Source organism: Diceros bicornis, chromosome 2 (genome assembly GCF_020826845.1).
Source record: "Diceros bicornis minor isolate mBicDic1 chromosome 2, mDicBic1.mat.cur, whole genome shotgun sequence".
NCBI classification, from domain to species: Eukaryota; Metazoa; Chordata; class Mammalia; order Perissodactyla; family Rhinocerotidae; genus Diceros; species Diceros bicornis.
Window position 1 is genome coordinate 1,764,352 of NC_080741.1, and position 72,089 is coordinate 1,836,440.

The window sequence follows — 72,089 nt, forward strand, 5'->3', positions numbered from 1 at the left end:
AACGTAGGCAAACAAGCTTTTTCCCAGGAGGGCTGGTTACAAAGTAGAATAGAATAGGATGTGTTTGATAAACCTAATCCGTGTAGGAGGTAGCCATCATGCTTTACATGCAGGCCTGCAAAGTGGCAACTAATTACCCTGTGTGGAATTTCTGCAATGCTCTTGCTTGTGACTTTTCTGAGTAGCGGCGGGTAGCCCTTTCCTATTTAAGTTCTTGTTTGAAATCATTCTGAGATGCAGTGGCCACAATGCCGTCCACAGTAAGCCCCTTCGTTTATGGTGATAACAGGCAGTCCTGAGAGACACATCTTGTTACTGGCTTGTTCTTACCAAGAAATATGCTCCGTGCCTTCCTAAAATTGGAACACCAGAGAGTGGTTGATTAAGGATTTCTATTAATTACATTTCGTTTATTTGAGGTTGTTTCTTATATTGCCTTATGTGCTTGAGAAAGGAATACAAAGGCACAGAATAAAAACCTTCTATATTTAGTCTTTCTTCTCAAGTTATTTAGAAGTTAATAAGAGATGTGCAATGACAGTAACAATTGTAGGTATGTTAATATTTCAGTTGTTTTGTGTGAGGGGAGTTGTTCGTGCAACAGGTATTTGTTGAGCACCACCTCTGTGCCGAGTATCTTTCTAGGCACTGGGAGCAGCCTGACGAACAGCACGGAAGAGATCCTTTCGTGGGGAGCTGACAGTTCAATGGGGTCATTCTATTTTGTCAGGATGTTTTGCTTAAAATATATAGTTTCTCTATCTAGCATATTTTTATAAAGAGGCCTTCCAGATTTTTTTTATGTAAAGCTTTTAAAAATAACTTTGTATTTCAAAACAACACAGATTTGTTTGGTTTTTGAGGCAGAGTTGACCATACTTACTGGCTGTTAAAAAAACAAAAATACAGATAGCAAAATGAGGAAGAGTTTAGATTAAAAAAATCTTGTAATCCCAGAATTAACTATGGATAATTTGGGCGTATTTTCCAGATGTTTTTCCATACACATAAACATAAACTTTAGAAAATGAAATCATATTCCTATGAAGTAGGTTAAGATGTTTGTAATTTAAAATACACAGTCAGTAATCAAATATGCTATTTTGGTACAAAGTATATTAAGCTATTTTAAAAAGAAAAATCTCGAAAGCATTATCCTTGTCAGAAGGAACAGAAATTGACGCAAGTTACTTTCAAAACTGAGAATTTATTTTAAGGCTTCATGTAGCAATGAGGGAGCTGGAAATCTTTCCAGAGCATAGAACAGCCAGACTTCTCAGAGGTGGTGCTAGTGTTTAGGGATTGGAAGATCTTTCAGGTCTCAGACTAACTTCAATGATCGGGTACTTCTGACCTCGCTCAGCCTCAGGGTTTCTTCTTTTGATCTCTCCTCACTGCTCCACTAACATGACTCAGTTTCACGTGCTCCCTTTCCCCATGTGTGTCCTCTTACATCACCTGCCGCCCCAACTCAACTAATCTTCCCCCTACACACCCACGCCTATTAAAACACCACCCCTGCAGCCTGACTTGCTATAATGTTACTAATATCAAATTACTCCTCAAGCGCACACACGCTCACGCACACACACACGTGTGCACGGATGCTAATGAAAACATTCCAACACAACAGATTGACTGTGTTCACGTGAGTGCATTTTACATGTATTTACATGTCCCTGTGAGTTGACTGCCCTCATGTTCTCAGCCAATGGGAGCTGGTCCTACAGATGTACTTTACACTCCTGGCCAATGAGCTTTCTTCATCCTGCTTCCCTCGTCATCAAAGATGAGTGGGTTATGCAGCGTATAGTTTCCAACTCTTGGTTTTTATTTCTGTCATATATTTTGACTCTTAATGGCTGACAAGATGTATGAAAATGTTAGTGCTGGATCCGTTATAAAAACTAAAGCAAAATAAACAAAAAAATGAAGAAAGTACGCTGGATGATAAAGTGAAAGTTTGGAGACTACTTGAGATGCCTTCAAGGAAATGGTCAAGGAATCAGAAGGTAGAGATGATCTGGCAATAGGGATGGGTGAGGGGAAGTCCTCTCATTTTAGCGACTACACTGGTCACAGCAGCTGGAAGGAACTGTGGCTGGAGGCAAGTCACGCTGGAGACGATTGCGGTGGTTGATCCAGTGACGCTCAGATGGACTATGTCAGCAGTCTTCAATATGCAGAATACTTGTCTCTGGAGGGTATGTGAAGATTCTCCAGGCACAGATAGTTTTAAGGGAATTTAGTTTCCAGAGTCTTAACTTCCAGGGATATACCTTCCTGAAACTGATCTGCCTGGGTGATGTCAATATGTTATGTCAGTTCTCCTTTTTCTTTCACAATCGTCCTTCTCCTAGTTTACTCCCACCCACACGAATCTTTTTATGGGATGTAAAGCCTCATGATCCCAATTAACAGGACAACTTTAAAAAAACGGTATCTTTCTCACTTAAATCAAGACACCATAAGGTGAGGCTTATCTTTCCCCTTTCTTATTCAGTCACTGTCATAAGTGGAGTTCTAGGATGTCCCCAAGATTCCTACACCCTGATGTACAACACTCTGTAATAATCTTCTCTCCTGGAGAGTGGGTGGGACCTGTGCATATTATGGAACAGCCACTCCCAAGATTACCTTACAGTGTATGAGACTGTCTTAACAGACCAGAAAGAGAGACTCTCCTGTTGGCCTTGAGGAAGTAAGCTGCCAGGCATGAGAAGGCTTGTGAAGGCAACACCGAACAAGGAGCTGAGATGGCCCTTGGCTGACAGCCAGCAGCCAAGTGCTAAAGCTTCGAGGAAATGAATTCTGACAACAGCCGCCTTGGAGGAGGACCCTGGGCTCAGAGAGTGATGCTGCCCGGCTGACTCCTAGCGTGATTCCTGCAGCCTGTGAGACCCTGAGCAGAGGCCCCAGCTAAGCCAGCCCCGACTCCTGACCTGAGGAAATGGAGATGCAAACGCGTCTTGTTCTAAGATGCTACATTTGTGGTAATTTGTTACACAAGATGGGAAACCAATGGAATTGTGCAAAATTATTTACTGAGCACGTACTTTATGCCAGACACTGAGATCCAGCCTTTAATGACACTTTCTAAAATCCTGCCCTCCTAAGACTTACCTTTCGGCAGGTAGAATAGCTATAAACAAGTTTAAAAGGTAAACTATCTAGCATGTTAGACAGTGATAGTTGTTAGGGAGAAAAAAAATAAAATAGGAAAAAGGGAAATGAGCTGTGTGAGGACAGGAGGGAGGGACTGAACATCTAGCCTCCCGTGGAAGAAGAGAAGTTTTGTGGGAAGGAAGGTACTGGGTGTTGTGGGGGAGGCGGGCACGCAGTCAGATGGAGGAAAGGCTAAGGGGCCCCTGATGGGCGGTGGGGTGGACGAGGAAGACTGTGAATAGGAGATGAGGTCACAGAGGGAAAAGGATGCTAGATCATACAACGCTTTGAGGGGCGTGGTGAGCATTTTGGCTTTTATTCTGAGTGAGGTGGGGCCAGGGGAGATTTTAAGCAGGTAAGTGATATGACTTGACTTTCCTTTTAACAGACACACTGTCACTATGATAATATAATGTGGTGTAGATTTAAGGAGGCAAGAGCGGAGGCAGGGACACCAGTTGGGGTCCTGTTGTAACAATCCAGGCAGGGGGGACAGTGGCTGATCAGGGCAATGGCAGTAGAAAGAAGCTGTTGAATTTGAATCCGTTCTTTTCAACAACATTGAAGATGGATATTGTTGATAGAGAATTAAAATCTCCTTCCATTCTCTCTACTTATTTATGTAAAGAAGGTTTCTCAGAACTTACATCTCTAAAAAATGAACAGGTACAATAGAATTGATGCTGAAACCTAGCCCCATTCTAGCAACAAGTACTATATATCCACAGACACATGCACTAATTAAAACCTCCCCAGCTATCTTGGTAAGAGACCCAATTTTGTGTTCCATACTTTTTTCTTTTTTTGGTGAAGAAGATTGGCCCTGAGCTAACACCTGTTGCCAATCTTCCTCTATTTTGTATGTGGGTCGCTGCCACAGCATGGCTTCATGAATAGTATAGGTCTGCGCCTGGGATCTGAACCCACGAACCCAGGCCACCGAAGAGGAACATGCCAAACTTAACCACTATGCCACCGGGCTGGCCTCTGTGTTTACTTTTATCAAAATTTTCAACATATTTTCATCACTTGTATATTAATAATAATAGTAATAAAACTCAGTCCATAAAAAAGATTTTAACATGTGAAGCTTTATAGTCATAAGAATAGAAAAGTTAATTTCAATTTATATGGTTTTTTTGCAGAGAAGATTGATAGAGCAGTTAATAACAGGCCTTCAAGTGTGAATATATTCACTAGGAATTACATAAGAAATATCTCTGGGGATGTGAAATGCAATTTTGAGCACAAAGAAAAAAACAGTGAAAGTTTTGACTCTTCAAGAAAAATGTGACAACTAACTTTTTAAATGGATAAGGGTGAGCATCCATTCGCCGTGGTGTTAGATCCTATTAGATATATTCCAACTGCACCGCCCCAGACACTGGTGGGTCCAGGGCCGGGAAGCCCAGGAGGCCCACTGACTGTGCTTAGATGTCGAGGAGTTACAAGTCAGGCTGACAAACTGTTAGTGAAATGTGCTCTATTTTACCTTGAAAAATGTCCTCTCAATATGACAGAAAAACAAATGTGTGAAGTTTGGCTTCTATATGTCTCAAAGTTGGCAAAATATTAGTGAGGACTGGATTTATTTATTATTGCTTGTGTTTGGGTGTTCTATTGGTAGACCAGCTGTGTTTGGATAAATAAAAAAGTAAAGGCATACATAACATATAAATTGTCATATGTTCTTCAGTAAATTTCATTTCTGTCCCTATTTAGTGAATAACATTATGTTGTCACAATCTAAATTTTCACACAATTTTCATTTTATTGACAGTAATAACCTAAAGGATTAAAAATAAAATGTAAATATAATCAAAGTGCACAAAACTTGAAAATACGTTTATAAAGAATTACATAGGGCCGGCCCTGTGGCTTAGCGGTTAAGTGCGCGTGCTCCGCTACTGGCGGCCGGGGTTCAGGTCCCGGGCATGCACTGACGCACCGCCTCTCCGGCCATGTTGAGGCTGCATCCCACATACAGCAACTAGAAGGATGTGCAGCTATGACATACAACTATCTACTGGGACTTTGGAGGAAAAATAAATAAATAAAATAAAATTATAAAAAAAAAAAAGAATTACATAAAAGTAAAAACAATAGGAATATTTTTTCATGTTTTTGAAAAGTTGTTTTTTACTAAAGTATTCAAAATTAGAAGGTATAATATAAATTATAAGCAATGAACTTTAAACTTTTATATTAAAATTATTTTTTGAACACTAAATTAAATATTATTAAATACATTTATAAAAAGAAAATTATTTGCAATTCTGTTGTTCAATTTCCATCTAGCTGTCAGTGCAAAAAAAATGGCCTAGATATTCATATATACAAATATAAGGGTGATATGAATTGTTTATTATCGATGAATAATCTTCAGCTACTATGTGCAACTCTTGCAAATACTGTTTTAACCAGAAATCAAAGGAGGCAAGAAAGTGGGTGTTTGACCCTCTAGGACATATCACTTTGTTGTTGTAAGAACATGTTGCGTTCATGCCATCTGGCGTAGGGATTTGACGAGTTAAATTAGTTTGACCTTCTCTTCCTCAAGCACTTTGTCTGTTCAAATCTGCCCTGCTCGCCAAAGCAGCGGCTGACTCAGGCATCAGCAACAGCACATGCTACAAGCTTCTAGAAGCTGAGATGCAGTCTCTGTGTGTGGAGCAGCAGACCAGGCGATGGAAAAGCAGTTCCCTGGGGCTCGAAGGGTGTGCATGTTAAGAACAGGTATTTAGAGTTACAGGTCTTTCTGTGTGAATGTTAAATGCCAGATCCTGAGTAATGGAGGGCTTTAGGTGTTTTTTAATGAATTTTTATGTTGTGCCTTCATGATATGCAGGATTTTTCTTGTTCATGTCTAAGGATTCTACTTCATTTAAAAGATCATTTTTATTTTAGAATCTCAATATTTACAAATGGAAGAAAATATATCCTTTGCAACTGTTTAAATTTATGATAAAAATGATACATTACAACTTAAAATGGGCAATGGGATACCACGTTTTGCAAAATCATTTTAGGGCTGCGAGAAAAAAAGATTTGAAAATATTGAATAAGAAGCTGTATATGGTGTGAATTCAATAGCCTTCCCATTTCTCACACGAAATATACCTAAGTCCCTAATTCGATTGCATGGAATGAAATCTACATGGTTCATTTAGTTTCTCTTTTCCCTCTGGAGGCAGAGCTTTTTGGCCAGGAAAGCTCACGACCCAGGATTTCACCTACTATTTGACCACCTCTGGTCTAATCAGCTGTGTCTGGGCTTTGAGGCCATATCGGGATCTCCCCAGTACAACAATAAGGGACATGGACTGAGTTCCAAGAGTGTTTTTACTAATATAAGCTGTGAACTTCCAACAGGTATTGTACTGCTGTCATCTTTAACTGGGCAGCGGCAAATCCTGGGAGGCACGTACAAGAAAAGGAACGAGTGCTGTGCTGGAAAAGGACCAGGAGAGATTAACGCTTAATAGACCTGACTATGTGATGAGGGTGATACCAACCGCACGGGAATGAAGCAGCTTCCTGGGCCCCAAGCGGTGAAACTGTGGACACTCTCCAGAAATGAGAGTATTTCAACGAATTTTTCAGCAGAACTCATTCTGAGACGTGCAGAACAACGCATGGTTAAGTGCACGGTCCCTGGAGTCAGCCGCCTGGCTTCTCAGCGCAGCTTCACCACAACTGTGTGACCCTGGGCAGGTTGGTTAGCTGTCTGTGTCGAAGATTCCACATCCACACACCAGAAATTACAATAGTAACTTCCAGAGAGAATTGTGAGCATTAAACAAGACAGTTATTGTCAGTCAATTTGAATAGTGCCTTATACATATTAAAAACCTAAGAAATACTAGCTGGTATTATGAGTAAAAAGCTTATTGTAGCCATTTCATGTTAACAAATATTTTTGAAAGTAACATATGAGATAATGTGATTCTAATTAGTCTACATTAATGGAGGAAGGGACAGGTGTTCATAATATACACAACCAGAAACTGGATAAAAGATGCATTAACTCATCTTTCCATCATTTCTGGAGACGATAATCAATTTTTTAAAAATAATTTTCTGTTTTGTACTCTTTCACCTTTTTTATGAGCATCTCGTTTATTATGAACACAGAAAACAATAAACAAAAAGCAATTCATTCCTCAGACTGAAACAACTCAACCCTGATTTGCCAACATACCACTAACTTGTTCATTCTGCCATGAATCTTCCAAAATTATATGCATTTAGAGATGAATGGTGGATTCATTCCTGTTCCACGGTTACTTGATATTCATATGGATGTCCTACGGGAGAGGAAAACAGTGAGAGACACGTAAAATACAATAGAGCGATTCTAGCATTTAAATTCGAAGTGAAAAGACACGCATGTGGTAGCAGAGTAACACTAAAAACAACATGGGTTCATTTATTAGCAATAATTTCCAAGTGTGCTTGGTAGAATTATTACTCAATAGTCTTGTTTATGATCCAAAGGGGAGGAATTGAGGATATTTCAGTCCTGCTGTTATTTTAATTTTAGAAGAACAAAAAAAATAATTCTTCATTGTTTCCAAACCACAGAAGACATCACACACGTGTGTGCCTGTACACACACACACACACACACTTTTAAAAGCCATGCTACAAACTACTTTCAACTATAAATTTATAGGAATAATTTTCTAAAGAAGTTTGTAAGTAGCACTCTATATTGTATTACTTTATTAAAACCCAAGAAAAAAACCACTAGACCTTTAAAAAAAAAATCCGTACAAGTAAGATAGAGGAAAAATTAGATTTGGTAATTCTAGTCTGAATTTAGCTACTTTAGAGCCACTATACTCCTTTGTTAGGCACCTGGTTTATATCTGTAGATATTCAATATAGTTATAATCTTTCTAGGGAGAGTTTTTTAGTTAAATTGTTGTATTTCAGATAGGTATCGTATTCTGACTTTCAGTTAGAAGGCCCTTTTAGGGTAGATGAATAGTTATTCTCATTTAACAAGTGCCCAGAAAGACGTGAGAGAGAACTGAAATGTCCTACACGAAGTAACATGGTTTATTAAAATCTTATGTTAGAATTTAGGACAACTAGATATGGCCCTGATCTTTGAACAAAAGGGAGTTCACGTCTCACTCTGTAGCTGGCCATACCGAGCCTCTGCAAGTTCACATGATGCCAAAGCTCTGAGGCTGTGGTTTCTCTGCAGATGGGAAATGGAGCCTTCAACAGTCAGAGTGCAGAACCCAACAGAGGTGGACCCAGACTGCCTGGTGCAAGTCCTGGCTGTGCCTCATTCTGGGTGAGCAAGGGTCCTTACCTGTAAAATGAGGATAACATCAGACCCACCACGTAGTGTTAATGGTGAGGAGTAAGAGTTAACCCATATGCTTGGAACTGAACCTGGTACATAGTAGCATTTAATTACATCGTATTACTATTACTATAATTGTACTGTTATTAGTATTATTTCGATGATTAGGATTGGGCTTATGCACATACAGTATGGGGAGTGGTGTCTATGATGTGATTTCCTGGTTGCTAGGATTACCTTTTTCCCTGCCAATTAAACTCCTTTTATGTATCTCTGAAATCACACATTAGCAACTTGCTCCTATCAGGACTATGGAGACGGGGCACAGCCATGGAGGGGCTTGCGTGGCCAGGAGTCATGCCAATTTTACAGTGTCCTTGGATCAGACAGTCAAGGCTGTCTGCCCTGATGGTCACTCATCCCAGTGGGTGGATAGACTGTAGGGTGAGGGGGTGTGGTCAGCTGTAGGTTCTGCACAGCACTCGACTCATGTCAGGGAGGTTTTGCAGCAGATATCAACAGCCTAGTCATGGAGACTAAGGGTCAAGGGCCACAGTTCCACTCCTGGAGAGTCTGGGAAGGCAAACCAGTGGGTAACGGCATAAAGGACAGAGGCGAGATCTCGTTACTGACGGGCTGTGAACAAATCAGCACCCTAGTCACACGGAAGAAGGCAATAGTCCAGCCCAGCAGAGTGAGGGAAAACTGCTCCATGGCTGTCCTCCCACTCCAGCATTTTACTCTGTGGTGAGTGCTGGTTGTTCTGCCACACATCCATACATTAGACAATAGCACTCAGCTGTACTTTAGGGAGTGTCTTTCTCCACTCAGCCCCCATGCACTGGGTGAAGCTTTCCTCAGTTTCCAGAGCTGGAGAAAGGGACCTAAACTAAACCAGCCAGCATATTCCATCACCTCAGCCACAGTGACTGACTTGGCATGGCTAGTCGCCCCATCAGCTCGAGAGCCAAGAAGACTCAAATCCAGCACTTTGTGCTCTCAAGGAGCCAGGGATCTCTTCTGGCATTAAGTGTGGGGCCGATACAAGCCTGAGTCTGCTTCAGATTCCCGCATGGAGCCTGAAGATGAGTCCACCCAAAAGAGCGGAGATAGGAAATGGATCCTGGTTAATCCCTGAGTCGAGAGTCTCCTGCACACTTTAGTCTACATGAGCTGGTATGCTACCTTTCACTGAAGCCCATTTGGGACAAATTCACTGTCACTTGCAACAACAACAAATCTCAGATGACACACTCGTACCTTATCAACTTGTTTTCTTTACAAATCTGTCTTCCCCTGGGAACCCTAAGCTCGTACAGAGAAAGACTGTCTCAGTCTTCTTCATATCAATACGTAATAAGCCGTGTGAGATAATTGATGAATAGCAGGTACTCAATATTAATTTATTGAATAAATGAGCTAGTGAATGAATGAGCACAGCTAATTGGATGCTGTGTCACCAAGGGTCTAGGGAAGGGCTTGGCAAACTATGGCTTGTGGATCACATCTGGCCCACTGTCTGTTTTTGTAAATAAAGTTTTATTGGAACACAGCCATTCTCATTCATTTACATATTGTCTATGGCTGCTTTTGTACTACAAGGGCAGAGTTGAGTAGTTATAAAGGAGACTGTGTGGCTCACAAAGCCTAAAATATTTACTATCTGGCCTTTACAGAAAAAGTTTGATGACCGCTGATCTGGAGAGAATTTACTTTCTGTGCCTGTGGCTCAGATCAAATTTTAATCCCAACATAGGACTAAATGGATGCTGGAGGAAGGACCCAAGTGAGGCAATGGTGTTCCCAGCATCTCCATCACCATGTAAATATTTCAGGCAGGGATGTCATATTATTACTTATCATTCCGCTTGGCGTGAGGTCAATGTGTTGCTCTCTGTTGGTGGTTAACACAATATAGGAGCTGAGAGGGGAGATGACTGGAGAAGTCACAGGACATTTGCACATGTGAGTGCAGGTGTGTGATATTTATATGTGGAGGAGAGGAGCATAGGTGGGGACGTATGCGCATGTGGGCAGGGGTTGGGAGGAATATCTAAGAGAAGGAAGAGCGGAGATAAGGGAGACAAGGTTGCTGGAGACAAACTTTCCTCCTCTATAACGTGGCTTCAGGCTGACCCACTCTCCTACTAAGTTTTAAACATAGTTTGGTTTGTGGGGGCGATACTCTATCCTCTTAGTATGCTGTCTGAAATTTTATATGAGGCATATGGGACAAATAAGCACAAATTCAGAAAACAGCACTTTTAATTAATTAGGTCAATGGACAGTTTGTACTGATAAAATGGAATGTGCATTTTGTGCCAATTTCATAAAAAAAGAATATAAAAATGTGCTCAGGAAAAAAAAAGAACACGTAGTTCTAAAAACAAGTGTTTCTATTTAAAAATTTAAAGACCCTGTCTCTAGAATTCTAGGAATACAAATTTATAAAAACCTCCTTTTTTTGAATTCTGAATCTCTCCCCTTTTTAAATAATAGAGATCTTATAAAATGAACAGGCTTTGACATTTTCAGGATACTAAAGACGAGCAAAAAAAAGAATAAATAACAAATATTTAGCAATCAACATCTACAAAAATGCAAGTCTATACCGAAAGACAGAGCTGCCGAGCATCGTTCTCCTGTGATTCACCAGAGAAATCAAGTTGAAAGTAGCTGGAGGACTAGTTTCAGTTTCATAGTTTATATTTGTTTAAGCTTTAGTCTGCTAGCAAAACATACACAGCATGCTAACTCCACAGAGTTGCTTCTGCTACCAGAATTAGCAACAAGAAGGTTTGACTTTTCAGCACTTTTCAGTTTTTTTTTTTACATTTTGTATGTTAATGTGCCCTTTAATTCTTTCCAATTTTCATTGACAGAGGAATATATTTCTTTTAGAGAGAAACTTAGCATAGCTTGAAATCTCTCTAAAATAATTTTCCCAAATTAGCTAATTTAGGAAGAGATGTGAAGAGTACCATTACATCAACTCCAGGATGATTGCTTTAGCAAAAAGCTAATTAAAGCTGATCAAGTGGAAGTGTATTGCTTCAATTTTTTTTTTACTTATGTTTGTTCCATTTTTATATAACAAAGGATGAAAATTCTGCCTTAGGCTTTAAATTCTCTCAAGTTGAATGTTTTTGCTTATACACAGGGAAAAGAACTAATTGTAGGAACACTTACCTGCAGTAACTTTTCAGACAATCTTAACCATCAGGAATACACCTGAAAACTAAGACTAAATAGTAGTAAACATTATAATGGCAAAGTGCATTTCCTGCGATATGTATAATGGAGGTAGTATCCAGAATTTATAAAGAATCCTAATCAACAGATAATCAATACGAAAAAAGCAATCGGGAGGAGGGAGGAGGGCGAAAGGGATAATCAGGCACATGTGTGTGGTGATGGATTGCAATTAGTATTTGGGTGGTAAACATGAGAACATGATGTAATCCATGCAGAAATAGAAGTATAATGATATACACCTGAAATTTATACAATATTATAAACCAATGTTACTGCAATAAACAAAAAACAAAAAACAAACAAAAAAAGCAATCAAACCAATAGAAAATAGCCAAGGAACCAGAAAAACCAATTAATCCAACAAGAATCCAAATAACCACAGAACATTTGAGAAATGCTCATCCTCGCCCATCATCAAAGAAATGCAAATTAAAACACCAAGATACCATTTCATACCCTCAAATTGTCTGTGCTGTTTTATTGCAGTGAGTGAGTGCGTGGGGAAGGGAACTCACACTCTGCCAAGAGAGTAGACATAACTAGTCCCTTTGGAGAGCATTTGGGCAATTTCTAACAAAGTTAAAAATGTACAAAGTGGATGACCACTCCCAAGTATAAACCCTAGAGATCCTTGGGCATACGCACAAGAGACAGGTCTTAAGATGTGCACAGCAGCATGGCATATATGAGCAAAATATTGGAAACAAGCAGATGTCCATCAGAGGGGACCAGGAGATTAAATGGTGAAGTATTCACACATTCGTATACTATCCAGTTGTGTGAAATGAATGAACTGGATCTGTATAGATCAAGTGGAGAGATCTCCAAAATCATGTTGAGTTAAAAAAGCAAATTGCATAAAGATAGATACTTGTCTGGGAATAGAACAGAGAACTGGATTTTGAAGGACTCAGTATAAGAGTAAATAAATAAAAATAATATTTACCATTAGTATTTATTTTACTTTAAAAGTTCTGAAGCAAATGTGACAAATTTTAACCTTTTAAAATGTTGGGTGGTGGATACTTAAATATCTGTTATATTATGTTTGTGTTTTTCTATATCAAAAATAATTACCAAAGGAAAATGCAGCATTTTCTCAAAGAATACTTTAAAAAGTTAAAACATTTTCTCAAAGAAAACTACAAGTCTTCACATGGGTTCTATTTATTTTTAATATTAATAAATTTAAGAAGCTTGCTTATATAGTTCAGATTACTTGCTTATATGGCAAGGTTACCTCATGGTACAGTATTTACCATTACTTAGTCTATTTATTAAAAATACAGATTACCAGGCATCATCTTAGAGCCAGTGAATCATGATCATCAGGAAGCGTGGAAATCTGTATCCTTAATAAGGGCCTTGGCTGAACTTGAAATTTAACCAAGTTCAGGAAACTCTGTTTGATTAAAAAGATTTGAGGGGCCGGCCCCATGGCTTAGCGGTTAAGTGCATGTGCTCCACTACTGGTGGCCCGGGTTCAGATCCCGGGCATGCACCGACAACGCACCGCTTCTCTGGCCATGCTGAGGCCGCGTCCCACATACAGCAACTAGAAGGATGTACAACTATGACATACAGCTATCTACTGGGGCTTTGGGGAAAAAAAAAGAAGGAGGATTGGCCATAGTTAGCTCAGAGCTGGTCTTCCTCAACAAAAAGAGGAGGATTAGCATGGATGTCAGCTCAGGGCTGATCTTCCTCACAAAAAAAAAAAAAAAGATTTGAGAAGCCTAGGAATAACTAGCTAGAAGCAACCAACAGGCAGCCGTAAGGAAGACATGTCTGTCTGCACCCAGAGTGGGGAACTCAAATTCAGGAGCAGAGTCAGCAAACGCCCAGCAACAGTCTGGGGTCAGCTGGTGTGGGAGTGAACAGCCCCGCGTCCCTGCGTGGTACCCGAAGTCCTGCAATCAGAGCAGAGAACTGCAGATCATGTTCCTAAGGTGACCCTGAGTCAGTCAAAGAAGCTAAATTATGCCTGTGGAAGCTCTGTTAAAGGAAAGGGAAAACTAATATATTCCTTAAGGAGTTGCATGAAAATCGTTTTAAAACATTGGCACAGGAAAGTCCCCCTGCTGCTGCCCTCACGATGGTTGTGCTCTGGATGTCTTCAAGGATCACAGAAGGCCAAAAATGATGTGAGGGAGTCTTCTGGAAAACACAGACTGTGCTTCCATGAGGATCTGGGACCTGAGTAGCAAAAAAGACCAAGGAGAGCATCCACTTTGGGGCAGGAAATGGACTCAAATTTAGCGTAGAATAAAGAACTGATATTTGAGTACTTACAATGTGCGTACAATGAACACTACTCTGAGAGGTGTTCTGTGTACCATTTTTCTATTCAGAGAGCTCATTCTTTGTTTCTGCCACCTGTAGGGCTCTCTGTGACAAATACAGATGTCATCTCCGCCTCACACAACCTCCTTGACAACACACTTACATGGCTCCCCAGTACTATGTAAGAGATGGATGTTGAGCCAGCCCTGATGGCCTAGTGGTTAAAGTTCAGCTCTCTTGCTGCTTCAGTGGCTCCAGTTCAGTTCCCAGTCATGGAACCACACCACCCGTCTGTCAGTAGCCATGCTGTGGCAGTGGCTCACATGGAAGAACTAGAAGGACTTACAGCTAGAATATACAACTATGTAGTGGGGCTTTATGAAGGAAAAAAAAATGAGGAAGATTGGCAACAGGTATTAGCTCAAGACGAATCTTCCCAGCAAAAAAAAGAGATGGAAGTCGTAAACAAATAAACACCCCCAAATCTATTACTCAAGCTAAGAGTCTAAAACATCTGTAAGGTGTCGTCATCACACAGCTGGGTGACATGCATCCGCACATGATACTAATTCTCACTTAGTCACTAAATGGAGCCCAACACAAGGCAGAGTGGGGATGTACTCATTGGGAACATTCTGTGTGCACAAATCCCTGTTCACGTTGAGATCTCCAGGTGTATGAATGAGCCTTCCATCACAAGGCAACAAGTTGATTGTCTTCCTCGTTCTTCATTGTTACAACTTAGTGTACAATTCATTAAGTGTACATATACCCTTTTTTTTCAGTACTACTATAAACTAAAAATGAAAATAATTTTGAACCACAAGCATGTGGCAGTACTGACTCACCTTTACATAGGTCAGTTTGGAAAACACTGGCCTGGGCTGTGTAAAGTGAGGCTGACAGCATGGGCTCAGAGTTAATCGGAGAGGGACATTTCCTCTAAATCTGCATTTTGGGGGCTTTTCTTTCTAGCCAGAATCTTTTTTTTCCATGTGTTGCTTCGTGCTTCTGTGTAACTAAGTTTCATTCGTAACCTCATACTGGCACTGGTTTGATGAACATCTTGGATGTTCTTCATTCTAGCCCAAATTTGCTTCCATTTAGTTTGGTGTTTGGCTCCATTTCAGAAGCTCCTTCATGATCACATCATGAGCCTGGTTCTCAGTCACATACTCACTCATATGACTCATGGTATTAGAGCCCCTCCAACAAGATAAGACACACTGATATCAACAGGGTAAGCCAAATGGTAAACTTGTTATTAATCTTACTCACAATATCTGTCTTCTGAAACCAAGCTTAATTCAGTATAACTAACTGAACTTAAAGGGAATAAAGACTTGAGCATGGTTTCTCTTTATTGGACCCACTTTCCTATAGGGCTCCCTGGTTTCCCGGATCACTTCCAACTGTTAAAGAGGAAAGAGGCCCCTGTATTCGGGAGCCAGCCTGGCTCCATCAGCTGGGCCTAGTGTTGTTGTAACGTCCCCTGGCGCTCACAGTGAGGTCCTGGTGTCTTTGTTGGACATAAGTGATTCCAGAGAACATCAACATGGGACCAGGCCCCTCTGTGACTATGGTGGGTGAAGACAAAAAACAAGACTACTCTGCAATCCTGTCTAAACACAGGCAAAACTTGAACACTGTCCTAACCACAAAAATGACCAAACACCCCCTTCTTCTGGCTGATGTGAGCGACTGCTGCTTCTTTGCAATCACAGCTTTAAGTTCCCTCTAGTTTTCCCTCCCTGTAGGTAAGATTTATTGAGATATCTAATTGTAAAATGCTTCCCACTTTTTTTTTATGTTACATTCCTGTGACTTATTTATTTTATAACTGGAAGTTTGTACCTCTTGATCCTCTTCATCCATTTTTCTCACCCCACAACCCCTCTCCCCAAAGCCTACAGCACAGGGATTCCCAGGTGGTCTCCCACCCAGGTACTAACCCATCCAAGTGCTAACCAGGCCCAGCCCTGCTCAGCTTCTGAGATGGATGAGATCCAGCATGTTCAGGCTGGTGTGGCTGTTGACAAAACCCAATCAATAGTGAATTCCCACTCCCTTGGATTATCCCCAAAATTACTCAACCAAAGCCTAAATTCTACAAGTTCTTTCTAATACTCTCTTGCTGAGATGCTCACTGTTTTTCATGGTGTGCATTCTCCTTTGCTGCAGCAAGCAATACACTCAACCTGTCTACCTACAGGTCTATTCCTGGTGGTCTTTGACTGGAGGACACTGACCCAATGCCAAGACTCTCCAGCCTAGGGAACCAGAACCATTGCTTGATGTTCTGGGTCTCTCTCTCACCCTCCTGATTTACCTGCACCTAACTCTAGCACTACATTAGCCCTAGATGATCTCTTAAATCTGCCATCTGCTTTGGCTTGTCTCCGGGCTGATTCCGCCTATATCCAACTCTTGCTGGGTCTTTTACAAAGACCCATGTTTTTCTATATATGTCAGATATATCATTCCTTAATAAAGTTGGTTAAATGAAGATCATTTCCATGAGTACTCAAGTTAGACTAAGCAATTTCTAAACTCTTTCTCAACCCTCAGATTGGATATGTCCCTGAGCCTCATTTAACTATACTGACAAAGACACATGCTCTCACAGTCAAACAAATAAAATAAAGAAGGAAAATTGCATTTTCTCTTTCAAGTGGTGAAGAGGGAGAAACTTCAACTAATTTCATTTGGAACTGATGTAGCTATCTATGTGGAAAGAGCACAATCTTATTATTTAAGTGCAAACTTTCTACTCACAATGATTGAGATTTAATCCATCCTATTTGACTGGCTCATATTCATTTACAAATTTCCATTAATTTGATCCTCTTGCCTTAAAATTTGATGTTCCAGTAAGTATTGCTGCAAAAGAAAGGGAATATATGTCATGCATGGATGTACGATAAAATTATTGCTCTCAGTAATACATAAGCTGTAATTTGCAGATTGTGAAATTAAAGAAAAATGGTGGTAAAGTAGAAAGACAACTGGGAAAGGTATAGGAGACATTTCTTTTTGTCCCAACTCTATCATTGAGTTAATTAAATGACTCCAATATTCAGTTTTCTTATCTTTCAAACGAGATAATTTGGCAAGATTTCTAAAATGCTTTAATTTTATTTAAGAAACATTTCATAAACATAAATTTGGCTATTCTTAGCTATGTACAAGTGTACAAAAATCACGCAACAACTAACTACTGGGAAGAACTAGGTTAATTAATGGCATATATTTCTTTCAATGTACTGCTATATGGCTCAATGTTTGATAAGTGTTCTTTTGGTAATTCCTCTCCCTGAAGTTGAGGGCTCTGAGTAAACATGTGCATCCAGCAAACAGGAAACTGGGAAATTTTAAGGATATACTTAAAGTCCAAATGGCAGAATAGTGTCTATAATTAGGTCTCTTGTTTCCCAATCTATTTATTTTTCCCCACCCGTATATAGATATTCTGCCATCTTTAAAATTTGTATTTTAAGTGTGTGTGGGTTCTTTCCCATTATATATTTCTGTGGAAAATGTGTTACACTTGTGGGAAATCTACTAGAGTTAAAATACAGAATTGAATCCTGGGGAATGGTCTAGTCTGCCAATTTTGGTTTATAAGGAGGAGAGTGAAGGAATTGCTCAGAGGGCTGGGACAGCTCAGTTGCCTTGCAAGCTCTTAAGAAAGGTCAGATAGGCCTCCCAAATGATTTAGGGTTAAGTTGAGCCACTATGTGTCCCCACAGAATTTTTCTCACTTCAAATAGGATTAAATGACAGAAGTTGAGTCACAGCAAAAATCCTGTCACATGTTCTGGGCCCTTTTCTCTAGGATCCCCTAAAGGCCCAACTGAGACTGAAGAAAATTAAATTAGGTAGTTAAAATACACAAACTTAGGGCATTTTGATAAATTTATCCTTGTTTTCAACAAGAGCAACTGCCCAGTTCCTATTGTTTAAATATTTTAAAAGTAAGAATATTAACCTAGTTTCCTGGGAAATTAAGCAGATCAACTGAATGAGATATTGCACATTCCATAGTTGTTCTGCTTTCCTCTGAAACTGTCAAATTTTCTATAACAACATCCTTTTAGAGGTGTGCACAAGAAGTAGACATAGTAAGAGAGGCTAAAGAAAAAGGAGCAGAGAGAGAGAAGACATAACTTACTAATTCAGAAATGAAATATGGAATATCAGAATAATACGAGAATTCTATGAGCAACGCTACATACACGAATGACAACTTTGATAAAAATGTACCAAATTCTCAAAAAACACAAACTACTACAACTCACTCAATATAAAACAATTTGGATTACTCCATAACTAATAGGGAAGTTAAGTTCATAATTTTGAAACTTCTTGTAACAAAATCTTCAGGCCCAGATGGTTTCTGGGGACAACTGTACCAAATGTTTAATGAATAATTAACACCAGTTCTACATAATTTCTTCCAAAAAACAGAATAAGGTGGAGCACTTCTTAAATCATTTTAGGAAGCTAGTATTACCAAGGTACCAAAACCAGATGAAGACAGCACAAAAAAAGAAAACCATAGACTGAATAGTCTCATGAATGTAGATGCAAAAATCATTAACAAAATGCTAGCAAATAGAATTCAGCAATACATAAAAAAGAAGTATATATCATGAATAGGGTGAGTTAATTCTAAGGATAGAAGGTTGTTTCAATATTTGAAAATCAATTTGTATAATCTATCACATTAACAGGCTGAAGAAGAAAAAATCACATGATTACATCAATCAATGCAGAAAATGCATATGACGAAACTCAACATTCATTCATGATAAAAACTCAGAAAACTAGGAATAGAGGGGAACTTAACTTGATAAAAAGCATCTATAAAAAAAGTAGTTACTTTCTATTTAATGATAAAAGACTGAATGCTTTCTCCCTAAGATCAGGAACAAAATAATAATGTCTACTCTCACCACTCTTATTCAACAGTCCTGGAGGTTCTAGCCAGAGTAATTCAGCAATAAAAGGAAATAAAAGCCATATAGATCAGAAATGAAGAAATAAAAACTATTCCTATTTGCAGATGGCATAGCTATGTAGAAAATTCTAAGGAATCTACACAAAACTCCTAGAACTAATAAGCTAGATCAGTAATGTTGTAGTGTACATGATAAATAAACAAAAATCAGTTGCATTTCCACATACTGGCAAAGAAGTATAGACACTAAAATTCAAAATACTGTACCATTCATAAAAAAAGTAATATTTATCTGTAAATCTAACAAAAAACATACGAGACTTATGTGATGGAAACTATGCAATACTGGTGAAGGAAACCAAAAGGATTAAAGAAGTGGAGAGACAAGCATACCATGTTCATGGATTAGAAGATTCAATAGAGTAAAGATGTCAATTTTCCCCAAATTGATATACAGGTTTAACACAATTTCTATCAAAATCAGAAAGATTTTTTTGTAGATCTAGACAAGATTATTTAAAAACTTGTAAAGAAAGGCAAAGTAACTAGGATAGCTAAAACAATTTTGAAAAAGAGAATTAAAGTAAGAGCAATCAGTCTACACAATCTCAAGGCTTACTGTGCAGCTATAGTAACCCAGCCTGTGTGGTGGTGTTGCAGTATAGACGTGGAGACCAAAAGAGCAGGGCGGAGAACCCAGAAACAGATACACAAAAATATGCCCAGGTGATTTTTGACAAGGTGCAAGGGCAATTCAGGGGAAGAGAGAACTTTGTTAACAAGCAGTCCTGGAGTGACTGGGTACAAACAGGCCCCAAATAAACCTTGATCTAAACCTCACACCTTCTGCAAAAAGTAACTAAAAAAAGTCTTAAATGTAAAACTATAGAACTTTCAGAAAAATGAGGAGAAAATCTTTAGCATCAGGGTTAGGCAAAGAGATCTTAGACCTGACAACAAAAACATGACCACTAAAAGGAAAAATTGATAAAGTTGGCTTCATCAAAAAAATTTTTTAATTGCTTTATGAAAGATCCTGTTAAGAGAATGAAATGACAAGCTACCAGTTTGGAGAAAATATTTGCAAACTACGTATGTGACAAAGGATTAGTATCTGCAATATATAAAGAACTCTTAAAATTCAACAGTAAAACAGCAGACAATTCAATTAGAGCATGCAGTAAAGACGTGAAGAGACATTTCACCCAGGGAAAAAAAGCAGATGGCAAAAACCACCTGAAAAGTTGTTCAACCTCATTAGCAATTAGGGAAATAAAAATGAAAATCACAGGGAGTGACGTCAGCATCATGGTGGAGTGAGCTTTCCCATAAACTCTTCCTCCAATAAGATACAGCAAAAGGGACATTCACAGACCAAGAAGGGACTCTCACACAGCAAAGAGTGACATCAGAAAGACCTACACTGCCACACATCTGAGAGTGGACGTACTGGGACCCCCAGAGGAAGCAGAGAGAGATAAGGAGAAATCCTCTCTCTCCCTATCAGATTGGTGATTCGGATCCGAGCCGCTCCCAGAGAGGGGGGAGGGGCAGCCCCGTGCAGGGAAACTGTAGCTCCTCAGGCTCTCTCAGCCGGTGGTAAACTCCCACACAGAGGACTCAGAGCTGCTGCAGGGGTGCCATCAACATTTGCACACCCCAGGAGAGCGGATAACGAGGAGTGAGCGAGAAGCCCCCTTCCAGGGACATGGTGGACATAAGAGAGAGCCACTTCACCCTGAGTGCCAGACACTGCAGCTCAGCCGACCAGTCAGAGCAGCTGGGGTGGAGTGCAGGTGGCCCCAGCGAAGCAGCCTCTGTGGAGTGCAGGGGGCTGTGGCGGAGCACAGGGGGCTCAGATTAAACAGCCCTTGACCCCCACACAGTGGCAGCAGGTGGAAACTGCAACCAGATATTTCCAGGATGAGGAAAAACAAAACAAATACAGCAACCACGATGCAAAAGTACATTAAATCACCAGACCAGAAGGAAAATGACAAGCACCCAGAAATCAACTCTGAAGGCACAGAAATCCATAACCTAAACGACAGAGAATTCAAAATAGCTATGATAAAAAATCTCAATGAAATACAAGAAAACACAGATAAACAATTCAACTAGATAAGGAGTTTCTTCACAAAAGAGATTGAAATCATAAAGAAAAACCAATCGGTACTGATGGAGATGAAGAACACAATGGAGGAGATAAAGGAGAATATGGAATCTTTAAAGAACAGAACTGATAATATGGAGGAAAGAATTAGCATTATAGAGGAAAGGAATACTGATATGATCCAGATCAGGAGGAGAGATAACTAAGACTAAAAAGAAATGAAGAAAGTCTCCAAGAAATTTCCGACTCAATTAGGAAATGTAACATAAGAATTGTAGATATTCCTGAGGGACAAGAAAGGGAAAGAGGAACAGAGAGACTATTCAAGGAAATAATAGCTGAGAACTTCCCAAATCTGGAGAAAGTGCAGGAAATACCAGTAAGTGAAGCCAATAGGTCGCCTAAATATGTCAACAGGCAAAGGCCCACTCCAAGGCATATAGTAGTAAAGCTGGCAAAAGTCAATGACAAAGAAACAATATTAAGGGCAACTAGACAAAAACAAAAAATAACGTACAAAAGAACTCTCATCAGGCTCTCAGCAGATTTCTCAATAGAAACTTTACAGGCTAGGAGAGACTGGAGTGATATATTCAAAATACTGAAAGACAAAACTTTCAGCCAATAATACTCTGTCCAGTGAATATATCCTTCAAATATAATGGAGAAATAACTTTCCCAGGTAAACAAAAACTAAGGGAGTTCATGGCCACGAGAACCCCACTACAAGAAATGCTCCACAAGGCCCTCAGGCCTGAAAAAAAGAAGAGAAAGGGAATACAAAGCATGGAGCAAGGAGAAAAATAGGTAGACAAAATCAGAAAAATAGTAGATCTTTACCAGAATAGCTTAGCAACCACTTAAATACCAAAATCAAAGATCAAAGGAAGGAAAACACCAAAAATAAATAAGACCTCATCACTTTAAATACACACCCACAACACAAGATAGAATAAGTTGTGACAAGAATAACTTAGAATGGGAAGAGGAAAGAGATCAAATTGACTTAGTATAAGGAGATAAGAGGCCATCAGATAATGGACTATCTCATACAGAATATTTTTTGTACAAATGTCAAGGTAGCCACAAAACAAATAATCAGAACAAAATCACATATGATAAATAAAGAGAAAATCAAAAGAGTTATAAGACAGAACAACCAAACTGAATTGACAGTCTGAAACACATGGGACAAGAACTAAAGGAAATGCAAAAGAACCAGAAAATAAGTGAAAAAACCAGTAACATTAAGCCTTCATATATCAATAATTACTCTAAATGTAAATGGATTGAACTCTCCAATCAAAAGACACAGAGTGGCAGGATGGATTAAAAAGCAAGATCCAGCAATTTGCTACCTCCAGGAAACACATCTCAGCAAGCACAGGCTCAGAATGAAAGGATGGAAGACAATACTCCAAGCTAATGGAAAACAAAAGAAAGCAGGTGTTGCCACACTCATATCAGACAAAGTAGACTTCAAGATAAACCCAGTTAAGAGAGACAAAGAGGGGAAATATATAGTGATAAAAGGGACACTCCAACAAGAAGACATATCAATTATAAATATATATGCCCCCAACATAGGAGCACCAAAATACGTAAAGCAACGATTAACAAACCTAAAAGGAGATATTAACAACAACACAATAATAGTAGGGGATCTTAATACCCCACTTACATCAGTGGATAGATTATCCAAACAAAAAGTCAATAAAGAGACAGTGGACTTAAACGAAAAACTGGACGAGATGGATCTAGTAGATGTATACAGAGCACTCCATCCAAAAACAACTGACTACACATTCTTCTCAAGTGTGCATGGAACATTCTCAAGGATAGACCATATGTTGGGAAACACAGCAAGCCTCAATAAATTTAGGAAGATTGAAATCATAACAAGCATCCTTTCAGACCATAATGTTAAGAAACTTGAAATCAACTACTAGAAAAAAACTGAGAAAGTGACAAAGATGTGGAGACTAAACAACACGCTACTGAACAACCAATGGATCATTGATGAAATTAAAGGAGAAATAAAAAAAATCTGGAAACAAACAAAAATGAAAATACGCCATACCAACTCATATGGGATGCAGCAAAAGCAGTCCTGAGAAGGAAATTCATAGCAATACAGGCCCACCTTAACAAACAAGGAAAAGCCCAAATAAGAAACCTTAAATTACACCTAACAAAACTAGAAAAAGAAGACCAAACAAAGCCCAAAGTCAGCAGAAGGAGAAAAATAATAAAAATTAGAGCAGAAATAAATGAAATTGAGACCAAAAAAACAGTAGAAAGGATTCATGAAACAAAGAGTTGGTTCTTTGAGAAGATAAACAAAATTGACAAACCCTTAGCCAAACTTACTAAGAAAAAAAGAGAAAAGGCTCAAATAAATAAAATTATAAATGAAAGAGGAGAAATTACAATGGATACCATGGAAATACAAAGGATTATAAGAGAATACTATGAGAAATTATATGACAACAAATTGGACAATCTAGAAGAAATGGATAAATTCTTAGACTCATACAACTTCCCAAAACTGAACCAAGAAGAAATAGAGAATCTGAATAGACCAATCACAAGTAAAGAGATTGAAATAATAATCAAAAACCTCCCCAAAAATAAAAGTCCAGGACCAGATGGCTTCTCTGGAGAACTCTACCAAACATTCAAAGAAGATTTAATACCCATGCTTCTCAAACTATTCCAAAAATAGAGGAAGATGAAACACTTCCTAACTCATTTCACAAGGCCAACATCACCCTGATACCAAAGCCAAAGACAATACAAAGAAGGAAAATTACAGGCCAATATCTCTGATGAACATAGATGCAAAAATCCTCAACAAAATATTGGCAAACCGAATACAGCAATACGCTAAAAAGATCATACACCATGATCAAGTGGGATTTATACCAGGGACACAGGGATGGTTCAACATCTGCAAATCAATCAACATGATACACCACATCAACAAAACAAAGAATAAAAACCACATGGTCATCTCAATAGATGCAGAGAAGGCATTTGACAAGATACAACATTCATTTATGATAAAAACTCTCAACAAAATGGGTATAGAAGGATTGTACCTCAACATAATGAAAGCTATCTATGACAAACTCACAGCCAACATCATACACAATGAGGAAAGTCTGAAAGCCATTCCTCTGAGAACAGGAGCAAGACAAGGCTGCCCACTCATGCCACTCTAATTCAACATAGTACTGGAGGTTTTGGCCAGAGCAATTAGGCAAGAAAAAGGAATAAAAGAAATCCAAATAGGCAACAAAGAAGTGAAACTCTCACTATTTGCAGATGACATGATTTTGTATATAGAAAACCCTAAAGAACCCATTGGAAAACTATTAGAAATAATCAACAACTACAGCAAAGTCGCAGGGTACAAAATCAATCTACAGAAATCAGTTGCATTTCTGTATGCTAATAATGAACTAACAGAAAAAGAGCTCAAAAAGATAATACCATTTACAATTGCATCAAAAAGAATAAAATATCTAGGAAAAAATCTTACCAAGGAGGTTAAAGACCTGTACAATGATAACTACAAGATGTTATTGAAAGAAATTGATAATGACATAAAGAAGTGGAAAGATATCCCATGCACATGGATTGGAAGAATAAACATAGTTAAAATGTCTATATTACCTAAAGCAATGTATAGATTCAATGCAATCCCAATCAGAATCCCAATGACATTCTTCACCAAAATAGAAAAAAGAATACTAAAATTCATATGGGGCAACAAAAGACCCCAAATAGCTAAAGCAATCCTAGAAAAAACAACAAATCTGGGGGCATCACAATCTCTGACTTCAAAACCTACTACAAAGGAATAGTAATCAAAACAGCATGGTACTGGTACAAAAACAGACACACAGATCAATGGAACAGAATTGAAAGCCCAGAAATAAAACCACACATATATGGACAGCTAATTTTCGACAAAGGAGCTAAGAACATGCAATGGAGAAAGGAAAGTCTCTTCAATAAACGATGTTGGGAAAACTGGACAGCCACATGCAAAAGAATGAAAGTGGACCATCTGCTATTGCCATTCACAAAAATTAACTCAAAATGGATCAAAGGCCTGAAGGTGAGACCTGAAACTATAAAACTCATAGAAGAAAATATAGGCAATGCATTATTTGACATTGGTTATAAAGGAATCTTTTTGGATGCCATGCCTACTCAGACTAGGGAAACCAAAGAAAAAATAAGCAAGTGGGACTTTATCAGATTAAACAGCTTCTACAAGACAAATGAAACCAGGATCAAAATGAATAGACAACCCACCAGCTGGGAGAAAATATTTGCAAAACATACATCTGACAAGGGGTTGATCTCCATAATATATAAAGAACTCACACAACTGAACAACAAAAAAACCAACAACCTGATCAAAAATGGGCAGAGGAAATGAACAGACACTTCTCCAAAGAAGATGAAAAGATGTTCAACATCACTAATCATCAGGGAAATGCAAATCAAAACAACACTAAGATATCACCTCATGCCCGTTAGAATGGCTATAATCCACCAAGACAAAAAATAACAAATGTAGGAGAGGATGTGGAGAAACAGGAACCCTCATACACAGCTGGTGGGAATGCAAACTGGTGCAGCTTCTATGGAAAACAGTATGGAGATTCTTCAAAAAAGTAAGAATAGAAATACCCTATGATCCAGCTATCCCATTACTGGGAATCTATCCAATGAACCTGAAATCAACAATCCAAAGAGGCTTATTCACCCCTATGTTCACTGCAGCATTATTCACTATAGCCAAGAAGTGGAAGCAACCCAAGTGTCCCTCGACTGATGATTGGATCAAGAAGATGTGGTATATATATACAATGGAACACTACTCAGCCATAAAAAAAGACAAAATCGTCCCTACTGCAACAATATGGATGGACCTGGAGGGTATTATGTTAAGTGAAATAAGCCAGAAAGAGAAAGGGTGGGTGGTGGGCACAATGGGTGAAGGGAGACATGTATACGGTGATTGACAAACAAAAATGTACAACCAAAATTTCACAATGTTATAAAGTATTAAGACATCAATAAAAAAATGAAAATCACAACAAGATACCATTACATACCTATTAGATGGCTAAAATGAAAAATAGTGACAACACCAAATGCTGTAGAGGATGCAAAGAAAGTGCATCCCTCATACATTGCTGATGCAAATGTCAAATGATACAGCCACTCTGGAAAACTCTTTTGCAGTTTCTTAAAAAATTAAACATGCAAATACCATATAATTCAGCAATTATATTCCTGGGCATTTATTTCAGAGAAATTAAGACTTATGTTTATACAGAAACCTATACGCAAATATTTATAACAGTTTTATTCATAATAGCCCAAATCTGGATACAACCAAAATGTCCTTCAGTGGGTAAATGTTTAAACAAACTGTGGTATATCCATACCACGGAATTCTACTCAGCAATAAAAAAAGAAAAAATCTTGGTATACACAACAACCTAGATGAGTCTCCAGAGAATTATGCTGGGTGAAAAAAAAATGATCTCAAAATTTACCTACTGTATGATTCCATTTATATGAGTTTTGAAATGATAAAATTTAAAAACTGAAACAGGCTAGTGGTTGGCAGGTGTTAAGGAGAGGGTGAGGGTGGGAGAGAATTGGGCATGGCTATGAAAGGGTAACAGGAGAGATCCTTGTGGTGATGACAACAGAAGGCGGGGGGGAGCACTGCTCTCTGTTGACTGTATAAATGTCAGCATCCAGGTTATGGTCTTTGACTACAATTTGGGAAGATGTTATTGTTGGGGGAAAACTGGATAAAGGATTTTATGGGGTCTCTCCGTATTATTTCTTACACTCCATGTAAGTCTACAATTTCCTCAAAATAAAATGTTTAACTAAGAACAAACAAAACAAAACAAATTTAGGAAATTTGGGAAGTTTCTCCTTGTTTTCAACAGAGGCAACTAGACGATTTCTATTGTTCGCATACTTCAAAATGATAAATGTTAAACAAGACTCCTAGAAAGTCAAGCAGAACATCAGCTGAACCAGATCCCCTGCTCTGCAGTTCTCCTGCTTTCCTCTGAAACTGACTGTTAGGTTGTAACAACATCCTTTTAGAGGTGCGCACAGGGAGCAGAAACAAGTCGCACTTCTTGGGCACCTGGGTTGCTTCCAAGTCTTGGCTATTGTGAATAACGCTGCAATGAACACAGGGGTGCATGTATCTTTACGCATTGGTGTTTTCAAGTTCTTTGGATAAATACCCAGCAGGGGAATAGCTGGATCATATGGTAGTTCTATCCTTGATTGTTTGAGGAATCTCCATACTGTTTTCCATAGTGGCTGCACCAGTTTGCACTCCCACCAGCAGTGTATGCGAGTTCTCTTCGCTCCACATCCTCTCCAACACTTGTTGTTTCCTGTTTTGTTAATTATAGCCATTCTGATGGGAGTGAGGTGATATCACATTGTAGTTTTGATTTGCATTTCCCTGATAGTTAATGATGTTGAACATCTTTTCATGTGCCTGTTGGCCATCTGTGTATCTTCTTTGGAGAAATGTCTGCTCAGGTCTTTTGCCCATTTTTAAATTAGGTTGTTAGGTTTTTTGTTGTTGAGATGTATGAGTTCTTTATATATTTAGGAGATTAACCCTTTATCAGATATATGGTTTTCAAATATCTTCTCCCAATTGTTAGGTTGTCTTTTCGTTTTGTTGATTGTTTCCTTTGCTGCACAGATTTTCGTTTAATGTAGTCCCATTTATTTATTTTTTCTAATGTTACCCTTGCCTGGTCAGACATGGTATTTGAAAATATGCTGCTAAGACCTATGTTGAAGAGCCTACTGCCTATGTTTTCTTCTAGAATTTTTATGGTTTCAGGTCTTACATTCAAGTCTTTAATCCATTTTGAGTTAATCTTTGTGTATGGTGTAAGACAATGGTCTACTTTGGTTTTTTTGCATGTGGCTACCAAGTTTTCTTAACATCATTTATTGAAGAGACTTTCCTTTCTCCATTGCATGTTCTTGGCTCCCTTGTCAAAAATTAGCTGTCCATAGGTGTATGGGTTTATTTCTGGGTTCTCAACTCTGTTCCATTGATCTGCATGTCTGTTTTTGTGCCAGTGCCATGCTGTTTTGGTTGCTATAGCTTTGTAGCATATTTTAAAATCAGGGAGTGTGATACCTCCAGGTCTGTTCTTTTTTCTCAGGATTCCTTTGGCTATTTGGGGTCTTTTGTTGCTCCATGTAAATTTTAGGATTCTTTGTTTTATTTCTGTGAAAAATATTGTTGGAAGTTTGATGGAGATTGCATTGAATCTATAGATTGCTTTAGGAAGTATGGATATTTTAACTATGTTAATTCTTCCAATCCAAAAGCACAGAATATCTTTCCATTTCCTTGTGTCTTCTTCAATTTCTTTCAACAATGTTTTATAATTTTCAGTGTAAAAATCTTTCACCTCTTTGGTCAAGTTTATTGCTAGGTATTTTATTCTTTTTGCTACAATTGTAAATGGGATTGTATTCTTAATTTCTCTTTCTGCTACTTCATTGTTAGTGTCTACAAACACAACTGATTTTTGTATGTTGATTTTGTATCCTGCAACTTTACCATATTCATTTATTATTTCTAAAAGTTTTTTCGTGGATTTTTCAGGGTTTTCTAAATATAAAATCATGTCATCTGCAAATAGTGACAGTTTCACTTCTTCCTTTCCAATTTGGATCCCTTTTATTTCTTTTTCTTGCCTGATTACTCTAGCTAGGACTTCCAATAATATGTTAAATAGGAGTGGTGAATGTGCGCGTCCTCGTCTGGCTCCTGTTCTTAGAGGAATAGCTTTCAGTTTTTCTCCAATGAGATTGATATTAACTGTGGCTTTGTCATATATGGCCTTTATTATGTTGAGGTACTTTCCTTCTATACCCATTTTATTCAGAGTTTCTAGTATAAATGGATGCTGCCGTATCTTGTCAAATGCTTTCTTTGCATCTATCGAGATGATCATGTGATTTTTATTCTTCATTTTGGTAATGTGGTGTATCACATTGATTGATTTGGAGAGGTTGAACCATCCCTGCATCCTTGGAGTAAATCCCACTTGATCATGATGTATGATCTTTTTAATGTATTGTTGTATTCAATTTCCTAGTATTTTACTGAGGATTTTTGCATCGATGTTCATCAGTGATATTGGCCTGTAATTTTCTTTTTTTGTGTTGTCCTTGTCTGGTTTTTGTATCAAGCTAATGTTGGCTTCACAGAATGAGTTAGGAAGCTTTCCCTCTTCTTCAGTTTTTTGGAAGAGTTTGAGAGGGATAGTTATTAAGTCTTTGAATATTTGGTAGAATTCACCAGGGAAGCCATCTGGTCCTGGACTTTTATTTTTTGGGAAGTTTGTGATTTCTGTTTCGATCTCCTTACTGATGATTGGTCTATTCAAATTCTCTATTTTTTCCTTGATGCAGTTTTGGAAGGTTGTATGATTCTAAGAATTTATCCATTTCTTCCAGATTGTGAAATTTGGTGGCATATAGTTTTTCATAGTATTCTCTTATAATCTTTTGTATTTCTGATGTGTCCGTTGTAATTTCTCCTCTTTCATTTCAGATTTTAGTTTATTTGAGCCTTCTCTCTTTTTTTCTTGGTGAGTCTAGCTAAAGGTTTGCCAATTTGGTGTATCTTTTCAAAGAACCAGCTCTTCATTGATTTTTTCCTATTTTTTTTTAGTCTCTATTTCAATTATTTCTGCTCTGATTTTATTATTTCCCTCCTTCTACTGATTTGGGGCTTTGTTTGTTCTTCTTTTCCCAGTTCCTTTAGGTGCACTGTTAGATTGTTTATTTGAGGTTTTTTTTGTTTGTTGAGATAGGCCTGTATTGCTATAAATTTCCCTCTTAGAACCACTTTTGCTGTATCCCATAAATTCTGGCATGTCGTATTTTCATTTTCATTTGTCTCCAGGTATTTTTTGATATCCCCTTTGATTTCTTCATTGGCCCAATCATTGTTCAGTAGCATTTTGTTTAATCTCCACATATTTGTGGCTTTTCTGATTTTCTTCCTATAATTGATTTCTAGTTTCGTACTGTTGTTGTCAGAAAAGATGCTTGGTTTTATTTCAATCTTCTTAAACTTATGTAGACTTGTTTTGTCGCCTAATATGTGATCAATCCTGGAAAATGTTCCATGTTCATTTGAAAAGAATGTGTATTCTTTGGTTTTTGGATGGAATGTTGTATATATCCACTAAGTCTCTCTGGTCTAGTGTGTCATTTAAGGCCAATGTTTCCTTATTGATCTTCTGTTTGGATGATCTATCCATTGGTGTAAGTGGAGTGTTAAAGTCCCCTACTATTATGGTGTTGTTGTCTATTTCTCCTTTTATGTCTGTTGATTGCTTTATATATTTAGGTGCTCCTATATTGAGTGCATAGTTATTTACAAGTGTTATATCCTCTTGTTGGATTGTTCCCTTGATCATTATGTAGTGTCCTTCTTTGTCTCTTGTTACAGTTTTTGTTTTAAAATCTATTTTGTTTGAGGTAAGTACTGCTACCCCAGCATTCTCTTCATTGCCATTTACATAGAGTGTCTTTTTCCATCCCTTTGCTTTCAGTTTGTGAGTGTCTTTAGGTCTGAAGTGTGTCTCTTGTATGCAGTATATATATGGGTCTTGTTTTCTTTTTTTATCCAATCAGCCACCCTATGCCTTTTGATTGGAGCATTTAGTCTTTGGCCTTTATAAGTATGTACTTTCTGCCATTTTTTTACTTTTTTTCTTGGTGTTTTAGTAGTTCTTATCTGTTCCTTTCTTCTTCTCTTGCTCTCTTCCTTTGGGGTTTGATGGCTTTCTTTAGTATTATATTTGGGCTCCTTTCTCTTAGTTTTTTGTCTATTTATTATAGGTTTCTAGTTTGTGATTACCCTGACATAATAACCTATGTATATAGCAGTCTATATTGTCTCTTTAGTTTGACCTCTTTCTAAAAGCTCTACTCTTTTACTCTCATCCTCCCACATTTTGTTTTTGATATCATGTCTAACCTCTTTTTTGTGCGTTTGTATCCTTACCCTCTTATCATGGAAATAGATAATTTTTTCCTATTTGTAGTCTTCTCTTTCTTCCTTAAATAAGTCCCTTTAGTATTTCTTGTAGGACTAGTTTCTTGGTGATAAACTCCTTTAATTTTTGCTTGTCTGGGAAACTCTTTATCTCTCCTTCCATTCTGAATGATGATCTTGCTGGGTAGAGTATTCTTGGCTGTAGGTTTTTTCCTTTTAGCACTTTACATATATTATGCCACTCTCTTCTAGCCTGTAAGGATTCTGCTGAGAAGTCAGCTGATAGCCTTATGGGGTTTCCTTTGTATGTAACTTGTTGTCTTTCTCTTGTGGCTTTTATGATTTCTCTTTATCTTTAATTCTGGACATTTTAATTGTGACGTGTCTTGGTGCGGGCCTTTTTGGGTTTATATTTTTTGGTGTTCTCTATGCTTCCTATACCTGGCTTTCTGTTTCCTTCCTTAGGTCAGGTAAGTTTTCAGTTATCATTTCTTCAAATAGATTCTCTGCCTCTGTGTCTCTCTCTTCTCCTTCTGGGACACCTATAACATGGATGTTGGTGCATTTGATGTTGTCCCAGAGGTCCCTGAGACTATCCTCACTCTTTTAAATTCTTTTTTTTTTTTTGTGAGGAAGATCAGTCCTGAGGTAACATCCATGCTAACCCTCCTCTTTTTGCTGAGGAAGACCGGCTCTGAGCTAACATCTATTGCCAATCCTCCTCCGTTTTTCCCCAAAGCCCCAGTAGATAGTTGTATGTCATAGTTGCACATCCTTCTACTTGCTGTATGGGGGACGCGGCGTCAGCATGGCCGCAAAAGTGGTGAGTCGGTGTGCGCCCAGAATCCGAACCCGGGCCGCTGGTAGTGGAGCGTGTGCGCTTAACCACTAAGCCATGAGGCCAGCCCCTAATTCTTTTTTCTTTTTTCTGTTCAGCTCGGGTGATTTCCTCTAGTCTTTCGTCCTGCTCACTGATCCATTCTTCTGTATTCTTTACTGTGCTTTTAAGTTCCTCTAGTGAATTTTTCATTACCAGTAGTGTATTCTTCATTTCTGATTGGTTCTTTTTTATATCTTCCTTTTCTTTGTTGACATTCTCACTGAGTTCATCCATTCTTCTCTCAAGATCATTGAGCATCCTTATGACTCTTTGTTTGAACTCTCTCTCAAGTAGATTGCCCATTTCTGTTTCATTTAGTTTCTTTTCTGGGGTTTTGTTGTGTTCCCTTACTTGGAAGCTATTCCTTTGTCTCCTCATTTTTCCTCTTTCTCTGTGCTTGTATCTATTTATTAGGTAGGTCAACTATGTCTCCTGACCTTGGAGAGGTGACCTTATATAAGTGATGCCTTATGAGGCCCAGCAGTGTGCTTCCCACTCATCATCAGTTCCAAATGTTCCAAGGGTGACCCCTGTGTGGGCTACTTGTGTCCTTCTGTTGTGGTGGGGTTTCTCTTGCTGTAGGTGTCCAGGGAGGCTGAGCTGTCCCCCTGGCTGGCTGGTTGTAATGCTCAGCTGCATGTGGTTGTTGTGGACTCTTCGGTTTCTTTATCAGGTGTGAGGGAGGCCCAGTACAGTTGGCTGCAAGGTCTAATAGCACATTTCTGTTGCAGTTTTTCTGTTAAGTGAGTAGGCCCCCAGCATGGCTGGTTGTTAGGCTCAGGAGATTACAATTGCTATAGACATGTTTTCTATAAGGTTGTTGTCAGATCTCTGAGGATTGTAGCTGGATGGGGCTGGTCCCAGGCAGGGGAGCACCCAAATGTTTCAGATTTTGGAAGGTGGGGCTGATCCCCTATGTGGCTGTTTGAGAAGCACAAGTCTTCTGCAGCTGACAAGCCCTGCTGCCCACAGGGCCACACACACTGCCAACACAGTCCTGCCCCATGCATGTACCCTGACCCCCTGAAGTGGATTCAGTTGCTCCATGGTAGAGGCCCCACACATTCCACCACACCCCATACACTCCACCCACTCCTTGTGCACGCCCTGCCCCACAGAGGTGGACCCACTCGCTCGGCTGCAGAGAATCCAGATATGTATCCTACGCAGGCCCACAAGTTGCCCAAGGGCTTGTTTTTGGGTGGGGCCAATCCCTAGCATGGGCTGCTTTCCTTGGCTGAGCTGGATTAAATCAGTGCTCTAGTGGGTGGGGCAGACTTTGGCCTAGCAGGCCAGGGGAAAAACTCCAATGGCGTCTGCCAGCGTCTGTGTCAGCAGGCCCACACCAGGTCACAACAATGACCACCGCCATTGTCCCAGTCCCTGGAGAGGTCTCTCCTCTCATGGAGATGCACCCAGAACCTCTCTGGTGAGTCTCTTTTCACCAAAGGACTGTGCATCTTTCTTTCTGGTGATTTTAGATTGCTTTCTGAAACAGGTGAATTTGTGAGTAGACCCTTTAAGAGCCAGTTTTAATTTCTTTATGTCCCAGCTTTTCTAGGGGTATTCCCCATTGTTTTTAGTAGCCAGAAAAGCCAGATATTATGATACTCATCTTGGTTGTGCTGGGTCCAAAAAATGCTATAGCAGCTATGCTCCCCAGCTCAGGTCCCCCACTCCTCCAGGGAAGGGTGCATACCTTTGGATTGCTCCCAGGTGGCCATGAAGCATTTCAGCTTGTGAGGGTGGTATTTTTTCTCTACAGAGAGGAATATCTGCTTCTTCTACCTCAGTCAGGACTGTTGTTTGTTGCAGGAGTTCCTCTTATCCAGTTTTCAGTTCTCTCTCAGGGGTAATTGTTCCAAAAGTAGTTGTAAGTCTGCTGTGCCTATGGGAGGAGGTGAGTTCAGAGTCCGCCTATGCCACATCTTGATTTCCCTCCTATTATTATTTCTTTATTTAAGATTTTAGCAGTGGAATTAATGGGTCAAAGTATATGATTATTTTAAGATTCTTGGTCTATACTACTGTTTGCTTAGGCAAGTTCTTCTTATAGTACTAAAAACTTGGTAACATTTATGGAAAGATTTTTAAAAATATATTCTCAGGAAGCAGAGGAAAATTAACAGTGGTAGTTACACCTGCTATGCTTAGGTTACCTCAGGATCCATGTACCCTTTTTTTAGAATATGAATTTCACCAATAAGAGAGAAAAAAATCACCTTTGGATGTTATACTGGGTGGAAACTCTGGTGAGCTGATACATGCCATCCACTTAAACCTTTGTGTGGTGTGCTTTTCTGCACTACAGAGACTGGGAAGCTGAAACTGCATTTGATTGTCAAGATTCTCTTGCATCTAGACTTGCGGATGCAAAAATGTATTTTGCTAATTAAATGCTCTTGAGCAGAATTTTGGAAGGTAGAAGTGAGACAAATGCCATCATCCTCTTGCCCTGGCTGCTGGTGCTGGTCCTCATGGTCATGGGGGGGTTGAGTGTTTCTTCAGCAGGGTTCCAATGCCTGGTCACTAACTTCCTGTTTGCTGAAAGGACTTGGTGGCAGCAGAGCTTCTTGATGACAATCCTGTAGCTACACAGTGTGTTTTGAAGCCATTCATTTTAGTGGTAGCCTCTTGATTAGCAAAGCTGAACATATGCAGGACCATAAAGAAAGGCTCAGAATTACAAAGGACTGTAGTCATTCAGTTTGTTCTCAGAGTAAGGCGGAGTTAAGTTAGAAATCATTATCAAAGAGATAACTTAAAAATCTTCAATTGCTCTTAAACAAAATACAACTAAGTATTCCACGGGTCAAGAATTTTTAATGAATATTAGAAAATATTTTGTACTAAATTATATTGAAGATATAGAATCAAAATTTGTGGGATGCAGCTAAAGTGATGCTCAGTGGAAACCTGAAATAAAAGTATTAGAGAATAAGAATGATTGAATATTAAAAACGGTCTAAGCTTCCTTTACGTGTCCCTAGAAAAATAATGGAGAATCAGGGCCAGCCCTGGTGGCCTAGTGGTTAAGCTTGGCACACTCCGCTTTGGTGGCCCGGGTTTGGTTCCCCGGGCATGGACCTCCACCAGTTGTCTGTCAGTGCCCATGTTGTGGTGGTGGCTCACATACAAAAAGAGGAAGATTGGCAGCGAATGTTAGCTTAGGGCAAATATTCCTCAGCAGAAAAAAAAAAAAAAAAGAAGGGAAAATCAAACCTAAAGAAAGTTGAAGGAAAGAAATAAAGTACAAAACCAATACAACAGAAAGCAAGTGTACAGTGAAAATTCAATGAAGCCAAAAATTGGTCCTTGATAAACACTTAGTAAGACTGATTAAGAAAAAGAAAAGAAAAACAATTGGCAGTATTAGGAATAAAAAAGGAACAAAACTACAGCTCCTACAGACATTAAAAGAAAACAAGAAGATATTACAAATACATTTAAAAGCATAAATTTGACAATTTGGATGAAATAAATAAATTTCTTGAAAAACAAATCTTAATAAAACTAACCAAAAAAAGAATAGAAAATTTGAATCGTCATATACACTAAAGAAATTAAAGCTATTATTAAAAATCAACCCACAAAGAAAACACCAGGCCCTAGACGACTTTACTGGCAAGTTCATCCAAACAATACACAAAAAAATAACACAAATCTTTCCAAATTCTTCCAGAAAATATAAACAGAAAGATTCATTTTTCCAACTCATTTTATGAGATTGGAAAAACCTTGACACCAAAATCTGGCAAAGATTTTACAAGAAAAGAAAATTATCTTGCAGGACATTTGGTCCTGTCCTAAACGTCCGTAGGACATTTGGTCCAAGCCAAAAAGTCCTTGATATTCGGCCCTGTCCAAAATGTAATAGAAACAGAACAACCTTTCTTATAAGCAAGGATACAAAAGTTCTAAATAAACATCAGTGTTGGAGGAGAGTTCTGCACGGGTCCTTCGTGATTCTGCAGATCATGTGAGTGAGGTACTAACTGGGCAGTTTTTCTCTGAGCTATCTTTTTAAAGATGCTTGTATGACAACTAGACTTGAAAGACAGATGTAGCATCTTCGTGGCCAAAGGGCAGGTTTCCTTACAGCTTGGGAAGACAGAAATGCAGGGTCTCCAAGTTTTATGAAAAAAGTCTCTTGTCTATCTTGCATTTGACCCTCTTAGATGGAAGGAACAGGGTGTTCAAATAGGGGATAATTGGAGAAAAGGTGAATTTGTGACTACTGGAATGGAGCACATCAATTTTGGACAGTGGCAGAAGAGCAACAACTCTGGTACCTGCGGCAAGAATGCCTTAGGTTCTGGGACATATGGGAGAGAGAGGGACATTAATCATCTTTTATCTTTCAGAGACACCCTGGAGCTTTTCTCTTGAAGGAAAATCCTGTGGTGTGGCTCTCCTAAACTTTGCAAGCCTCCTAAATTTAACCGACAGCTGGGTCTGCCATCTCCTGCCAGACAGCTTGACCACAACTTGATCGCCATTCTCCTTAACCTGACTGAGAAGTCTGTTAGAAACAGCAGGGGATAGTGAGTCCTATTCCTCTCATGCATAAAACCTGTCAACACTCAGATGTCTTCCCAATCCTTTCTCACAGTCATTGCTCAGTCGTCTTGTGGGGCAGACAAACTCACCAGATGGGTGGGGTGGACAAAGAGGACAGGGTGGACTGACCACCCTGGCAGTCCTCCAAAAACAAGGACTAGACTCAATTATTCACACTGAAGTGGAAACCCAAAGGCCTGCCAGCTGGAGGGGAGGCCACGCAGGAGGTGTCATCAACCTGTGTCCCCAGCAGACATGGGGCTCTTGGGGTGCCCCAATGATTGTAAACAATACTTTATTTACAGAGGCGTGGGCCATACTTGCAGAGCTGTACTTCTCATAGAGAAGCCAGGCGTTAATTTGTCTCCTTTCCACAAACACAATGATTTTTACTTTAGAAATAGTCGTGAGAAGCCTGCCAATATTTGAGGAAACATCACCAGTAGACTGTGTATCCCTGTGGAGATCCCTCGGAGACAGTGGGGGTCTCTCTAATGAGGCTAGCCTTAGCTAACTGGGGGAGCTTCCTTGAGGGATATGTGGCTCACTGTTTATGTGCAAAAGTTATCCCTATGATGACAATGAAGTATTTACAATGCGTGGTATGAAATTTGTCCCTGATTTTATCTGAACTAATTAATGCCACCATCTGCACTGGAACATTGAGTCTCTAGCCAGGGGTTTTTTGGATGATAGAATTGCCCCAGGCATCCTCCTTGCAGGCCACGGCAGAGTCTGTGTAACAGCTAATGCATCCTGTTGTACCTGGACTAATGCCTCTGGTCAAGGGAAAGTCCAGTTCAGATGCTTAAGGAGAAAGTCGGCTTTCTAAGGCAGACCCTGATGGTCTATGAAATTTGTTCACCTGGTTGGGTTCGGGAATCTGGGGAGCATGGTTGAGGTGAACACTTCAGGTTGGGTTCATTCTGCTGCTTAAAGTCCTGTTAGTAGTACCCTTAATTAAATGCTAAATGAGATAAATTGAGCAGATTTGGTCCCAGCAGCCTCTGTCAGTCAGATTAACCAGACTAGTGTACTCATGGAAAAATTCACCAAAAGCCAAAAAGGTGTAGACACAAGGGCTGAATAGTGTAAGGAGATAATTCCCCATGGATCTCTTGCATTTCTGCCCATCTCATGATGAAACTTCAATTGCCTATTTTTTTGACTGTTATAGACCGGATCGTGTCCTCCAAAATTCGTGTGTTGAAACCCTAACCCCCAACGTGACTGTATTTGGAGTTGAGACCTTTAAGGAGGTAATCAAGGTTAAATTAGGTCATAAGGGTGGGACCCTATCTGATAGGACTGGTGTCCTTACAAGAAGAGGAAGAGATACCAGAGATTTCTCTCTCTTCCTGCGCATACAGAGAAAGCATCACGTGAGGACACAGCAAAACAACAGCCACCTGGAAGCCAAGAAGAGAAGTATCACCAGACCCCGATCCTGCCAGCACCTTGATCTTGGACTTCCAGCCTCCAGAACTGTGAGAAAATAACTTTCTGATGCTTAAGTCACCCAGCCTGCAATATTTTGTTATGGCAGCTCAAGCAGACTAATACAGACTCTATTTTCAAAAAATGTTTGCACAGCAAACAGCCTTCGAAGATGGAGATAATCTCTCTTTTCAGAGCAAAGGACAGCATGCTTACTTCCCATTATAAAAGACCTGGGTTCTCTAAATCCAGGGCTCCTCCTTTGTCATGCAACCCACTGTACGCGCAAAGCTTGTGTGTTGTTTGACCCTCTCGGAATTGCCGTGTGGGAATGGGGGCTCAGGGCACCAAGACGAATGATGTGCCTCTGACTGCTGCTATTGCTGTGAATCAGTAACTGCTCATTTTCTCTGACCCAGGCTTCTCTTATCTGTACCAGCACCCATGAAGCTGTGGCAGGCCAACGTGTAAGCTTAGTAAGTTTAGTGAGGTAAACTCGCCAACCCTTCACAGTTCTTGGCAATTAGTCAATCCAATCTAGCGATATATTAAAGAGAGACTAGATCACAGCCAAGTGGAGTATGTTATAGGAATGCAAGGATGGTTTACCATTCAAAATTCCATCCATGTACTTCGTCACACTAAAGGAGAAAAGTAGAAAGAAAACATGAACATCGTGCTAGATACCTAAATGTGTTGGATGAAATTCAACACTCATTCATGATTTAAAAAACACACACACACACAAAATCTCTTAGAAAACTGTAAATAGAGGAAAATCTCCTTAATTTGAGAATGAGTTTCTGTGAAAACCTTAAAGGAAAAACTATACTTAATGGTGAGATATTGGAAGGTTTTTCTCTAAGATTGTGATGAGACAAGGATTCTGTCAGCTATCATCAATTCTATTTATCATTGTACTGAAGACCCTGGCAGATGCAATCAAACAAAAAAAAAAAAGGAAGAAAAAAATAAGAAGAAAAGGCACAAGGATTGGAAAAGAATAAGTAAGGCTGTTATTATTTGCAGAAGACATGAGAGTACTGGCAGAAAATCCAGCAAAAGTCACAAACTATTAGAATTGGTAAAGGAATTTCTCAACATTGCTGATCACAAAGTCAATATACAAAAATATATTGTATTTCTGTATGTCAACAATAAACAAATAGGAAATAAAAATTTAAAAATTATGCCACTGACAATCTCATTTAAAAAAATCAAGTATCTGGGGACCCTTCTTGAGGAAAACAAAAAAATAAATGTGCTACAAAACACTCACCAGAATGGCTAAAGTTAAGATATATTCCCAAGTGTTGGAAAGGGTATGGAGCTATGGGAACTCCCCAACACTGCCAGGTGGAGCGTAAATTTGTGGAATTCCTTTGGAATACTGTTTGGCAATGTCTCCCGAAAGCCCAGGAATTCCATTCCTAAGTATAACATATGCAATAAAGGGCATACACACGCTCACAAAGGAGACGTGTCTGAACATTCACGGCAGCTCTGTTTGCAATGTCTCCACAGTGGAAATGACCCAGGTGCTTCTCAGTAGTCAAAGCAATGAATACAGTCTCTGTCACAGCTCCTCAACTCCGCCACCGCAGTGGGAACATAGCTGTAGACAACACACACACAGATGAGCATGCTGTATTCCAATAAAACTTGATTAACTGGCACTAAAATTTGCATTTCATAACATTTTCATGTATCCTGAAATAGTGTTCTTCCTTTGATTTTTTCCAATCACTTAAAAATATAAAAAACATTTTTATCTTTGTAGGTGGTACAAACACAGTTGGTGAGCCGGATTTAGCTCATGGGCCCTGCGTGTTCTGCCAACCCTCAATGTGGAGGAACACTATAGTCTACAGAAATGAGGATGAAGAAAAGTGCACAGAGATGTGGAACAGTCTCATACACATGATGCTGGGTGAAGGGAGCTGGACACAAAGCTTGCATATTGTATGATTCCACTTATATAAAGTTAAAAAATGGGTAAAACTAATTTATGATGTCATAGGTTAGACTAGCAGTCACATTTAGCAGAGGTGATTCAAAGTTGGTCTGGGGGCTTTGGGGTGTTGGTGGTGCATCTCGGTGTGGGTGCTAATTACAAGGGTGTGATCACTTTGTAAAAATTTATTGAACTGTGCTTTATGATTTGTGTAATGTTTGTTACATTTTAATAAAAGTTCAAAAATGCTTATAATTTTTAACTTCCCACTGTCACTTTAATTTTTTTCTCTGGGAATGTTCTCCCCTTCCACTGTATAAAAACTCCAATGGACCTGTGATTTTCTAGTCATTCTTGGGTAATAGATGGTCTTGTGCAAATCACAGCTTTGATTTAGAAATTATGATATAATTAATCACACATCTGTCTTGGTTCAAACGTACACTTCTCCCAAGGGTGTCTGTAGGAACTCTCAACCTGATTTCAGGCACTCGAGCGTGTAGTTTCTTTCCTTATTTACTCCTCTTCCCCCCACTTGCCAGGAATTCTTAAGGAACATTTGGGTTGGTGCAGAGAGAAGAGAGAATGGGAACAGAAAGTTCTGGTTTGACTGGTATTGTTGGAAGCTGTTTTTGGCTTTATGGAAGTGTCGGAGAAGCCGACCTTTCTCTCATACATGCCTCTCAAGTGGTCTTGAAAACTCTCCTGCTGGGATCCTCCAACTGCAGCTCGGCTGATCTTGATGTATTCCACTTCTTTGGCAGATGCTTCACCTTCAGCCACTGGTTCTTGCGTTGTCTGATCCATGTAGACTTTCTCAGTGGGAGCCTACAGCACACCCACCTAGTCTTCTTGGAAAGAAGTCAGAATAGTTCCAGGCTGGCTTTCTCCCAGACTTGGCCCGCATAGAGTCCGCAGTACACTGGTGCATATTTTGTTCAAATCCCTCGTGGAAGCACAGGCAAACCCCAAATAGCGCCTGCCCTTCCTTCCGCACTCTGCTTGGAGGTCCCTCTGCTCGCTCTCTTGCCTGGAAAAAGGCAGATACATCCACTGTCCTCCCCAAATTCTAGAAGAGCTGTCAAACTCACATAGTGGTCCTGTTACCATCCAGGTCTCCAGGCCTGAGGAAAGAGAGCTCTACTCATCCCCACCCGCTGTGTATGTGTGATGGTGTGTGTGGGGCCACTGGGGAACTCGTAGATGGCATCAGTTCTCTCCAAGAAGTCTCTTCACAGATCCTCACAACTAACCAATTCCCAACCCGTTTTATATCTTCTTGATGTCAAGGAATTTCTAGAGTTGTGCAACCAGTTCCTAGATATTCCCTTTGAAAATCTACATTTAGAGTTATCTCCTAACTTATTTGGTATCACATATGAAAATAATAATTTAACTTGCACTTGCATTAAATTTTCTGTTATAAAAATAAAAGTTTAATTGCATTAAACTTTCTGTTACTTTTATATTTACTTCCCAGAGATGGAAGTCATTTCTAATTTCAGAAAGTTCTTACGCTAATTCAATTTTCAAATGGTTTTCTAGAAATATTACACCAAATTAAATTTCCAAGAATATTTGAGAATTCCCAACTCACTTCAAGGAAACTTATTTTTAACATCCTAATTTGGTGCATAAAATTAGTATCTTATTTCTTTTTAAAATTGAATGTATTTGTTGCTCATGAGGTTGAACAGTTTTTACGTTTGTCTGAGACCTCTTGGTTGAAAACCAGAATAGCTGGATCCTTCTAGTTCTGGTGATTTGCCCATCTAGCTGTCTGTGGACCTTCACAGTGAAAGAGCCTAAAAATACTGGATAAAAGATGTTTTTAAAATCCACAACTTTAGATTTGTTAAATTCTGAGTGTAATTGAAGTTCTCCTGGTAAATAAGTGCATTGGAATGCACTGTGGAACTTGATGAATTATCCCAGGCCCCTAAAATTCTACTCAGAAAAGCAGACTTCAGATCTAGCATTCTGAGTCGATTCCTATCCACAAATGCCTAAATCAATACTAAAAAGTAAGTAAATTACTGAACTGAGGCTTTAGCCTCTCATAGAGAGATTTCCTAATCCCAGAAGCTACCTACGCTTCAGATTGGCAAAAAACCTAAGGACTGAGGCCAGGGTAGCAGATTCCCCAATGATCCTCTGGTTTAAACGTAGTGTAGGTCATAGTATGAAAGAAGTCATTTCAGGATCAGATATTTTTCTATATTAAAAGGTGGCAATTATAGTAAAGCCTAGAAATTTAGCGGCATTTGTTTCCATCAGGGAATGCACTATTTATCACAATATTTCCTTCATACTTCTTCTATCATATGTATTTATTTCTATTTCTTGTTAAACTGATGTGGGCTCATTGGAAATATTCAAGCGACAAGTTTTGAACTTCCAGGTCTTGTGAAGACAGGGAATTAACCCCGGGCTGCAGGTTTGCTTACTCAAAATCAATCCTGGAGAAACTGTAGGAGTGGGGGATAAACATGGATTTCAGAAACTGGGAGAGAAAGCAGTGGGGATTTCCTGGAGGGAACGACAGCACCAAGTGCTGCTGTGGAGAAGTTAACAACCACAAGTGTTCACCACAGCTTATCTCTTGCAGGATCTTTATTTTGATTTATCCCTTGTTTGGTTGGATTTTATCGTCAAGTACTAGGTGTTGTTATCACTGTATAACAGACAGGCTCATTGGTGCTGTAATTCCTTAGTTCTGGAATTTTTGCAACTGTGTCCATTACCCTCACACTTGAAAGACACTTTGGCTGGTTATAGAGCTCCTGGTTGTCCTGGTTATTCTGTTTGCTCCCATCCCCAAAGTCCACTCTCTGCCTTTCTCTACCCAGATACGTGATCTCCATAGACTGCTGTACCCGAGCTTCTTGCTTTGTGGCTTCTGGTTGGGTTCGTCCAACGAAAGGCACTTGCAGAAGGCTGGAGGACAGAAAGGGAGAGGAGCTGCGGTATTTGTTCCCTGTCCCCTCTGCTACCTCTCCGCTAAGATATGGCCTCTCAAGTGGCTGTGCTCTTCTCTGTCATAGCTCCTGGCAGGGAGTCTTTCTCTTTGGGGTAAGTTATACTCTTTCATTTTTGCGTATCAAGTCTAGAGATAGTAATGGCTCCCTATTGTTGCTAGTGCCTGGGTGATTTCTTTTTCCTGGGTGGCTACTTTAACTCTCCTCACACTTCTGTAAATGATCCTTTTGTTAAACTTTTTCAATTAAACCCTTTGTACATGTCACATGTTTTCTTTTGTTTGTCATCTGTTTGTCATGCTTTAGACTGACAATTTAGTGGATCACTCTTCCTTCCCCTCAGACCTCTGTGGATGTTATTCTACTGTCTTCTGGCATGAGTGCTGCTGTGAAGAAATCTCCCTTTTGAACTGCCTCCTCCCCAAACCCTTGTTGATACTGTGATGTTTCTCTACACATACCTGAATAATTATTTATTCTAGAAGTTCACCAACTTCACCAAGCTATGCCCCGGTGTTGATAATTTTATGTCAGTATTTTCTGGAGGTGCTCTTTTAATCTTCAGATCTGGGCTTTCCTCTATGTCAAGAAAATTATTCTATTACATCATTGTAGACATTTCCTATACTGTTATTATTTAATCTTCTCAACTTCCTACTCATTAAACACTTCTAAGCTCTATTATTGTTACTCATTTTACCATATCTGTTATCTTTCATAAGTGGAATCACTGTTCTTTTCTCTTTTTTTGTAAACTTTTTTTTTGAGGAAAATTGGCCCCATGCTAACATCTGTTGCCTGTCTTCCTCTTTTTTCTTTTTTCTCCCTAAAGCTCCAGTACATAGTTGTGTGTCATAGTTGCAGAGTTGCAGCTCTTCTACATGGGACGCCACCTCAGCATGGCTTGACGAGCGGTAAGTAGGTCTGCTCCCAGGATCCAAACCGGTGAACCCTGGGCTGCAGAAGTGGAATGGGCAAACTTAACCACTATGCCACTGGGCCAGCCCCAGTGTTATTTTCTTCTATCCTGATTCTATCTTGAGCATTCCATCCATGCCTCCAATTAGGTTTCAGCCATGACTATGTTGTTTCTTGCTTGTTCTAATTTATATATTAGTTTTGTAGTCAAGTATTGTTTTGTCCTTAATTGGCTGACTGACTTCTACATTATTCATCAAATTCTGTTGGTGTAATGTCTCATTTTGTTTCAGTGATTTTGTTTTCTTTTTAATTTTTTCTATATGCAAAACAAATGTTATGGAATGTTTTCTTCTTTTCTCCATATCAGAGTGCTCACCTGTCTTATATAATTGCATTTCTTTCCTCCATTTTTCTTCACCTGAATTTTCACTTAGCATGCTATTTCTTTTCATCTCACCATGTGACAGGGTCGACTCTACCCAAAGATCCTCTCTGCCCGGGTCTGGAGAGGGTACCTTGTTCTAGAGTCCCTTCTCCTTATCTTGGTCTAGTGATATTCCCCTCAGAGCACCTGCTGTTGTGTGTTCTCCCAGCTTGTCTGTTACACGAGAACATGGGGAGTAGGATTCAACTAGCCATGCAGGCGACTGCTGTTGGTAGTCTCTGATATTGTTGACAATTATGTTAAAAATCTTGTCTTGGCATTTATTCCTCTACTCAGGTGCCTCTCATATTTCTGAAGGGGCGCCGTGTCATTCAGGTTTCAACCAGAGAAGCTTAAACACTACTATACATATGTATATATTTGTATATATTTGGGATTTGGCCTTATGTGGCTGGTTAGCAGTATCCGCAAGGCTGTTTTCTTCACATCTGGAGCTCAGAACAAGCAGTTGGAAGAGGAGATTAACATAAAGTGGGGGAGACCAAGAGCCCCCTGGAGCTCATGAGCATGAGCTGAAACTCCCAAGAAAGGACTGAACCCCTGTCAGTTCTTGTTGCCTCCAGTGTTGGTGGTGTGGGTGTTTTGCAGAAGCCAGGCCCTTCCTCACAGAACTAAACTCACACATGGCCCAGAGCAACAGAGGGAGAAGTGGGGGAAGCTGAGCAGTCGTGGGCTCAGCCACGCCTTCCTCCAACAAGATGAGTCAGCAAGTCAGGACTACTCGTCCCAGCTGCTCCCTTTCTTCCCTCTGATCTCCAAGGATCTCTTCACGACCCTCCTAACCAGAAACTTGTGAGGAAGGGAATCCTGGAAACGTAGTTCTGCCCAGCCAAGTGGACAAAGGTACAAAGGTGTCCTTAGACTTGTTTATGACTATCCTTGGATAAAGCAGAGGCTTCCCTCGAGGCCTTTATTTCTGATACACACAATCAGGCCCAAATTTGTGTCCTGTTTCATTCACTTCTTCCCTGAAGCCAATAAGAAAGTGACAAAATCTAAGCAATCATGTCGTAAAGTCATGTTTGCATTTTCATGAGAAAACAAGGAGAATAATAGTCCTTGTGATTTATTACACTCGGTATTTTGATTTGATGTCCAAATTCATACAAATTCACTCTGATAACAATTATTTTATTCAGGGTTAGATATGAAGCTTCCTTACTATGACTGCCTTTCCCACATACAAAGTGAAGCAACAAGGAGGGTTTTAGCCAAACTTACCTTCACTGAGGCTGTGTTCCTCAGAGACGTTGTATAATCCTAAACAGCAAGGTCCTCATCAAAGAGCGTCCCTGAGATTACCTTCGTTACCAAAAGCATTTTCACTCGATGAAAAGCTTTGAAATGATTCAACTTCATCAGACAGTTATTTCAAAAGCCACAATTAACATCCAACTGTGAAAAATACAATAGTTTCTTAAAACAAAATTCAACTGTTGATGTGAAAACATCAGCAAAACTTCATAATGAAAAAAAAGAATTGCTGTCAAATGGTCAAACTGTAGAAAAATACACGCACCTAATTTAGGCGATGGTTGAACATCGATACTTCTGTCAGGAGCCAAGAACCTGCTTGGTGGCAAATCCACAGGTTAAAACTCTAAACACACCCAATGTTTTCTCTGCTCACCAGATTTGGCAACTTCGAGCTGTTAGCTGAATATTCACACAAAATAGAACAATTTAAGAACCTAACTTTAGCTTCGGTCTTGGCCTTGTGACTAAGGCGCTCGAATATATACCGTTTGCATGCTTTTTAACTTAGTGCTTAAAACCAATTTCTATCAATTTAATCAATTTCTATCAATTTCTATCAATTAAACCATTTTCTATCTATTCTGTTTTCTACATTTTGTAGGGATTGCCACAGCCTAGTCACTTCAGAACTGCCCAGTTAGAGTAGATGGAGTTTCCCCAGTTAAGGGCAGGGCCTTGATTTGTTGTCTCTAAAATGAGGATAATAATACCTCTATCTGATTATTGCACAAGACTCTTTTAGTTCCCAAAGTGATATTTTTTTTAAACTGCTCTGTAAAAATGAAAAGTGAATCATCGCTAAGCCTAAGGACTAGAAGAGTTTTTTTAACCTTTTTATAAGAGACCAACAAAGCTTTTTAAAATTTAAGTAGTTCTCTCTCCTCTGAGAAGTGAAGATTTGAATTTACGTCTTCAGAGACTCAGTGGAGCTAGTAAATGAAATCCTCAGAAATAGCTGGGACACACTAAAGCAGAAATTTCCTAGCAATCAACCCATACATTAAAAGAGACAGAGACCTTACTTTGTTGTCAAGTTGGTGAATTTAGGACATTCAAGTATTTATCAGTGTGAGAACTGCATATTATTTTGCTTATTCTCTCCTTGTGGTTGAGATGAATCATCACAGTTGTGACCTTCTGGATTGTCACCCTAAGGCAGGGCACGTTGAGCTAGCTCTCTGCATTTGTTCCAGTGACTGTGAAAATCAAGTTCTTCACTCACATAGTGGGATGGTGGTTAAACTATTCTTGAGAAAGGCAATTGACAGCTGTCAAAGTGTAATTTTCAGAAGGTTAAAAACTATGGCTTTATAAAGACATGAAATAAACATATGTTCAAAATTTTGTCATCAATTTTATTTAACTCATCAATTAATGAGAGAACAAACAATAGTTCAACTGCCTTCCAGCCAACAAACAACTGAAGCCCTGATTTGTAGTGCCTGCCAATTCTTGTAGTCCAGTGCTCCGACCACGACTGATTTTAAACTGCCAAGGTGAGGTCAGCGAACTTCCACAGTCCTGCAAACCGAACAACTGGTTCTCACGGGTCAGTGTGAGCTGGCTGCAGCACACCACTGTCATAGACATGTGTGCAATCTAATAAAGGAATGTGAAGATAAGGCACATAGGTTATGAAACTGGTTAATGTCTCACAGAGAAATAAACTTTTCGAGTTGTTTTCCCATCAGGCAGGAGTTATTTGTATCTGTGCTGAACAAAGTCTATAAGTTAACCTCTGCCCTTCCAGAGTTGTGAAATAGACCAGGCATTAGAGCCAAGCCCAGCACTTCACTGAAAGAGCACCTAATAATTTCTTTTGTCTTTTCCAAGTTAAGGACAATATTTTCTGACAGAACAGATTGTTAAATCTATAATGAATTAATGTTCCTCTGACTCAATTTAAAAATATAAGTTTTCTTACTAGGCTATGAGGTACCTGAAGGCAGGAAATCCTTTTTAGTCCTTGTTTCTTTAGCCTTCGGCAAGTATCTGGGACTCCGTAGGTGCTCGATAAATGTTTAGTGAATCGAGGGGGATAATTTTGCACGAGAAAAGCAGAAGCTAATTTCTCAAAATGGGCAATCTCATCCTCATTCTTCTCCTTCCCTTTTAGATTCCTGCCAAGAAATATGACTGAGCCCAGTTAAAGGCAATAAATATCCTCTGGCCTCAAGGAAAACTTTAAAGGCAATGAAAACAAACATTTTAAAGGCAGTAAAAAACATGGGATAAATGGTGGAAATGGGGAGGTCATAAAATGATGTAATAATTTAAACTTATTGTTGAAGTTCTTTGAACTTTGACCTTGATTCATCAGGACAGTATAAAGTAGACTGAGATTAAAATACAAATTATAATTTCTAATGTGACAAGGCAGTTGGGATTAAATGAACAAGATAAAAACTTTTCTTGGCCCAAAGTTGAAACACATGACCACTAAGCTTAATATAACTAAAAAACAAACAAAAAAACAAAGCATGAGTTGATCACAGCTTGTTACATTAGGTGATCATTGATAAATCTAGTCTAAAGAACTAATAGAAGGGTGGAGACATTGGCACAATGGTTTGTATTGTGGTCCATTCATTCATTCATTCATCAAATAAGCCAGGCATTGTTCTAAGTGCTAGAGATATAGTAGTGAAGAAAAAAGGTATTCTTCTATGTTTGTTGAACGTACTCTCTAATACGAGCATGTGTAAAGGTTCAGAAAATGAGGACAGTCCAGATGAAGACCCTGAGAAAGATGTGGAGCCTGTTAGGTAGGAGGAGAACCAAGAACGAGTGGTGTCTGAGAGGCCAAGAGGAGAAGTATTTCAAGGAAGAAGTGTGACCAACCAGCTGTATCTAACATGGTTAGTAGGCTGAACAAGAAAGGACTGAACATTGAGAAATGGTATTTAACAATATGAAGGTCTGTGGTGAACTGATGAGGAGGGCACTTTTAGAATGAAAGCCTTCCTGGAATGGGCTCAGGAGAGAGAGGGAGGAGAAGTGGAGGCAGCAAGTTTAGACAGCTCTTTGCAGAGTTTTGCCTTGAAATGAAACAGAAAATGAAAGGTTATCAGAGGGTGATTTCAGGACAGAGGACAAGGGAGGTTTTTTAGATGCTTTAGATTGCATGTTTAGATTGCTGAGGGGAATGACCCACTGGAGAGGGAAAAATGATGATGCAGGAGAGAAAGAAGAAAGCCCCTGAAAATGGACTGAGGGGATGGAATTCAGTACAGCGGGGGTTATGAATGTATTTACTCAAGCCCTCAGGCTTCAGTGACTGAACAAACTTCACGGCTGTAGAGTTATTAGAATACAATACAACATAATCTAACGTATCTTTATTTTTTGACAATAGTCACCCTGAAGTTTGTGATCCCTGAAGTTTGAACTATTTTAATATTTTTATTATCAAATAACATATAGAGAAATGCATACAAAATAAACATGCGGAGCCAAGTGACTTATTACCACCTAGGTCAAGAAATAGAACATTGACAGCAACCAGAAATAACCATCGTGCTCCTTCCCAATCATATTCCCTCTGCTCCCTTCTTCCCCAAAGTCACCTCTTTCCTGACTTCAGTGGTAATCATTTCCTTGCATTTCTTTATAGTTGAATCACACATTATGAATCACTAAACATTCTAATTTAGTTTTCACTTGCTTTTTAAATTTTAAATAAGTGGAATCATATGTACTCTTTTATGTGTGGTTTCTTTAGCTCATTATATGTTTTGAGATTCCTCCATGCTGTTTCTGTGGATTGTTCATTACCATTGTTTTTTAGTACCCCATTGTAGACCATAAGTATCTCCTTTCTATTGCTGAAGGCTGTTTAAGTTTTTTCCTTTGTATGAACATTACTGTTACGAACAGCCTTGTGCCTGTCTCTTGAAACATGTGTCTGCTTTTGGGTTGGGTATATACTTGGTTGTGGAATTGCTGGGTTACAGGGTTCATGTATCTTCAACTTTGGTAAACTATGCCTAAATGTGGTCTCAAATGGTTGTGCCAATTTACACGCTCATCAGCAGTGCATGAGAGTTCCCGTGGTTCTGTATTATCTCAAACACTTTGTGTTGTCAGTCCTTTTATTTTTATCCTTTCTGGGGGATGAGTCTTGGTATGTCGTTGTGATTTTAATTTGCATTTTCCTGATTAATAAAGTTGATCATCTTTTCATATGTTTATTGTCTCTTCCCACTTGATGAACAGCATTTTCTCTCTCTTAATAGTGTTTCACATGAAGAGGTTTGTAATTTTAATGTAGCCAAATTTATCAGTCTTTTCCTCTATAATTAATTCTTGTTGAGTCCTAATAAGTCTTTTCCAACCCAGATACCATCGACAGTATTCTTGATGTTGTCCTCTGGAAGCTTTATTGTTTTCTCCTTCACACTGCAATCTTCAATCCTCTGGGTTGTAAATGCATAATTATAGTGTGTATACAGTGTAAAGGACTAACTAAGTTTCATTTTTTTCTACTTGGATATTCAATAGACTAAGTATCATGTATTGGATACAATGAAGCTACCTTTCCATACTGCTCTGCAGTGATGTCTTTGTCTTAAACCAAGTATTCATTGTACATGTAATGTATTTCTGGATTTCCTGTTCTATCCTGCTGGTCTGTTTATCAAGTCTTTCACAAAAACCATAATCTCTTAGTTACTGCAGCTTTATAACAAATCTTGACATTCAGTATAGGAATACCTTTCACCTTTTTTCTGTTTTAAGAATGTCTCGTTTAGTCTTTACTGTATATTTATGTATTTAAATATCTTGACTATTTTTTACTAATGAAGAATGTCTTCAATTCTTTACTATCCTGACTGCTCAGTGATAACTCCAAACATCTAAGCATATGTATCCATGCCAGCGTTTCTAGTTATCAACAGAAGGATTGGTCCTATTCTACCAATACCAGAGTGCGGGAATATATGTGTATATATATAAATATATGTGCATATATGTATATATGACATATTTTTTGATGTTAGAACACTTCAGACATCATTAATAAAAACTATAACTTTTTAAAATCTCCAATTATTGTTTTTGACTTACAAGGAAGCTTAAGGTCTCATATTTTCTTTTTTCTTGTGTCAGCTTTCTACCATTTTTCTGTCCATAAAAAAGTCTGATTACTGGCTTATCTGAAGGGACAGGACCTAGTATTGATAATATTTGTGTAGAAATGAAGAAAGGGAAAGATAATTACAGTGTCTGAATATACCTCTTTCGGTTTAACATCAGGGTGTTGGATGCTTCCTGTCTTGACATAGAAGATGTGATGAGGACATACAAGGCTCTTTTGTGAACTTCACTATGAATTGTCGATGCCTTGAAGGTTTTGTCCTCTGTCATGCAGACACACGTGCACATATATTCTAGGAAAGCATAACTGTGAGTTTGGGGTTCTGGTTTCAGTGTACCCCCTATGATTTCTGTTTGAGCCCTCTCTTGCCTGCTCCCCTCATTCAGTCTGTAATCACATCCCATAAGCCCCAGCATTGACTATGTGCCTGATCTGAGTGTCCTCCCTCCAGCCCTTTCCATAGCACCACACTGCTGCCAAAGTTCCTCCTGGGACACTTGTAGTTTATGTCAGATACAAGCCTCTACCTTTGGCCTTGACTCTTACTCTGACTATAATCATGTGTGCAGCAACTACAAGAAATATCAATTACTTGAGGAGGATCTCATCTGGAACACACTCAGAACCTTTGTTCATATTTTAGATATAATTTTACTGTAGTTGATAATGTGATTTACCAATTTGGTAAGATGGAGGTAGGAAGTTTTAAAAGGGGAGAGGAGATTTATGGAAGCAGGAGGCTCCACTTCTTTTGTGTTTCAGAGATGCCCATTGAAAAGTCGGTTTCATCGCTTACTAGGTTTGTTGCTTCAGGACATTTACTTGATCTCTAAAAGTCTCGGTTTCCCACACTGTAATTCGGATTATTACAACCTGCGTCACGGAAAACCATGCAGGTTACAGCACTGTAAAGTGCCTTAAACAGGGAAGAAGTGAGGATGTGCCATTCACAAGTGAATTTAGTCAACACGGTTAAGGGTGGCCTGTGCTCCTGGCAGCGACTGTAAGAACAGACGTTGTTTTACTGGGCTCTTAAAAGCTGGCTAGTTAGACACAGTGGAGACTTAACCGGTTCCCATCCGTGGCAACAATAAAGTTCACCGAACATTCCACTTACTTCCATACCTTTCTGGCATCTCTGCAGTTAGGTAGAGCCTTTTGATTGGTTCTGGCCAATGAGATGTTAGTGGGGTGACTTGCGTGACTTCAGGGGCTGACGCAGTGAGAAAACCACAGAAGATTCAAGATTTTCCAGCTCCTCTTTGCCGTGCCACAATAATCAAGATGGCTTGGTTTTAGATGGTGCAGCTGCACAGTGGGGAGCCTCCATCAGCCTAAGTCCTCGCCCCAGTGTGGAGTAGAGCCCCCACCAAACTGTGATGACTGTGTAGTGTGAGCTGGAAATAAGCCTCTGTTTTGCTAATCCTTTAGGATTTAGGTCTTAATTTATTACCACGGCGAAAAGTAGCCTATTATGAGCAATAACCTGGTTTAGAGTGACCACATTTTCAAATATATTATTATGAATTGTTAAATTTAATTAGTGGCTTTTTGTTAAGAATTAGAATGGAGTGCACTGGGATTTCCAGATTAACAAAATTTTGGACTAGTTGTTGAGTATTATCCTGTATATAGCTTTCACATAATATTAACATGCTGAAGATCAGTGAAAATGAGTGATAAGCCCAGGAGAGCCTATGAGCACACAAGGACACACACACACTAACTGACAAAGTAGGCTGGCTGCTAAAATTGATAATGATTATATTTTGAGCTTGTATAGCATTTTGTAAAGTACCCGATTCGCTACGTCTCTCCAGATGAAATTCCAGATCCAAGTGCTGCTGAACTCATGGGGAGACACATCTAGGAACAGCGTACTGAACTGTAAGTAGACTTGAACTTCAGTTGTAAGCAGTTGAAATCTTCGTGGGAGCAAAAAGGACCCTCAAAATACCCGTCGTGTTCATAAGATAAAATTTCCTTTAATACCTAACGAAGGCTTCAAAGCAGGCCAGAAAAATCAATTAACTGAGCATCAGGACATCCTGTGAACTAGGAAAGAACGATTTGTCCCCATTTTTTAGGGCAGGAGAAGGCAGTGAGTAGTAACTAGTTCACCGGAAGATAATTAAGTTAGTAGTTAGATGAACAGACTTTTGATTTCTAGAAATTAGACCGACTGGGGTCTTACAACTGTGACGACAAACACAGCACAGCAGATGCAGGGCTGACTACGTCAGAGCAGCCAGATCTCAAAGCCACTCCCCGCCCCGCTTGTTTCCAGTGTGCTCTTGGACACAGGTACTTCCACGTAAATAGGAACCATCACGTCTCACAAGGAAAGACGGGATGTCAATGGCGACGTAGGCAAAGCGTTTCACACAGTGACGGACCCACTGGAGGCACTTTGTAAATGGAACATTTCAGCCTTTATTTACCCTTTATCCCATGAGGAGTGCTAATGAGTTCACTTCTGAGGGTGCAAAAAATCAAAACTGATATGGTCAGTATAGCCACCAGGTAACTCTCAGTCGATACTGTTCTTAATGTGCATGTGAACTATTTATTTAACAAACTGCACTATTTTAGGGTCCACCAGGTTTTATCATTCTTCTCATATCTGACCCAGAGTCTCTGAATCAAAAGGAATCCCTTTCAATTTCCTGAGGATTAAGACAGACTCCTGATTGGAAAGCAACAGTGTGTCTGCAAAGATGCTTTAAAAATTGTCATCACAAATGTCTTTGTACAATTCTCCCTGTATTTAAAAACATTAATTATGGACTCAGGATCCCCATATAAAGAATCCTCAAAAGTCCAATTCCTTATTTGCTACATTGTTATTCTGGGGATAAAAGCTGAATGTCTCCCATTCGTGAACTTACATTTCTGGGACTGGTTAGTTTAGGCACAATGCTGGGATGAGGAAGGAAAAAACATTATTTTTTGACAGAAGCCACCTACTTTAAGTAATGATACATTAGTTAAAAGAATTTAGTGACATTTTGTTTCAAGCTCCAGGGATGTTTGAAGGCTATGTATATTGTAATTGTATAATAATCTTCATTGGAAGGGAAATTTTTATTTCTTTGTCTGGGATTCTTCTTACCTCTTTCTTTTGTCTATTGCCCCTACACCTATTCTTATGAACATTTGTTTTGGTTTTGTTTCCTATAGTCTTCATGACAGAGGTCAGATTTAAAAGCTCTTTAACATAAAGTTCCACATTACAGAGAGAGATCACAAGGTTATGTTAATTCATAAAGAAGAGTTGTAATTTGTGTCTCTTGTCTCCTCTGTGACCTCCTGTCTAATCACACACCCTCTTTGGTTGACCTCAAAATCTTCATCCCAATACACTGTAATTCTCTAATATAGCTCTTTCTTTATAAATAGAAAGCAAAGCTCTTGTCAAACAATGCAGACCATGCTGTGGTTGTGAAATCTGTGGAAATTGGGGACCTCAGAGGTCATCTGCTCAGACACTTATTTTTCACACAATGAAATTGAGACACAGACCGTAATCATAAGCAAAGACCAGCAGCCAATGAGGGGCAAAGTTGAGATTTGAAGTATCTTTACTTTTGGAGAAAGAAACAAAAAAACATTTATCCTACAACTGTATTTTTATTAATAAGACTGTATATCATTGTAAGGATTTGGTTGGAGTGACATCAGCAAAGTGGTGGCATAGGAGTTACTACCCCTTGTCCCACCCCTCGAAACATCAATTTGAACAACTACCTGCAGATGAAAATACCTTCTCGAGAGCCACAGATTCCAGATGAGGGATTATAGCACATGGGTGAAGCACAGAAAAAAGAAAGGAGGCGTTGAGGAGAGTAGAAAAGACGGATTCACACCACCCCCATCAGCCCTCCCCCAAGCCTGGGCAGCCCAGTGCAGAGACAGAGGAGTAAAGTGGGTGCCAGACTTCAGCAGGGATCCCTAGATCCAGCCAGTCCAGCACCAGGCCAGCTGCTCAGCCTGGGTGACTCCCTGTGGGCTCCCATGAACCCAGGCCCCCGCCGTCCTGGCACGTGCTGGTTCTAGCAACACCACTAGTGCCTGCCAGCTGTGGGGGCCCCAGGTGGCTCCAATGGCTGCAAATGGCATCCTTGGCACCATGCTCCCAGTGGGCTCCCGTGAACCCAGATCCTGGCTCACGTCAGCACCTGCTGACTTCAGCAGTCCAGGCAGCTTCCAAGGCAGGGTTCTGGGAACCCAGACCCCTGTCTCACTCAGATGTCTGCCAGCTCCTGTGGCCCCAGGTACCTTCCATTGCTCCAGGTGGTTTCCACCCCTGGGCCCCCTGCGGGCTCCCAGGAACCCAGTCCTTTGTCTTACCCGCGGCCTCCAGCAGCCCCAGGTAGTATTGGTGGCATCAGGCTCCTGACAGGTCCCTGTGAATCCATGCCCCTAGCTCATCCTGCTGCCTGCTGGCTCCAGAGGCTCTAAGCAGCTCCCATGGCAGCAGGCTCCTGGTAAGCTCCTGTGAACCCAGAGCCCCATCTCAGCCGGGCGCGGGCAGGCTCCAGCAGCTTCAAGTGGCTCCCATGGCCCCAGGTGGAATGGTTAACACCAGGCTCCCAAGGGGGCCCCTCTGAATCCAGGGACCCAGCTTACCCCAGTGCTTCTGGCTCCATCAGCCCCAGGCAGCTCCCATGGCTTCAGGTGCCTCCTTCAGCTCCAGGCTTTCAGAGGGCCCTGTGAACCTAAGCTCCTGGCCCCTCCAGGCCCTGGCCAGCACCAGCAGCTCTGGGCAGCTCAGTGTCCACAGGTGGCTTCTGCAGCTCCAGGCAGCTTCCTTGGCTCCATGCTGCTAGAGGGCCCCCATGAACTCAGGCCCCCAATCCACCCCAGTGCCAGCTGACTCCCTTCCTACCAGGCACCACAGGCTCCTGTGAAGCCAAGTTTCTGGCGCACCCCAGCACTGGGCCTCTCCTGTTGCCCTGGGTAGCTCCTGTGGCCTTACGATCCCAATCAATGCCCATGATCACAGGCTCCAGGGGGCACCTATGAACCCAGGGTCCTGGTGGGGCCCAGCACCGCCATCCCAGGCCTTTGACCCACCCCAGCACCAGACCACTCAAGGAATCCAGCAGCAAGCCCACCTGTGGACACCACCAGATTGTCCTCCCAGAATCACTGGATAGGCTGACTGGTGAAGGGCTCTGCCTGCTGAAGCTAGTCTACAAAGACTGGAAGAGGAGCCTATGTCCTCAAATGTACACTCACTAACACGAGGCCACAAAGATCAGGAATAATCAAGAAAACATAATACCACCGTAGGAAACTAATAAAATTCCAATGACTGACCCCACAGAAATGGAAATCTATGAACTGTCTGACAGAGAATTCAGAATAATATTCTTAAATAAATTCAAGAAACTACAAGAAAACACAGAAAACAAAATAAAATTAGAAAAACAATGCATGAACAAAACAAGAAGTTCAACAAAAAAAGAAACCCTTTAAAAAAATCAAGCAGAAATTCTAGAGTTGAAGACTACAATGACTGAACTGTAGAATTCAATAGAGATCTTCAACAACAGACTCAACCAAGCAGAAGAAAAAAATTAGCAAACTGAAAGACAGGCTCTTTGAAATCATATAGTCAGAGGAGCAAAAAGAAAAAAGAATGAAAAAAGCCTATGTGAATTATGGGATATCATTCAAACACACAATCTATGCATTGCTGGAGTCCCAGAAGAAGAGAGGAAGAAAGGAGCAGAAAGTTTAAAGAAATAATGGCTGAGAATTTCCCAAATCTGGGGAAAGGTTTTGATACCTAAGTTCATGTATGTCATCCTAAATTTCAACCGAAAGCACTCTTCTCCAAGACACATTATAATAAAACTATCTAAAATCAAAGACAAAGAGAAAAATTTAAAAGCAGCAAGAGAAAAACAATTTCTCACATATAAGGGAATTCGCATAAGGCAATCAGCAGATTTCTCAGCAGAAACCTTTCAGGCCAGGAGAGAATGGGATGATATATTCAAAGTGCTAAAAGAAAAAACTGCCAACTAAGAAACTTTATCTGGCAAAGTTGTCATTCAGGAATAGAGAGATAGAGACTTTCCCAAACAAAGAAAAGCTGAGGGAGTTCATCATCACAGGACCTGCTTTACAAGAAATGCTGAAAGGAGTTCTTCAAGCTGAAATCAAAGATGTTAATTAGTAACAAGAAAAAATATGAAAATATAAAACACACTGGTGAAGGCAAGTATGTAGTCAAATTCAAAACACCCCAATACTGTAATATGGTGATGTGTTAATCACTTAACTCTAGTATAAAGGTTTAAAGGAGAAAAGTATTAAAAAATAACTATAGTTACAATATGTTAATGAATACACAATATAAGAAGAGGTAAATTATGACATCAAAAACATAAGCTATGGAGGAGAGAATAAAAGGGTAAAGTTTTTGTATGTGATTGAAGATAAGTTGTTATTAGTGTAAAATAGACTGCTACATCTATAGGATGGTTTATGTAAGCCTCGTGGTAACCACAAAGCAAAAATTGGTAGTAGATACACAAAAGATAAAGAGAAAGGAATCAAAGCATACCTCTACAGAAAATCATCAAATCACAAAGGAAGAGAGCAAGAGAGGAAGAAAGAACAAAGGAAATACAAACAGCCAGAAAACAATGAATAAAATGGCAAAAATAAGTGCATAACTATCAATAATCACCTTACATGTAAATGTACTAAATTCTCCAATCAAAAGGCATACAGTGGCTAAATGGATTAAAAAGAAAACCCAACTATATGCTGTCTATAGGAGACTCATTTTAGCCTTAAGGACACACATAGGCTCAAAGTGAAGGGATGGAAAAAGATATTTCATCAAATGGAAAATAAGAGAGAGCAGGGGTAGCTGTACTTAAAGCAGACAAAATAGACTTTAAGTCAAAAATTGTAACAAGAGTCAAAGAAGGTCATTAAATAATGATAAAGGGATCATCAAGAGAATACGACAATTAAATATATATGCACCCAACACTAATTTAATTTAATTATAACAATTAAATATTAAATATATATGCACCCAACATCAGAGTACCTAAATCTATTAAGCAAATACTAACGTATCTGAAGGGAGAAATAGACAACAATACATTAACAGTAAGGGACTTCATTACTCTACTTTCAACAATGGATATTACATCCACACAAAAAAATCAATAAAAAAACACTGAGCTTGAACTATACCTTAGACCAAATGGACCTAAGAGACATATACAGAACACTGCACCCAGTGGCAGCAGAATACACATCCTTCTCAACAGCACAGGGAACTTTCTTGAGGATAGATCACATGAGAGTTCACAAAACAAGCCTTTGCAAATGTGGGAATACTAAAATCATACCAAGTGTTGTCTTTTCTGAACACAATGATATGAAACTAGAAATCACTAACAGGAGGAGAATTGGAAAATTCCACAACTATGTGGAAATGAGATAACATATTCCTGAACAACGAATAGATGAAAAAAGAAATCAAAAGGGAAGTCAAAAATTCTTAAAACAAAGATGGAAACACAACATATCAAAACTCGTGGGATGCAGCAAAGCAGGTCTAAGAGGAAGTTTATGGTGATAAATGCCTATATTAGTAAGAAACAAGGAAGATTGCAAACTAACAACGTAACATTACACCTCCAGGAACTAGAAAAAGAAGACCAAACTAAGCCCAAAATTGGAAGAAGGAAATAAATAACAAAGATCAGAGCAGAAATAATTGAAATAGAGACCAGAAAAACAGTGGAAAAGATCAATGAAAATAAAAGCTGGTTTTTAGAAAAGACAAACAAAATTTGCAAACCCTTAGCTAGACTAACAAGAAAAGAGAGAAGATTTAAATAAATAGAATCAGAAATGAAAGAGGAGACATTACAACAGATACCACAGAAATACAAAGGATCATAAGAGACTACTATGAACAATTATACGTCAACAATTTGTATAATCTAGAAGAAACGGATAAATTCCTAGAAACATACAACCACCAAGAGTAACTCATAAAGAAACAGAAAATCTGAACAGACTAATAATGAGTGAAGAGATTGAATCAGTAATCAAAAACCTACCATCCAAGAAAAGCCCAGGACCAAATGGTTTCACTGATGAATTCTACCAAACATTTGAAGAAGAATTAACACGAATCCTTCTCAAACTCTTCCAAAAAAATGAAGAAGAGGGAACACTCCTAAACTCATTTTACAAGGCCAGTGCTACCGTGATACCAAAGCCAGATAAGAACACTACAAAAAAAGAAAATTACAGGCCAGTATCCTGATGAATATAGATGCAAAAATTCCCCCCAAAATATTAGCAAACCAAATTCAACATTACAACAGTACATTACATGACCAAGTGGGATTTATCCCCGGACGGCAGGGATGGTTCAACATATGCAAATCAATAAGTGTCATACACCACATGATAGAATGAAAGATAAAAATCCTATGATCATCTCAATAGATGCAGTAAATGCATTTGACTAAATTCAACATTCATTCAACATGAAAAGTCTTAATAAATCGAATATGGAAGCAACGTACCTCAACATAATAAAGGCCATATATGAGAAATCCACAACAAACATCATACTTAATAGTGAAAGATTGAAAGCTTTCCCACTAAGATCAGGAACAAGACAAGGGTGCCTACTCTCATAACTCCTATTCAACATAGTATTGAAAGTCCTAGATGGAGCAATCAGGCAAGAAAAACAAATAAAAGCATCCAAATCAGAAAGGAAGAAGTAAAACTGTCTGTCTGCAGATGAAATGATTTTATATAGCAAGATCCCTAAAGATTCCACCAAAAAACTGTTAGAACTAATCAACAAATTCAGCAAAGTTGCAGGATACAAAATTAACATGCAAAATTGTATAGTTGCATTTCTGTACACTACCAAGTGATGGGATGGAAGTGCTAACTAACTGTATTGTGGTACTCATTTTGCAATATATATATGTATCAAATCATCACATTGTACACCTAAACTTACATATGTTATATGTCAATAATATCTCAATAAAGCTGGGGGAGAACAAGAGAAAGATTGAGTTGATTGGGACTGATCATTAGCACTCAGATGTGCTGAACAGGCAGTAAATGTGATACCACGGTCTCCTTCACATATAGCATCCTCTGCCTTACATGCAGTTCTTGGTTATGGATGCTGAAGAATGTAGATGGTAAATACATGCTCTTATGTAATCTCATTTAACATTCAGGAAGATCTTTGATCTGGTATACTCACAGTTGAACTCAGCAAGAAATTCAGTATAGGGCAATCTCAACAGCAGTGGTATATAATGCCATGTGGGTCAAACTGATGACAGGACTCCTAATTTGCCTCATGTAAAATTTTGTGCACAGTTAACTGAGTACAGAAGAAGTGGCTTGTTCAACCAAATGATCCCATATCCTTCTTATCTCCCAAGGAAAACTGCTTGAATACTCAAAAGTTTCACAAGAAAGAATGCATCTTGCAGAGACTTTGTGTCTAACATTTGGCAAATCTTACAAGACTAATTTGGAGAGAAGTCCCAAATTTAGTCCTCAGAGGTCAATGCTGCTTGCAGTTGTATTCTTCTGATACGCAAAGCCAAACTGTCAAAGTAGACTGAACATCTGGGAAATGTTCCTGATACGAGGCAATCTTCTCCCTTGAAAGTGGAACTGAATCTGTATTTATAACATGAGATGTGTTACTTTTATAATAGGTTGTAAAAAATAAATAAACAATCCTTAGTTAAAATATTTTAAAAGCCTCTTCTCTCAAACAAAATATTTCTCAATATTAAACAGAAAAATCAGATATTCATTAGTGATAAAGCAAGCTACATAAACAAATTTGATGTGGAGAGTGGAAGGTTTTATTTAAATCTGATAATGTCCTCTGACTATCTCAAACAGAAGTGGTACACACAGCAAAAGACTCTTTTTCCTTCCCTGAGGATCCTTTTGTAACAAAATATTTTTCTTCTTCATTTTCTTTTCACTTCCATTTACCACTCCAACCTGCATAATCTGGAAAAATATTGCATAACTTCAAATGTCAGGAAAGCTGGTAAACGTAGAGTTGATTACGTGTATGAGATTATCCACTGTGTTTTCTCAATGGCAAATCAGCTCTCGGGTTCTGGTAAACATTGTCACTTCTCTGCCTCTTTTGCTCTGGTCCTATCTTGCAGCTCGGAATCTGACGTGTTTATTGTAGTTAAGCCTCTTCTTTAGACTCGGTTCCAGGAAATGTGATGTTTTTTTGTTTCCTCTGCGCCCCAAGATCCTTATTTTGGTCGCTTAGGGACTGAGGTCTTAACTCTTTCTAGTCCTAGCAGATGTTCTTGCTCTGAGCCTCAGTTCCCAAACCAAGGTCCCCCACGGCTTCACCTTTGGCCAGGAGGTCAGGCTGTCCCCCATCTCTCCTCACATCAGATGCCCGCCCCGCAGGAGGGTTTGCGCCCCTGTACCTTCACCTACGCCAGCCTGCATGCTCCTCCTGGGTCACCCCCAACGTCGCCCTGCAGTAAACTGCGCTGAGAACACGGCTTCACATGTGTGAACTGCTAACCTCCCACAAGGAAATCTATGGGGGAAAACAACTCATAGGTTACTCTTGGTACTGTTTCCCTGGAAGACCAAGAAAAGGGACGACTTGAAGGCTTTTTAGAAACTGCACCTGCTCGCCCTCCAGGGCGCCTGGGCGTAGGTGGAGGCTCCTGACCAGGGCGGCTCGTGGAGGGTCCCCGCCCTCCTTAGGGTGTGCCTCGAGTCCTACCTCTCTTACAGGCGAATCCTGGGCTCCCACTCGCGGAGTGCTGACTTCCCCCAGTGCAAGATGGTACTTAGACATTACTCACGCTGCTCCTGCACTGTTTGAAGGAAAGGGGTCCTGTTTCACGCAGGTGGGATGGCATGTAGGAGAGGTATAATAAATCACAGTGAAGTGACCACCTGTCTACACACCACACAGATTTTGATGATAAGTATTTCATTATCTAGCAATAAAATTCATGACAAACATACCTACACATACTTTAAAAACTTAATGTAATGGGATAACTGGAATATAAATAAGAAATAGAAAGAAAAATATAATGAAATAAAATGTGTTTTAATCTGTAAATATTTGGGCACATGTACACTAGAAATCTCGTAAAGCAGTTATGTTTCTTCTTACATCCTGACAATAAATTTGTTTTGGTATAGGATACCTAAGATCAAAAGCCATTCCATATGGGGACAGAGTTAAGGGTGGATGCTCTAATTATTTAAATATATAAAGCCTAAGTTCGGGTCAGCAATTACAGACCAGAATTACTAACATAGGGGGAAGGAGAGGCCAAAAAACCGGTAGCGAGGACAGGCCAAGGCAAATTAGAGATGGCCCGAGTGGGGAGAACGAGGAGAAACCACAGTCGAAAGTGATCTTCTGAGCTGCGCTTGAAGCTGCAGTGTCAAAAGTGTTCCCTTTGTTACAGCCCCGGAGGCTGCCAGAAGTGTGGTTTATCCCGAAGCCCTTTCCAAGTCCACATGTAGCTAGAAATGCTGGGCTTGTGCCAAGTGGGCAGAACGCACGGAGTAAATGAGGAAGAGTTTCAAGATGGTGTCTTGATTTCCTGTAAGCTTCCCTCTCCGTAAGATCTGTTACAGTACTCAAAATTCAGAGTAATTTCTTATAAAAATGTCTTGGTAGTATCATGTATTAAAATACTACCAATTGATATTTGTAAAGGTTTAGTTCAGCAAAACGGTTGAAGCCCAATAATGCCAGCAGTGTGCTCCTAATCAAGAGTTTCTGAAATGCCCCGGGAGAAGGGTTACCACCCAGGTGAAGAACTCTCAAGTCTCCATCCCAGACCCTGCATCTCTGCCAAATGCTGCACTGGATTTTGTGTTTGTAATTCCCTTGATTTTCATTTAGTTTTGATATGCATGCCTGCATTCCTAAGAATATAATTAGTGTTGGATATTTATGAAATTCATAAGTATGTAATATCATGCTGCCTATTATTTTCCTGCATTTGGCTTGATGTCACACATCGTGTTTGTGAGAATCACCCATGTTGGTGCATGTTGCTCTAGTTAATTCATTTTGAGTGACAGTCCTCCATGGAATGAATGTAACGTGGATATCTACTCTCCACTCAGTGCGTGTTGGGATTATTTCCAGGTGTTTTTTTAGTGTTATGGAAGTGTTGTTATTAACATTTTTTTACACGTCTCCTCTTGCCTAACCGGGAGAGCTTCTCAGGAGTGTATATCCAGGAATAAAACATGTGGGTTATGGAGTGGGCTCACATCTAACTTTAGGTGGTAATTCCAGGTGATTTCTTCCAAGAGATTGTACTAATTTACAGTCTCATGAGCTGTTTCCGTGTGTTCCTATTGCTGTACATCTTCACCAGCACTGGGTGTTATAAGACTTTTATCTCTGATAATAAACTGGTGTGAAGTGGTGTCTCATAATTTAGATATTCATCTCCCCAAGTACTAATGGGATTGAGTGTCTTTTAAACTTTTTGAGTTTTGCCCTTTTGTGAAATGCCTGATTATATCTTTTGCTTATTTGTCTATTGGATTTCCTACTGCTTTTGCATTGTTATGTTCTGGATATGCATCCTTTGTTGTTTGTATGTGTTTCAACATCTTCTCCCAGTTCTTGGCTTGTCTTTCCATTTACTTTATAATGTTTTTTGATGGACAGAAATTACAATTGTATTTAGTAAAATTGATCAAACTTTTAAAAAAATGATTGCAATGTTTGTGTCTTATTTAAGAAATCATTCTCTTATGCAAGGTGATAAAATCTTCCTCCAATTTTTATTAAAGTTTAAAAATTTTGGCTTTCCTATTTAAATTGTGAATCCATCAAGAATTGATTTTTGTGCATGATATGAAATAATCAATTGTCCCCTCACGATTAGCTGATTCTAGCTGTGATTCTTTCCCCTCTGATGGGCAATTTGTCACTGTCATATTAGGGTATTACACATGAGTGGAGCTGTGTTCCTGCTTTCTTTTCAACTGCATTAGTCTGTCCAGCTCTGTAACAATGACACACATTTTAAATACTAGAATTTTTAACATGCCTTGACATTTTCTAGGCCCCTCAAATGGTCAGCTTGAGAAATATCTTAGCACATTTTGGACCTTTGCTCTTCTGTATGCACTTCAGAATCTACGTATCAAGTTTCATCTTAATATATTTTTATTCATAGACATTCTATTTGTTTTTTTTCCAGATCTGTCCAGTCATATTTGATAATATCTTGTTTCTAATTCGTACTTAGAATTATTTCTTTTATCTCTTTAAATATATTAAATATATTTCTATTTTTGGGTTGATTCCAATATCTGAAGTCTCTGTAGATCTGATTCTCTGTCTGCACAGATTCACGTTCCTGTTCATTTCTTTCCTTTCTGTGCTTGCATAGATCCAAGATGGGCCGCAGCCTCATCCAGCACACAGTTGGGGAATCAAGACATCGTTTTGAGTCTTTGCAGCTCCTCAGCTCCTGGGATAAGATTTCTTGGTGTGTTTTCTAGGTGTTGTTTTGGATATTTGGTCATTCTTTGTTCAAATTTCTATGTGCCAATATAATTTCAAAATTATACACCATTAGATATTTTGTTTTTCTCTCTCTTCTTTACTGTGAGACAGTACAGAGTAGTGGTTAAGACTATAGATGTTTTTATCTTACTATCTGAATTCAAATCTGGACTTTACCAATTATGAGCTCCACAAAGTAAAATTTAGCTATATGTGCCTCAGTTTCTCACATCATGGTAGTGTAAATTTGGTTCAGTGGTATACTGAGCTATTGGTAGTATTGAATGAGTGAATGCATGTAGAGCATAGTGAATGCATGTGAAGAATGCATGGTGCCTAGTACATGGTAACAACTCAGTAGATAGTCATTGTCATTAGCTCTGCTGTTCCTCATGTAAAGGATGCGTGGTGCCCAGTACGTGGTAACAGCTTAGTAGACGGTCATCCTCCTCTAAGCCCCTGCACTGAGTCTTTCACATACTTGATATCAACAAGGATGTGGATAGATTGACAGGTGCTGCATGTCTGGCTGTTGGCCTTGTGGTACCTGTAACCCACTTCAGAAAGTGAAGGTGAAGTGCTGATGGCGGAAAGGTTCAGTATACTCACAGGGCACAGACGAAGGAGGCCACCGGTAGGCAGCACAGGTGCACTAGGGTGATGGCTGCCTTGGGGCGGTCCTGTCCACCTGATGATTCTCTTCCTCCACAGCAGGTCTGAGGGATGCAGCAGGGAGAATCATTAGGTCCTCTAGAAAGTACATACGTTGTTATGGTAATCTCTACTGTGTTTTACCCTTAAATTCAATCTCAGAACAGATGAATCGTTGTCATCATCTTTTCCTCCCTTAAGTTCCACAGAGACAAATTTACCAAAGAGTTTCCAGTGACAGATCCAGAGAGGAGTCTTTTGGAAATGTGAGCACAAAGATAAACAAACCCTAGTCTGAGGTTAATTTGTTTAGAAGATTGAGAGACCGAGGGTGTGATTTAAATGTAATGAGAAATGTCCTTTTTTTCCCCTTAGCTTAAACATTTTAGATGGAGTTAAACTTGACACTGTAATTGAAAAAACCTTTTTGTTTCTAAGAGTCTCTCTCTCCTGATATCCCTTTTTCTTGATTCTCTGGAGCTCCTTGCCTCGTCACTGCTTATGCCCATGGTGTTTGAAGCTGCAGGTCCTCACTGAAGTAAAAAGAATTCCGCAGCCCTACTTCCTTTCAGTACTCAGCCCAACTGGTAATTTTCTTAAGGATTGTCATAAACTACTACGTTAAAACAATCATTAACACCTTGAATCGACCTCTCAGTATAAAATTATTCTGAATCGACTAATGAGTCAAGGTGAGACATTTAGAACATTGAATACTTTTACTCAGTTTTATTGCTATTAATGACTCAGCTTGTTATACCTGAACAATTTTTAAATCCTTTAAAAAAAAATCTCTGCAGTTCCTTAAGAATCTACTTAAATTTCCAGTGTTTAAGCTTACTGTTTTGGTTTGTACTTGACTCACTCATGTTGCACATGTTGCAAAGAGACATGTGAAATAAGAATTTTCTAAAGATGGTTTGTTTGTGAAAACAGCATTAGAGAAAGCGAATTTTTGACTAAATGCATTGTTCTTTATCAAGATAAATATTCACATTATGGATTAGTCTTGAGATTGAGAAAGAGTCACTTGAGAAAGCAGACTGGCAGTAGGACTGGGACATTTATCAGGGGGATTTCGTGACTTGTGCCCATCACAGTGTACCCCAGGGGCCTCTGAGGGTTCCTTCCGTTTTCACTCCACCACTGAGCCTGTTTATCCAGGTTGGTCCATGACCCTCCCTGGCTCTCCTGCAGTCCTCCTCGAGGCGTACCTGCACAAGAGGCCATTGTAATTACTTTCCAAGGTACCCCAATGTGGTAGGAGCGTTTTTTTAAATAGTAAGAAATACATTTTATTTCACAAGAGTGTACACACATACATGTGCACTCACCTACTGCAACTGAAACAAAATTTCAGGAAACAATGCACACTTTCGCTATTTAAAAATGCCTAGATATTTCTATTTTATTTCATTAAAAGATGCTAGTTCGGACACACTAAATTAATTTAATGATCTGTAGTTTGAAAAATGCTTTTCTAAAAGATGTGTACATAAGAAAAATATATATTTAAGTAGTAATTTTCCCTTTCTCAATTAATTAAAACATATTGTTGACCATCAAAGCATAAGAGATTCAGTGTTATCCCACTAGGGTGATGAAACTCTTCCCAAAACAAAGCAAGCTCTCATGTTCATGTCTGTTATGTTCTGTGAAATAATAAAATCATCCTGTTGACCCAGTGCTTTCTCTCCAGACCCCAGTTTGAACATCTTCCTATAGGTTGTGGGTGAAATACTCATCCATCTTCTTATATTTGGAAAAAATATATTCACCCAACATTTATAGTTTACTTATTGCTTTGTAAATCTTGTGTGACAAGTTCTGACATTCAGCTACAAGGCACAGAGAGAAAAGAGTCTGCGGAGGAAAAATCATAAAGAAAAAGATAAACTCCTTACATTTATACTGTGTATCAATTTTTTTGGTTGTAATTAAAAAGAAAATACCAATCCATCTCTTGTGTGATTTGGAAAGAGAAATTACTGATGACTTGACAATGCTGGAGGGGCTATTGCCCAGCCAGTCAGACTCAGTTTTTGGCTGTTTCATTCAAGTTTTTCTCTTAGGTGAGAGGAAATTGACCCTGGGGATGGGAAGTGCTTCTCACAGTTGGGTCACAGGGTCGGAGAAAAGAGCAGGAGCTCCTTATGTGACTTCCCATCTCATGGCTCATCCAAGCTCTCTTAGAATTTAAGGCAGGCAGTTTGCTCTCATTTTTATCCTTTTTGTTTTAACTTCTTCAGCAAAAAAGAAAAAGTAGGTTTAAATGCCTAAGAAAGGAAAAGCTTAAAACCAGCGTTCTATCAAGCAGGTTCGCACAGCATCGTGGTCCTCTACCATTTTGGATGAAAATTAAAAGAAAAGCTTGAAAAATTTGCCCTTGACCCGAAGTGAGAAGGGAAAGAAAAAATGCCTCATGGAGTCTTTCCTCTTCCTGTTGCTATAATGACCATCACTTCCTCAGTAGTTACACTTAGGATCCATTTGTCTGAAGAAATTCAATTTTGGGAATGTGGAAATAAAAATAAGAAAAATGTTTAAACTTTATTGAAATAGCTTGAAAATTATGGACAGTATTTGGTGAGGAACTAGAATACCCAGGATTTTTCTAGGAGATTTATATAAAAGGATTTTCTTTTTTGAACTTTCTTGCAAAAGTACCACTTAAGGTTGACGTAACTGATGTTGACTTTCTCCTTCTATTCAGCTTGGGCCTATGGAATAACTATATCATGCAATATATGAGATGCAGATAATTTTCCTTCCACTATAATGGAAGTTTTCAGAGTTTCAGAATTGATTCTAAATTTATACATTTTTCAAGAAAACAGGAGCTTTCAGTGTTTCCATTTTATAAAGCTTGTCATGAAATGGAGTGTCCTTTCTTATAAATGAGAAAACAATGCAAACATGAAAAAGAAAAGCACACCAGTCCCCTGTGAGGCACTGCATATTTATTTTACTGATTTAAATAAATGCCACAAAGCCCAGTCACTTTACCTGGAAGTTTCCATCACAGACTCCTCGTGCTGAATCTCCTGACACTTGCTACGGTGCTGGGGCTCAGGCTTGACACCAGAGACCCATCTGTTTCAGCCTTATGCCAGGATAGTTCCACATTACTGCCTCTCAGAGTCACCATTTAATTAGGATTGCTCTCATCTTCTGTTCTCTGCCCTCAACCTCACGATTCCCTTGCTTAGTCCACCTTCTCACTACTTACTCCCTTCTCTACCAAACCTTTCAGTTCTAGCTTCTGGAACCCTTATTCCACACTAAATAAAGTATCCTAATTGCTCAACCTTTTTTCTCCAATATGATTTTTATTTTTGTTGCCCTAGCTAAGACCTACCCTTCCTTGTGAATACAAATGCCCCTGGAACACTCCAGGTAGAAGTATTAATCCTCTCAATACACCATCTGTGGTAGGCTGCGTGATGCCCTCCTCGCCCCACCACCCACAAATGTCCACTTCCTAATATCCAGCACCTGTGAGTATGTTACCTTATGTAACATGGCAAAGGAGACTTTGAAGATGTGTTAAATCATGGATCCTGAGCTGGGGAGATTATTGTGGATTATCTGGGTGGGTCTAATATAATCACAAGCGTCCTTATAAGGGGGCAGGAAGATAAGAGTCAGACAGAAAGAGGTTACAAGGCAGGTAGCAAAGGTCAGAGGGGAGAGAAGATGCTGTGCTTCTGGCTTTGAAGATGGAGGAAAGGGCCATGGGTCAAGAAATGCAGGTGGCCTCTATTAACTGGAAAAAGCAAGGAAGCAGATTCTTCCCTAGATCTTCGAGAAGGATTGCAGGCCTGCCAACTTCTTGATTTTAGCCCAGTGAAACTGATTTCAAACCTCTCACCTCAAGAACTGTAAGACAGTGAGTTTGTGTTGGGTTAAGCTACTAAGTTTCTGTGATTTGTTATATAATCAATAGGAAACTAAAACACAATTATTAATCAACTTTTGTGGCAAAAAGCTCCCCCTACGAGGTTTATGACATCTGGGTATACATCCTTAAACTCTCAATTTCTTGTCACAGTCATAGAAGACACTAGCACCTGGCTCTTCTCCACGTCTTTCTCTCCCATCATCCCAGAAATCCACCCACTTTGCTCTGCTCTGGATTTTGTCTCCAAGAACTGCTGTTTTACTTCTCTCTTACTTTACTTCACTGTTCATCCCAGAACCCAAGGTTGATCACCTGAACCTCTCTTAATTCCCTGGGATCTTCATCTTTCTGCTACATCTATCTTGTAAGTCCTCAACCTAGAATTAATCTCACTGTCTGCCTCTTATATCTGAGCAGTTGAGAATTGCTGGAATAAAATTCCTCAAATATATAGACTACTTAATACAAATTCATGGTCTCCACAGTTAACCGAGTCCTTAAAACTGGTCACGACTCATTTTGTGTGGCCACAATAGCTCTCACTCTTATTACCACTAATGTCTGTGTCAAATCTTCACAACTCTTCTCAAGTCTCTGCAGAAAATTTACCCTTCTCATTTGTGCAGATAACCTTCACTTTCACCTTATAGATAAAATCACGATGAGCAAATGTGAGTTATCTCCATTCAGTGCTGCCTATAGGGTAGGTAGGGCCTGGGGAAAATAATTTTTTACAGGATCCCTATTGATAGAAACAATTTGATTTTTTGTTGTTATTTTAACAGCTTTATTGAGATTTACATCAAATACCATACAATTCACCCATTTAAAGTGTACAATTCAATGGCTTTTAGTATATTCAGAGTAGCACAGCTGTTACCACGGTCTGTTTTAAAACGTTTTCATGACTCCATAAAGAGAGCAGTCACATTCCATTCCTCCCTCCCCTCAGCCCCTGGTAACCACCAATCTACTTTCTGTTTCTTTAGATTTTATTCTGGACAGTTCATATAAATGAAATCACACGATATGTGGTCCTTTGTGACTGGCTCCTTTCACTAAGCATGTTTTCAGGGTTCATCGGTGTTGTATAGCATGTTACCAGTTCTTCATTCCTTTTAATTGCCGAATAATATATCATTGTATGGATATAACATATTTTGTTTATCCATTCGTTAGTTGATAGACGTTTGGGTTGTTTTCACTTTTTGACTATTATGAATAATGCTATGAACATTCGTGTACAAGTTTTTGTGTGGACATAGTTTTCATTTCTTTTGAGTTTATAACTAGGTGTGGAATTGTTGGGTCCTATGCTAACACTATGTTTAGCCTTTTGAGGTACTGCCAGACTGTTGTCCAAAGCAACTATACCGTTTCACATTGCCACCAGAAGTGAATGAGGATTTCAATTTCTTCACATCCTTGCTAACACTTGTTATTATCTCTTTTTTATTACAACCATCCTAGTGGGTGTGAAGTGATATCTCCTTGTGGTTTTGATTTAGCATTTCTCTGATGGCTAATGATGTTGAGCATCTTTTCACGTATTTTTTTGCCCATTTGTGTATCTTCTATGGAGAAATGCCTATTCAGATCCCTTGCCCTTTTTAAAATTGAGGTGTCTTTTATTATTGAGTTGTAAGAGCTCTTTATATACTCTAGATGCAAATTCTTTATCAGACAGATGATTTGCCAAAAATGTATCCCATTTTGTTGGTTATCTCTTCACTTTCTTGGTGGTGTCCTTTGAAGGACAAAAGTTGTAAATTTTGATGATGTCCACTTTATATTTTCTTTTGTTGCTTGTGTTTTGGTATCATAACCAAGAAACCTAATCCAAGATCATGAAGGTTTACACTTATGTTTTCTTTTTATAGGTCAATTCTATCCCAGAGTTGGTCCCGTAACTTCAAGAAATTAGGGAACAATTTTCTCCAGTTTCTCCCTAAAGCCCATGGAAAAATTTCATATTTGGATTTTTCTTCATCTTCTTCAATTGTATTTGCCAGATACAGAGCAATTTAGAAATTTATCCTGTTATGCTCATTTATAGTAAATTTAGCCCTCTTGAAATAAACAAAGGTCATAGCCAAAAGATACTTGTCTGCCATTTTATAGCAGCAGTCCATCCACAAGTTATCTTGAATTAAATCGTCATGAAATAACTTAAAGAAAGCAGTCATTTCCTGACGCTGTATAACTAGACAGAGTCCTTTGGGGCATTTAGACTTTTTGCTATTATGTGCATTTTTTTCAGATGCTGGCCAACTATCTTTAAAAATAAGATGCTTCAGGTTAACAGTTTTTTTAGGCTGAGGTGATCTATTTGACCCTGATTTTACATGAACAGTGACAGTAGGTGGTGTCGCACAACACAGCTGATTATGCCTCATTTTGGTTTCCCAAGATTCCTGTGAAAACCTGGGGCCGAGGAACGGGGCCCGGGGTGGTCGGTCTCCCGCAGGTGCTCCTGGACCTCAGACGATTGCTTGCTAGTTGCTAAACCGCGGCACAACCAGCTCAACAATTTGATTTTTAAAAAAAGTATTACAAAATTAAAGGAGCCATGCTCGGTTTAGTGATGACTGAAGAAGATTTAGAATAGTGGGTAGAGAAGAGGCCTCTGTGTATTTGCTTATTGTCCAATCAGTGCATGAGAAAATTCTTCACAGTGTCTGGCACCATCTCTTCCTGTTCAGGTCCAGGAACCATGGCTTCATATTCTTTACTATCAGATGAGCCACTTCTGGTTAATTTCATATTTCCCACAATTAGTAAAATGTAGCAGTACTGTTATTACTTACAATGTTGATATTAAAACAATAGATATCTTTTTGCTTCTGCAGTTCCCGGATACCATTTATTTAATGCTGGTTACATCATCAGTCATGAAGCTACATCATCTGTTGTACCACCCATGAATACTAGCTTCCAATGACTCTCTTCAAGGTTATTACTGTGCTTTGTTGATGATGACCACAAATCTAAGTCTTATCATAATTAGTTTTCTGGTTGTTAAATTTACTGTTTGGAAGCTTATAACATAAATATAGAACAAGGTGTTCTATATGTTATATATTAACGTCTATATGTTATATATTAACATATATAAATATAGAACAAGACATCTTCCAAGCATTTCTTTTCTTGAACTCTTCAGTTTATATTCAGTGCATTCCAAGAATGTGCTCTCTTTCAGTGTTGACATATCCCTGTCT

The 72,089-nt window shown here is 39.2% G+C and overlaps 1 pseudogene; it reads right to left on the minus strand.

Annotated features, from left to right (window-relative positions):
- Positions 1-70,742: 70,742 nt before the first annotated feature.
- LOC131411341 (speedy protein A-like) lies at positions 70,743-71,264 on the minus strand (annotated as a pseudogene).
- Positions 71,265-72,089: the final 825 nt, after the last annotated feature.